Source organism: Nomascus leucogenys, chromosome 15, assembly GCF_006542625.1.
Source record: "Nomascus leucogenys isolate Asia chromosome 15, Asia_NLE_v1, whole genome shotgun sequence".
In the NCBI taxonomy this organism is placed as follows: Eukaryota; Metazoa; Chordata; class Mammalia; order Primates; family Hylobatidae; genus Nomascus; species Nomascus leucogenys.
In genome coordinates, this window is record NC_044395.1 from 49,776,207 (window position 1) to 49,848,295 (window position 72,089).

At 42.1% G+C, this 72,089-nt stretch overlaps 1 protein-coding gene across 2 annotated transcripts; it reads right to left on the minus strand.

Annotated features, from left to right (window-relative positions):
* Nucleotides 1–3,279: 3,279 nt before the first annotated feature.
* Nucleotides 3,280–21,067, minus strand: PRSS23 (serine protease 23). Of its 2 annotated transcripts, none has more exons than XM_003254547.3 (2): nucleotides 20,943–21,067; nucleotides 3,280–4,827 (listed from the first exon to the last, which is right to left on the minus strand). In XM_003254547.3, exon 2 carries the CDS (start codon nucleotides 4,812–4,814, stop codon nucleotides 3,663–3,665), a length of 1,152 nt encoding a protein of 383 aa, XP_003254595.1. In that variant the 5' UTR covers nucleotides 4,815–4,827; nucleotides 20,943–21,067; the 3' UTR covers nucleotides 3,280–3,662. The 2 variants fall into 2 exon arrangements, with proteins under 2 accessions (XP_003254595.1, XP_003254594.3); XM_003254546.3 differs by lacking the exon at nucleotides 20,943–21,067 and adding an exon at nucleotides 11,807–12,003.
* Nucleotides 21,068–72,089: the final 51,022 nt, after the last annotated feature.

Sequence of the window (72,089 nt, forward strand, 5' to 3'; positions counted from 1 at the left end):
CCGGGGGGAACCCCAGACTAAAAACAGATGTGTTGTTGATCTTGCAGAAATGGCCTCATGTCTACCATATATGTACAATGACCCCACCCCATCAAAAGGATTTTTAAATGCCCTTCCCCTACTGGAGGCCCTCAGAATGCTGAGCCAGGCAAAGAAGGAATCACAATGGAAGCCCAGAGAGAAGAAACACAGGGAGCTGCAGCCCCACCTTTGTTACTAGATTAGCAAGGATGGCTGCCAGTCTGCACGCTATACAGTGCTTTGAAAGGTTAATAATTAAGTGACCAAACATGCTTGTTGGCCAAAACATACCTGGCTTACACCTGCTGCCCCAGCTTCATTAGTCATAGCATTCTCAAAAGAATCCCATTCTGAATGATAAATGAAATGGTTGCCTTAACAAACATCCATAGAAATCAATGGTCAGAGGCAACTTCAAGGCATACTTGAGCTGGCTCATGACAAGAATAAAGAAAAAGTGCAGACATGAACAGCAGCAGAACCCAGGCAAAGTAAGAAGGAAGCCCTCAGTGAGTGTTGGGGATCACTGTCAGAATTCCTCTGGACTCCCTGGATGGCTGCCATTTACCCTTCAGTTAGCAGACAGCAGCCCAGAGTCATCATTCCAGGGCAGGCTTAGTCATTCTTAACAAGTTCTGAGTTAAAGACCTCCTGTAGGGTTTGTTAGAGAAAGAGTGATTCCTTGAATACATGATCCGGGCATCACCGGGTACTTCCCATCTCCCCAAGCAGGTAGACTGAGCTACACAAAGAACAGGGAATTGGGAGCATGACCTTGGTATTTCAATCCCTTTTTGGTCCAAAAACAGTAAAAAGAAAGAATACACATACAACTCTGCTCATATTTCTTTACCCCTTTAAGGCTATTTTCCCACCTTTTAAAAACACGATCTCCTTTCCAAAATTCAAAATTTGGAGTAAAGTCTATGTAAAATATGTGTCCCCAGTTCTGCCACAAACTTCTGATTCTCAGGGACAGATAATTTTCAAATTTATAATTTCTAATTTCACGCTGTGAAGATTTCCAAATCCTGGTTACAGGGTCTGGTTAAACCCTAAAGGCACAGACACCTGACCCCATTCGGACTCATCATTCTTTCTACATTATCACCTCAACCAAAAGGCTGTTATAGAGATCCCCAGAATGTATTTATTAGAACACTGGATTGCTTATAGGCATTATATGAGAAAACAAGGGTTTTGTGATCAAAGATGTTTATTTAAACGCAGATTTTACAACCTCAACTTGTCCCTTTAAAATAGGTCTTCCCAGAGCTTTTAATGTGCAGACAGGCATGTGAACCTCTGATAAAGAGAGGGAAAATGGAGAGGCATCTTCCTCTGACTTAATACAACCCTTTTTACTTTTGGTAGAAAATCATAAGGCCTGAGTGTTTAAGGAGCACACTTTGGGAAATGTGGTTCTACTAGCCTTACTAGGCAAATATGCTTCTAATATGTATAACTAATACATGTAAAGCACTAATTATATTAATAATGCCATGAGTCCTTTTTTCTTTTTCTGTCAACTGCTATGATAGTTTAATACCATGCTTTATTATCACTAAAAAGATGGACATGTTGTTGAATTATTTTATAATTTTCTTTTACAGTTCTATGAGTTAAGCTGTATATAGCATATGGGTGTATCATTCTTTAGTAAATTACATCTACTTGTGAACTGAACATTGATTTCATTTTGACTTTGTGCCATTGTCTAACTTTGCAAAAAATCAAAATCAAGGAATCAAGGTGCTTCATAAAAGGAGCATCTGTTTTAAAAAAAAAAAAATCCATTCTGGTCTTGGTGTTCAGTGAACTTTTTTTCACCAAGCTAAAGCAAAAACAAACAAAACCCCCAAATACCAGACATAGAAATGGAGACCTCTCTTCCTCAGACTAGATTCCTGTTAGATTCCAAAGAAAATTGTGCTGGAACTCAGAATTTTCCTGGCGGCTCTGCATCTCCTTGCTATGCATAGTATTTCTCATATGATTTGAAGAAAGCACTGTGGTTGTACATTTCTTGAGTGCCTTATCAGAATTATCCTTCCAAAAAGCTCAAGAAAGACAAGCAAAAAATCCCCCAGAGAATGTCTAAGTGACAGTGCTCCATCTGAATGTGCTTACAAATTGCTACAGTGCAGGTTTACCTGGCGTGCAAGCACAGCAAACACGTGCTTGTAGTCCATTTGCTTTTTTCTCCCTGATACATTTAGAAAGAAGTGCTTAGGCCAAGAGCCATAAAATAAAAACATACAATAAGTCCAAGTCTTTTCTGTATATGCTGTGATTTGATAATCATATTGATAAAACATTTGTAAAGGCCTTTATTGGAAGGCATGATTCTGATCCATTTTGCATTCTCCCCATTTTTATTTTTGCTATTATACCTAATTGTTTATCTATAACCTAGAGCATTCCTGCAAAAGGGGCCCTTTTAAAGCTAGTGGGAAAAAGGCCACACCGGTTTTCTTAAAGTAACTTCCAAGTATTTTTACTATAAATGAGAGAGAAAAGTTTCCAAATTGAAGAAGTACATAGCTCCCAGAAAGCACACTGAAAACTATGCAGAATAATTTTTGATCAGGCTGGAAGACTGTGCCAGGCTCCAAACAAGTGGTTGTTCTGTTGTAACATCTGCCAAGCAATGCTTCCATTGTTCTCTGGAATTTAATTCATTTTAAATTACTCCATCCAAATGATAAAACATGAGATGTGCTATAATCCAGGGGTAAAATGCTATGATTGTTTTTAGTGGGACCACAACTGTTTGCCGGGAGGAAATACAGCCTGTTCTAATTAAGCCCTGATTATTGTCTTCTGAAAAATAGCTAGTTCCAGAAATGTGAGTGAAATCCTGTTAAATGGAAAGGTTGGGATAAACACTCTTGACCACTCTGGTATGACTTTAAAGTTGGGAGGGCCATATGCAAAGACTTCCTACAAAGTAGAGCAACAGCCTTTGGAAAAGAAACTATTTTTGGAACTAAAAGCAGTTTGGGATACTGGTTTACTATAAGGTATAGTTTAATATGTGTATCAGTATAGTCAACACATCGTTTTACTGTTCAAAGACTACTGTGCAAATGCCTCCAAATCCGAAATATTCTAACTGCCTAACAAATGTTGTCAAAGTTCCTAAATGGGAACACTACCTTATGGAAGCATTAATGATCAGGCACTGAATTAAAAAAACAAAAAAACCCACCACCAAGATGAATCTCAGAAGAAAACACACATGCACACATATAAGAATTCATTTCTCTTGTATGCCAAATATTTAATACAAATCTTTGATACAAGTTCAGATGAAATAAAAATCAAAGTTTCCAAAAACGTGAAGATTAACTTAATTGTCAAATATTCCTCATTGCCCCGAATCAGTATTTTTTTCATTTCTATGCAAAAGTATGTCTTCAAACTGCTTAAATGATATATGATATGATACACAAACCAGTTTTCAAATAGTAAAGCCAGTCATCTTGCAATTTTAAGAAATAGGTAAAAGATTATATGACACCTTACACACCACACACACACACACACACACGTGTGCACACCAATGACAAAAAACAAGTTGGCCTCTCCTAAAATAAGTACACGAAGACCCTTAAGTGCTGCCAGGAAGGAACACTGTGTCACCCCTCCCTACAATCCAGGTAGTTTCCTTTAATCCAATAGCAAATCTGGGCATATTTGAGAGGAGTGATTCTGACAGCCACGTTGAAATCCTGTGGGGAACCATTCATGTCCACCCACTGGTGCCCTGAAAAAATGCCAATAATTTTTCGCTCCCACTTCTGCTGCTGTCTCTTCCACATCCTCACATAGACCCCAGACCCGCTGGCCCCCGGCTGGGCATCGCATTGCTGGTAGAGCAGGTCATAGGTCTCGTCTTTGACGTCACAGAAGCGATACACCAAATTGCCTGGTCGGTCATTGTCATAACCAGAGAAGTGAATTCTGCCCCCTGGCAGCTGCTTAGCAGGAGGACTCACCCCAATCTTCATAAATTTTCTCTTGTGGGGCTTTTTGAGTTCCAGAAGGGCATAATCATAATCCATGCCGATGTCATTGGCATTGCCCTTGATCCAACCCTTGGGCACATGGGTGCGTTTCACCCGGATCCACTGAAATTTCATCTTCTCGGGCATGGCTGAAGTGGAGTCGTTGGCCCCTCGACCACCATCCTTAAACTTGGGCTTTAGGAAGCCCACTCGAAGCTTCTGGGTTCCTTTCACATATGTTTTTCCATCGTGTATGCAGTGGGCAGCTGTGAGGACATGCTTCTCTGCCACCAGGGTGCCGGTGCAGCCCGTGGATAACTTCACTGATGTTGAGAAAGGGTAGTTGAGCAGGAAGTCTTTCCCAAAAATGCTGAACCTGCTGTCATAGCCATAAATCTGCCGCTTCCTCCGAGACTTTCCTGAAGACCCTGAGTCTCGGTGTTGGGCCCCACCTCCACTACTGCTGAGGATGTAGATGCCCACCTGCGTCTCTGTGCGGCTGCCATTGGCATAGAGCGTTTCATAAGACAGATATTGCTTGGCCTCTTCGTAAGTGGGCAGTGGAGTTCCCTTATGACACTGGGGTCCACAGGAAGAAGATACTTCCAATTTGGCTTTGGCTCCAAAGTCTGGCTTGGCTAAATTGAGGGTAGACTGGGGCAAGACGACAGGGAGGCGGTATGCAGGCCAAGTGGGTTTCCAGGGGGCACTGTAAGGGCTCACTTGCCCGACAGCACAGAGCAGAAAGAAGAGAAGGAAGAGGAGCCCTGGAATCCCTGCCATGCCGAGCACGGTTCTGTAGAAACAAAGACAAGCAGGTCAGGAGGGCAAGGGCTGAACGTTCATTTACTGCAGACAGCAAAGCCCAGCAGCAGGCCTGTCATTGTTTCTGAGTCTTTGAACCCTCCTCAGGAATCAGGGTGTGGAGAGGAATCCTTAGATAACGGTCTCACTTTCAATGCAAAGGCTCAACTTTAGGAACGTTCCTGTGGCTGGGCGCCTGAAGTGAAATTGGGTGTTACTTCCTTTCTATGTTTAAGATGTCCCTAATGATGGCAGACTGCAGAGTAGCATGCATAAAGTCATTAGTCCCCTGGCTAATTGACTGACCAGCCCCAATTTCCATGTAATCTTGAGCCCTCTTTGTGCTTGATTCTAAACCTCCTCCTCTTCTACCTTCATGATGCCCCTGCCTTTCCCTCCTCCTTCTCTCATTCTCATTGTAGCATGTACTTGGAAAATTTTCAGAGCAACTTGCTCACTCAGAGGGTCAATTTAAATTACATGGCTTACTGAGTGACTGAGACATCAAAGAAGGACAGCTCCACAGTGTCACAATTACCACCACTCCTATGGTTTTTAAATGATGGTGCATTCGAGAAAGGGTATGAGATTTTTTGTTTTGTCTTGTTTTTTACTTTGAATTTACAACAACCTTTACTATTATATATATTGAGTTCCAGAGTGGCTAGGTTTCTAATAAAATATTCCTTCTTCCTTTGGATTATTTTGTACACTACTAGGATCTTTGTCGATATCTAAAGCTCTAATATTGCATCAGCTATAACACTGTGAACTGTTATCATTGGTTACTTTTTCAGTTGTTTATATGTGTATTCCCAACTAAATCCCTTAAATTTGGGCCTGTGCTAGCACTCGACAAAGATTTGTTAAATGGATGCTTGTATTAATGGAAAAGTGAATGACTGTTGAACGCTGACGCTAATGACAATGATGTACATGGATGATGTGGTAGCTCAGAGAAACAGCTTGAGGCCAATTGTGGGAGTAAGAACGAGAGAGGCCTTCTAGGAGAAGTGATGCTTGAGAAAAAGTATGCCACAGCCTCACTCCAACCTCTCAATATAGAGGACCAAATGTATTATTTGGCAAATGCACCCATTCTTTTCAAATGTACCCATCGTTTAGAAGCAATAGGAGTCCTAGTAAAGGTGACACCGTGGAGCTGTCCCTCCTTGATGCCTCGGTCATTCAGTAAGCTGTGTAATTTAAATTTACCCTCTCAATGAACAAATTGCCTAGAAATTTTCCAGGCATCACCTGATGTTTCAGATGGGTGCTGAAGTTGAAAAGAAGTCTGATAACATAAGACAGAGAGAAGGGGGATACTTAAGGAAGGGAAACAAGAGTCTGTGCAAGGGCACAGCAACATGCAACCATGTGAGTAATTTTGGAATCACACTTAGCTCAGCAAGGGTGGAGTAGAGGAAGTGGTGGAGGCAGCAGGCAAGAGCTAGACTCTGAAGGGCTATGTGTACTAAATGAAGAAGTTTGGATTTTATACTGCAAGGTATGTTTAAATGCCCAGATCAATCATCCCACAAGAAAAACAACAACGAGGAAGACTGAAAGTGCTTTCATAAATGTTTAAGCATCAGTTGGCTCTCAGTGGCTCTGACTCTTCTGGTTTAATAGAAGCTGACTCAGCAGGTAGGGTAACTCATTCACAACCAAGCACCCAAAAACAAAGACCCAGAAGGGGTGGGTCTCAAGAGGCTCTTCGAACACAGCAGAAGTCAGGAAGAAACTGTTTTGTTATTCTCATTCTCTTCCTGTTTGAAAGTACAGATCTACTGGCAACTTTGGGTGCCTTTTGCTCCCTTTTATATAAAAGTGGAAAATCCCAAAGATCTGATGTAGTACAGCTGAGCATGCCCATTCTCATTCCCAATATCCACACTGTGTTTCTAACATATGTGTGTGCCCCACCCACCTCTGGGACCTTTTAGCTTGATTTTTTCTCTTGGCTTCCACTTCAGTCAGGGAGAATAGGGATAGGAAAAGAAAGAAATAAGGTCCTGGAAAAGCCAGTTCCTTGAGACTCCCTAATTCCTTGAAATTCTACTTGTCTCCATCTTTCCAAATAGGAAGGGTCCCTGAGCCCTTTTGTAGGAAGGAAATACATTTAATTATTTCTTTAAATCCTTGAAAACATGGGGTGCCTGCATATGTGCACACACCTGTTTGTATGTGCTTGTTGGGAGTATTGCCAAGACTAAAGGTTTTAAGTGGACTAGGAAGGGGATGCCAATGCTAGCTGAGTCCTCCTCTCCAATGGAGAACTTGGCAGTGAAATGGGTGTGGTGATGACAACCCTTTAGGAGATCTGTGGGGCATGGTTCTGATTATTCTCACCTACTGGCTAAGGACTCATCCCCTGGGCTTATCTATCTAGGACTTGAGCAGCCTTTTCTCTATATAAGTTGCTGTCTAGGTGACTAAATGCCCCACTCACACCAGAATCCCTGCCAAGTGTTTCAGGGACTAGGAGGAGTCATATATCTCCCACATGGCTGTATCTTGGGCCTCAATGCACCATCCTCTCCTCCCTTTGAGTAATGTGGGGGATGTTAATGTGGCTTACACTGAGCAGCAGACATGGTAAGCCAAGTTTTACTTCAGCTTATCTTAAGAAAGAAAACACAGAATGCAGAGGTCCAGCCTGCCAAGTGTTCTTGTTTTTAAAATACGATTCTTGGGGGAGACAGGGTAGGAGATGAGGTAGTATTATACTATGTATTATCATCAGCTACAGATAATATTTTCAATGTGCATGAAGAACATGGCAGTTACAATATCCTCTTTCATTAGCCACAGCCTTACTCCAACCTCTCAATATAGAGGATCAAATGTATTCTTTGGCAAAATGATGAATGATTACGTCTCAAGAAACTTTGGGATCAGTTATGAATCACAGAATCCTGTTAGAGAATGCTAAAGAGTCTACTGCATGATAGAATATTACTAATTCAGAGTTCTTACAACTTGAATTCTGTTCATTTAGCCAGGAGTGAAGGAGAAGCCAGCCATCTACAAGAAAAAAAACAAACTGCTAACCCAACAGGACCGTGTGAAGCTTTAACTTTGAAGAATAAACTTTTCAGAGACTTAAAAAGTCCCAATTTCTATTAGTTTGCAACTCTGCTTCCAAGTTCTCTACATTACTAAACCCTATTTACTAACTTGCGTGATAAGACTTTGTTCTGACAGCATTATATATCTTGCTTAAAGCTTCCATGAAACCCTAAAAGTTATAAAATTGCATTTAAAAAACTTTAATTCAGATTTAGAAATGAATGCAGACTTTTAGAAACTAATGCCCATCAAATTATTTCAAACTGATTAGGCTTAGATATTTTTAAAATATCTAATCAGAAATTAGAAGATACAGCTGTGGGTTCTCAAGCCCTTACATGGGTTTAAACTGATGTCTGTATTAAAGCTATAAGCTTCTTAAGTTGCTTAGTCCTTTACCAAATGTTCATTTAGGGTGCTTTAGAAATTCTTCTGAATAGCATCCTCAACCAGATGATTGCTTTAGCTGGTCTTTTTAGCTCTGGTCTTTTTAGGTCCAGGATTCCCTAATTTTATAATTTTCCAGAATCACAGAAGTCCAGGTCAGGGACGATGCTGTCTACAGTGACTGTACTGTCATTTACTTCTCAGGACCATTGATTCGTGGAATTATGGAGGGTGGAGGCAAAGGAGGGGGAAAGGAAAAGGAAAACGAACCACGCTAATTTCTCATCTATCTGGCAGACAAGATTTCCCTGATCAGTCTGCAACAGGGCCACTGTTTGAGAGAATGATTTAACTCCTATAGCAAACAAGTGCTGGGAGGGAAAACCTAATCCTTAGGTCATATATTCTCTGTTGTACAAATTGTGACTCCAGCAGAAGGCAGCTTTCAAGAACTGAGTGGAGGGATGGCTGTGTGTGTATGCTCTTAAGACAGGCCCCAAAGAAAAGCCTGAGGGGGAAACAACCCTCCTGTCCATTAAGGGTCTTTCCTGAGGCATTCACAGCCTTCCCTGACTCATCCTCATTAACAACACAACAAATGATGCAAAACTGTGATGCTTTAAAATTAGGTTGGTGGATTTACATTAATTTCTCAACTCTCATGATAATGGAGTAATTCCTCAGAAGACAAATAATTATTGTTCCCATTTGTATAAACCCTGGGTAAGCCTGTGCTATACCTGTTTAAGTTTATTTAAACATAAACGCTCATCTAAGGTATACACAGATGTAATGAAAACATTCATAATCCCACACCTGGAAAGGTAACTAATGAGTTACATAATTTTAAATTCTCTCTCACCCTTATAAATGAATCACCTTATCCTTGCAGAGCTGCCTGGAAGATTCACACCTTAAAAATGGAATGAAGATTTTCAAATCTCATCCTTTTACCTAAGTCTGGATGAAGAAAATTTAGGTCTATAACGTTTCATTTCTAGGAATAAGCTTTTGCTGAATAAAGATTCCTCATATACATAAATTATCTGTTAAGGTTTCCAACCAAGTGCTTCCGTGCATCATTTCACCTAACTGGCAGGGAAGAATGGAAAATGAAGGTAAGAAAATATTTTTTCACCATGCTTAGTAATACAGAAACTATTCCTTTTCCAGCTTTGGGTATCTGATTCATAAATGGGTTACACAGTCCACTCTCCATCACTCAATATGAGCCACTGTCTGAAAATATTTATACTTTTTGAGGATGCTGCCACTTCATAGGCCCTTGGTGGTGGGACTTTGCATAATTAACAGATATGCAAACAACAATCTCTTTGGAGACTGGATGCAGTGACTACTATCTCCTGCACGGCACCTTAGTCTTGAAAACTGCAACAACACAGGTCTCCTCAAGAGGGCCACTGTTTGAGAGAATGATTTAACTCCTATAGCAAACAAGTGCTGGGAGGGAAAACCTAATCCTTAGGTCATGTATTCTCTATTGTACAAATTGTGAATTCCTGCAGCCGCTATAAACAGTAATGACAGAAAGAAACGGCAGGAAAGTTTGCAAAGATACAGGTTTTGGACACCATGTGGAGAGATGACAAAGGGGCTTCCATGGAATCAGTGATATGGAACAGTGAAACCATGCTAAATCCTAAAGCAAATGCTTAAAAATGAACTAAGCTCTGTGAATACTCTGCAGTCAGGCTTGTTCTTGCTTTCCTGAGTCACAGACCCTGTTAAGGCAAAACAGACCTAATCACATAATTGTTTAAGAATTAGTCTTGTACAGGAAACTGCAAGGCACTCACAAGTCCAGCAACCCTAAACACAATCTTGTGGTCAAATGAAGTTTAGCCTCTTCTCTATCGGATTTCAGGTAAACTAAATTGAGCCTGGGACAAACCTGGCAGAACAAGAACAGAGTGCAAAAAACCCTGCTAGTGTTGAGAACATGAGAAATTCCCTGGAGTCTGTGGGAGTTAGGCATGAATAATGCCTGGTGAGTGAAATCCTAAGGGATCTGAGAAGAGCTACGTGGGAGAACCTGAGACTATTAACCATTGCAGACTGGGGACAAAAATGTTCTCAGACACATTAATGGACACTTATGCTACAACCAGAAAATGCATCCATGTTAACCATCCAGCTGAATAAGTCGTCAGTGTTACAAAAATGAGATCCATATTAGGTACCTTGGAAAAAGGCTTTCTTCCCAGTTCAGGCACAGGAAAGGACAAGTTACCGCTTGACTTTATTTAACTAGGAAAACTGCAAGTGAAACAACCTTTTCATATGCAGATGAGGTGCAAACACTTTCACAAACAAACATAGTGGCGTCTGGGGGCATTTTCTAAGTTCCTTCTCCCCACTTCACTTCCAATCCACTCCTGACAGACTTCATGGTAGGCACGGTTATAAACCTGTCACAAATACTCTCATGCACAAGTAGGATCTTGAAACAACATGCAATAAATATCCTGATACTACTTTGACGTAGGGCTTTTGACCACAGCTGACTTCATCTATAAATTAAATTCTTTCTCACACGGCCATGTGAAGAGGATTCTGGCATTGGCCTACCTGTTCCTAAGGGGTGCACAGGGAGCCCTCAAATTTAGTTTCAGGAGCTGAGAGAAGCAAGCCCTATTCCAATACCTACACTGAGTTTCTTAATTCTTACTGGTGTCACCCAGTGAGCAGTAAAACAAACAGGATTTTTATCAGCTGCTTTCTCCTGAGGTGCTGGAAAGCAAACCTAATTTGTATTCTGGAGGGGAGTGGTGGTGTTCCTTTATCTGAACAAGTCTTCTCCTGCTCCTTTTAAAACTTTAAAACTTTTATTTAAAAGTTAACTCGTGATGAATGCCTACAGGCAGAAGAACTATTTGCTTACAACAACTGTTGTTAGTTCAGACTGTAGTGTCTAGGGTTAGCACCCCCGGAACGCACACGGACATCCACTACGACTCCAGAGAAAAGATTCTATTTCCCAGCCTGTATTTGCTGCACTTTTGTACTTCTCTTGCTTGCTTAGGTGTGTTCACAATCACATGCCCAGGGTTAAAAATTAATATTCAGAACTTGATGGGATCGGGTATATGCAAAACTCAAGGAAAAGAAGTAGTGGTGGTGGTGTGTGGGGGGTGTATGGGGATGTAGCCATCGCCCCCGCTGAAGGACAGTTTGCCGAGAGCCGGCTCTCTCTGCTTCCCAACCAACATCCTGCACCCAAGACAGCAGTCTCAAAATCTTCTTTCCCCATCCGTTTCATGGGTGACACCGCATGAATCCAAATGCCCTGCAGCCCCCGCAGACTCCCCAGAGCTCCTTCAGGCCCCCAGCCCGTGTCCCGGAACCCCGAGGACGGCCCTGGCGAAGTCTCCGGTGCCTCCAGCAGCCCGCAGTTACCCTACCCCGCGCATACCCGGCCCTTTGTCCCGCTCCTCCCGGCGCCTCGCCTCTCCCGCGCCCGGGCGGATGCCCCAGTCGGTGCCCGCACTCACCCGCGCCGAGCAGCCCGCCCGGGCCGCGGCTCGCCGCGCCGCTCAGACAGGTGTGGGCGCCGGGAGACAGCGCGCGGCTCCCATGCCTGCCCCGCCGCACAGCCGAGTGCGAGCGAGCGGGCGAGCAGCGCAGGCAGCTGGCGGGTCCGCCCCCCGCGCCACCCGAGGCCCGCCCGCCCCGCCTCCGGCCTCGGGGAAGCCGCGCGGCCGCCGCCCGCCCCACTGCACATAGACCGTGCCCCCCTCCCCTCGCCGCCCGCCTGCGGCCGGAGCAGGGTGGAGCAGCCCAGAGAGCCTGAGGCCGAGCGTCCCTGCGCAGGTGGGCCCGGGTGCCGCGGCAGCACTCGCCAGTCCCGGCCTCTCGGCGCCAGGCAGCGCCGGCTCTGGCGGACTCTCCTGCCCGGGACCCGCGCGCCGTCACTCTTTGAACACCGCGCATCACCGGGTCTGGGGCGCGGCCTCCTGAGCGAGACTACGGCCTTCGCTGCTGGCAGCACGCTGCCAGCTCGCAAAAAGACCAGGTCCCCTACAAAAGGCGACCCTTCCCCCAACAGCCTAGAACTAGGGACGCGGGCCACACCTGGTGCATGGGGAGCCCTGGGCAAATTTGAAGAATTGGTTCAGAACCTGTGTGCTCCCTACCCCCACGTACGCTTTTAGCGCCTTAAGGTGTTGACCGAACTCCTCGTTTCTCCGGTGCCTCCAAAGAACAGAAACCTGTATTCCCATGGCAGGGCCACCAATGCTTTGCATTTCCTTACAGCACCCAGTGCTCTGCGTGGGGCCCAAAGCACCGGGGGTGCTTGGCAGCTTCTGAGCAGCGGGCTGGCTGGCGAGCCCACTGGCCTCAGTTCTTCATCGGGGCACCAGCTGGTGGAGCCACCTCCTTGTCCAGTGGGCCTGCTTCCCTGAGTCACTCCCAGCGGTCGGTATCTTGGTGGTGGTGGTTGGGGGCCAGGGTGGGGGGTGTGCTTGGAGTCCTCTCCTAACCAGGCTGGAGACCTTGCCATTTAAGGTCCTAGTGTTAGAGCCTTCCTATTTAATATAGATTACCGTGTATTGAGCGTTTTCGGTCAAGAGCTTTACATATAGGCCATTGTGGTGAAGAAGGTGCAGAGATTACACTAATTTTATAAGGAACAGGAGGTTTGGAGAGGTTTAATGACTTTCCCAAAGTTACACAGCTACTGAATGGTAGGACAAGATTTTGCACTGAGCCATGCTTTCTGTCAAGCTAGTAGCTTTCCTTTCTCCTATCAAAGCCTATTCTCAGAAAGGGAAGGTCTAAAGTACTATTTCACACCAAGGTGTTACTGATATGCCTAATACATTGGTGTTTGCAGTTACTTTTAAATGAGAAAGCCCTGAACACATTATTGTGTGGTCTTTTCTTTTATTTTCGAGACAAGTACTCCCTCTGTAGCTCATTCTGGAGTGCAGTAGCAGGATCATCGCTCACTGCAGCGTAGACCTCCTAGGCTCAAGTATCCTCCCTTCTCAGCAAGGATTACAGGCGCTAGCCACTGCTCCCGGCCTGGTGTTTCTTAAATAGAAAGGAAACTGATATTTTCCACCATTTTAAGGGCAAAATTTTCTTAGCTTGGCTTCAATCGTTTTCTTTTAAAATGTCACATTAATATATAGAGATATAGGCCAGGCTCAGTGGCTCACGCCTGTAATCGTAGCACTTTGGAAGACCAAAGTGGGCAGATTGCTTGAACTTAGGAGTTTGAGACCAGCCTGGGCAACATGGCAAAACCCTATCTCTATAAAAAATACAAAAAACCTAGCCAGTTGTGGTGGCACACGCCTGTGGTCTCAGCTATTTGGGAGGCTGAGGTGGGAGAATGGCTTGAGCCCAGGAGGTGGAGGTTGCAGTGGGCTATGATCACCACTGCACTCCAACCTGGGTGACAGACCAAGACCCTGTCTCAAAACACACACAGACACAAAACCAGATATAAACTTAGGTTACAGCTTTTGAACAACTCGCAAATAAAACCAAAACAGATTTATAAAAATTTTCTTCCAGAATAATAAAATTGAAATTAGTAGCGTTTCCGGGACTACTACCAGCATTGCATGGTACTGACAGCTGAGGCGTCGGTACCTTTGAGTTCCCTGTGGCTCTACCACTCTCATGATGTGTGAGGTGCCCAATGCAGACTCAATTCTCGCGCCTCTTTCCTTCGTTCCATCTACCATATCTCCTTTGCCCACACCATGTCATTGCAATGGGTTTCTCTTGACTCTAATACATTATTTAGGTATTTGTGCTGTTTCTTTCTTATTAGCATAGCAAGTGAAGTGGTAACTCTTGCTGCCAAAGACTAGTACACACAGGTGCTGCAATCAAGAGGCAGCACTTGGCATGAGATGGTCATCCCAATGATCCAGAATGTGTTTATATTTATCTTTTATTATAAAAATTTTAAAAATTAAATTGAGGATCTCTAAGTGTCTGTAGCTCCCAATTGAAGAAACACCATTAAAAGGTAAGTATCTTAACGGAGGAACTGGAGATGTAGCTGGAAGGAAGGGAAGAAGGGAGAGATTTATCAACCATGCTCAAGTTGTATTAGAGTCACTTCAATCCAACAAATATATATTGATCACCTATTACATGGAAAACATTGTGCTAGGCACAAACTTAAAGAGATACCTATAGGAGGACCATACAGCAACATAATTAAGAGTGGCCTGTGGCATCTGACTATGGGGTACCAATCCAAGGTCTGACGCTTACTAGTTGTGTGGCTTTTCACTTAACTTTTCTGTACCTCAGTTTCCTCCTCTGTAAAACCAGGACTTTCTCATAGAGTTCTTTTAAGAATTGAATGAATATACATAGTGTGCTTAGGACAGTTTCTTACATGGAACAAGCCCTTAATAAATATTAGGTATTGTTATATTTATCACACTTAGCTCTGCTTCGGAGTGTAGTCCTCCAGTACCACCTCAGTCAGCTTTGACATTCATTGCTCTTTTTTTTTTCCTACTAGTTGCAATGTTTCAAGGTAGAGTCATGGAGAACAAGATGATTATTCCCATCACTCAGAGAGAAAAACTGAGGCACAGAAGGGCCCAAGAGCACAATAGTACTTCACCTGGTCTCAGGGACTACCGCCCACTATCCAAAGAGCTAATAGGCAGGACTCTTTAACTACAGATGTCCCACGGGGGCTCAGGGTTTGAACATGCACCACCAGCTTTTGTTGTTCCTCGGAGCTACCAAGAGTAAAATGAGAGGCTACTTCCTGGCTGTTAGGTTGTCATCACGATTGCCATAAGGACGGTGATAGAACTGTATTTTGACCTCTGAGACAAATGACCAATGTAAACAGCAGATGTCTTCATGCTAAGATTAGAGGTTTGCTTTTCTTTTTGTACTTGTCCCATTTCCCTCCCCGGTGGGGAGGGGGTGGGGGGAACCAAAACCGAAATCCTCACTGCTTCTTAAGAACTCAGTTCAACTCTTTAAGTGTAATTCCCAAATACTTTTTATATGCATAGCAATTGAGTTGTTGAAAACACATTCAGGGCAAAGCCGACACATTTTCTGATCATCCACTCTGTATAAGGTTATTTGGGCTGTCAGGGAGAGAAAACAAATACCACTCAGCTCGAGGAATTTATGCAACAGACATAAACAAAATCAAATATAGAAGAAAGCAAGATATCAGCTGGATCAGGATACAGACATGAGCTAGAGAACATGGAAGAGGGAATCGTTAATTCCCACTCTGGCAGGTGCTGAAAGCTTCTTTGAGGTAGAATTTGAGCTGAAGCTCAAAGCATAAAGATCTGGACATTACCTCACTGTGTTCACAAAACTGCTTTGTAACATAGACAAGAAGAAAAATATCCACTGTATAGATGAGAAAATCAATGCATAAAATAAGGGAGCAGAACTAGGACTAAATTGTATCTATGCTTCGTGAATGCATACTATATGCCAGGTACTGTGGAGTATATTTTATTATGTGTAATCTTTAAGACAAATAGAGAAGCTATGATTTTCGTCATTCTGCAGATGAGGATTCTGAGGTTCAAAGTTTTAAAATAGTGTACTTGGTGCCATACTACAATACAAAGGATCACAGCTGTGACCTCTGCCCAGTCTGCCCCGTTCTTTTGCTGGATTCCATTGTGTTATATTGCTTCCCAGACTTGCCTTTTCCCGTCCGTCCTGACAATAAGGAGGTTGCATCAGTTTCTGATGTCACTCCAGCTCTAAGTATCCTTTTGATTCTATCTTGCTTTTGTTCCAGTTATGTAATAACTCACAAATGACCTGTCAAATGACCCCAAAGCAGGAAACAAGATGGGACTGAATGATACTTGGAAGCTTAGGGTGGCATGACCAGCACTAACTCTAAACTCAACCTCAACTCAACTCAATTTTAGTGCTAATTTTTCATGAGACCAAGATCCATATGTAGCCTCAACAATTTAAGTCAGTTTGAAAGTTATCAAAAAGGACTATTTCTAAGGAGATATATGGGCATATTTCAAAATCATTTCCATATGGTTTCATATTTCTTTGATAATAACAAAGTGTTACGTGGATCTTGTAGTTTACGCACTAAGTGGGGGTTTTTGGCTCTGTGTAGTGAGTGAAAAGAGAATTGGAGTGAAAGTCAACACAGGGTGGGGCATTCTAAATATGTCTTAGCCATAGAGGTGCTGTGTGACCTTGGGTAAATCACCACACTCATTGGCCTTGATTTCTTGTCTGTCAATAGAGAACCTAGATAACCTACTGTTACAGTCTTTGAGCTTATGACATAGCAATCCTTATGGGAAAATGGTCCACATCATTTTTTAATTTTTGGGCACCCACGGTGCCTACCATGGGATCCCGGAGTAGCGAAGGATGTGAAATTCTGTGGTCAGACTGACTTGGATTCAACTTAGAATTCATTTATTCGTTGGGTGAATGTGGGCAAGTTACGTGACCTTCTGTGCCTCACTTTTCTCATCTGCACAATGAGACTGATTTAGGGGTGTTGTAAAGTTTCGGTGAGATAATCAATACAAAACCCATAGCATCAAGGTCAGCACAAACTAAATTCTAAATTGGCAATACATATTATTATTATTACAATTATTATCATTACTATCACTGCTGCTATTGTTACTACTGTGAATGCTCAATAAATGTTTTTGAAAATTGTTGAATGAATAAATGAATAAATCGAACTGTTATATTATCAATGCTAAAAAGTTTAATCCAGACTTTATAAGAAAAAATGTATCCCAGGACTCCCATTGACACCCCCAAATCTTGTTGTCTTCGGTCTGGTCTACAGGCAAGAGAGTTTTACTATTGAATTTAGGAAGAATTATAGATTCAAATGAGAGCCATGGTTGTATTTTTTGTCTCCTCCTCCAATCTCCTCTATGGTACCATCAGTTCATTCATTTAACAATTACCTACTGAACCATGAATATTACAAGGTTTATATATTTGTCAGTGCTTTTTTTAGGGCAAAATTACATTTTTCTTATAATGCTGGATTTAAAATTTTCTATGGTAAAAAATAAAACCCCCATAGTAAAATTCCCGTAATAAAAACAAATCTAACAAGATAAACCACTCAAATCTCTACAGCACTTAATACAGAAAACAAATATATTTGTATTACATTCAAAACTTTCCAAAAAATTCTATTTTTGTTAAGTATAGATTACTCATTTTAAGTCTTTGGAAACATAGGTAGTCAGGCACTCTAAATGTAAATATGTGAAGGTGTAATATATAAAAGCTTAACATATAAAATCGTTGTAGGGTTAAATTGTCATATCTGTACATATGGTAGGAAAAAAAAGCTGCACAGCAAGGAAAAGCTTTACTCTAATCCTACTTAGAATATGCCAATCTAAAATTATCAGAAAGAAAAATAGACTTGAGTACTTGCAATTTCCTGTATACTCTGGGCACTATTGTAAATTGAAATATTAGGAACATTTTGGAATAACTATGTGTTTCTCATTTTCTCTGGTCAAATTTGAAGTCCAGTGGCCAGCGTGGGGCTTCTCTGATCTACTCTAACCTGCATACTGGATCTTATGATCAAGAAAAGAGAAAATGAAGATTTTATATTGGAATTTTTTTTTCTGAAATCTTTATAACTTTAAAAATCTTTTATGGAAAATTATTTTGTTTTCAATTTTTGTTTATATTTATCCATAAATGTTAGATTCTCTTTTTTACTCCTTTATAAGGAGTAAGCTTTCATGTGGTTCAGTGTGCAGTCTGGATATTTGAATTTGGGTCTTTTATGAAGTTTCTCCTTTACTTTCTGGAAAATTCTATTCATCCTTCAAGCCCAAATATCAGCTGTTCTCTGAAGGCTTCCAAACCCTTCGGTGCTAGATTTGTAAGTTTTACTTATGTTTTTTAGAGGGTTGTATTAAAATTATATCTTATGTTGTAATTATATGTATTTACATGTTGAAACTCAAGCAGTCCAGAGCTCCTTATGAGGAGGAAATCTGTCTTGTTTTCCTTTACAGTCTGTAGTTTTCTGCTATAGTCTAGCAGAGAACCTAGCTCTTTGTAAAGGCTTATTTAATGTTAATTTAATAAATGATTAAATTAATGAATAAAATTCTAATTGGTTAAAAATATTAGATCGGAAATAATTTAGCTTGCCAGCCACTAGGAACAGGACACAGTGAGTGTACATGAAATTTTACCACTGGGGCTCCCACACTCTCCAGAATGTTAATCTGAACTTCCGTTTAGGGTCTGTCTACCATTGTTTCCTTACAGGTCATGTCAGATAACAAATTCAGTTTCCACTTGGCCTGCTAATTACATTTCACTACTCACGCTATGGCTACATGGTGGCATTCTAGGTGCCAGTTATCCATGATTTATGACATTTGACTGTCTTTCTGCAGAACTCTTTGCAGTATGCTCTGAATTTGGCCACTACAGGGTGTTCTGAGTTGCTCTACCAGGGAGTCCCACAGGATTACAGAATGCTATTGGACAATATGTGTTTCCCAAACTCTATTCCCTCCCACACTTCTGGAAGAGGTCAATAAATTGTCTGTAAAAAAAGGTAGTTAAATATGGATATTACCATTTCAAATACTCTGAGAAGTCTTGCATAAAGAAATCTAGTTAAGTTCGTTTATCTCAAAGGTGCCCGATCTTACTTGACCATGGAATCCTTTTTTCAATACAGAAGTAACAGTTCATAGTATTGTAGGCTTTTAAAGAACAGAATTTGAGCTCAGGAGCTCAAGACTAGCCTGGGCAACATGGCGAAACCCCATCTCTACAAAAAAATACAAAAATTAGCTGAGCCTAGTGGCATGTCTTGTAGTCCCAGCTACTTGGGGGGCTTGAGCCTGGGAGGTCAAGGTTACAGTGAGCTGTGACTGTACCACTGCGCTTCAGCCTGGGTGACAAAGTGAGACCCTGTCTCGAAAAAAGAATGGAGTTTGAAAAACGTCATCCATAAGTTTAATCCACTCCTACAGTTGAACCACTTTTGTTCCCAAGATGTGCTCTATGCTTTTTTTTTGCCTTGCTGTCTTTGTCCATGTCTGAAACTCTTTCATATCCATCTGTCTACATTCTATCCATTTTTCAAAGGCCTAACACAATGTTACATCTTCTACAAAGTATTTTTGTTGGCCTTTGATTTCCCATAACACTTTCTATGACTTTCTCATAGCTCTTGTCATTTTATTTTTTTTATTTTCAGCTTATGTTTCTTCTCCCCTACTGTTGAATACCATGAGTTTGCATCTCTGGCCTGCACCTTTTTTGGCTGGGTGTATTATTCAGGGTCTTGGCAATAGCACATTGGTTCAAATGAAGATACTTTAATGAAGTGGCTACTTATGGAGGTGAAGACAGGGTAGAGGGAACAAGCAAGCCAGATAGGCATCCAGGGTCTAGCAGCAGTGGGAAGCCATCACTCATCTGGGCAGGAGGCACAAAGGAGAAAATGCTGTCCCAGAGCCCAGTGAGCACGAGCACCTTGGAGGGAAGCCTGCTTCCAATTGCCGAGTAGTCCATGGAGAGTTGCAGCTGCTGCAAGAAATGGCTCCCCAAGGACGGAGGGAGTTGGAAAGAAGCACCCTGACCTGTTCTCTTCCTACTCTGATCTCCTGAGGCCTACCAAAGTCAGCTCACAAGGGAGTCGGGTTGTGCTGTCTGTAAGGACCAGCCTTCTGAGCACAGTGCAGGGTAGTGAAGGGTGGAGAACTCATGGGAGCAAGGCAGACAGAAAATAATCAGCACACTGGGAAAGCCTGCTTCAAAATGGGGGTAGTGACCAGTACTCTTCTCACAGGGCTGTAAGGAGATTATAGGGATTTCATTAGAAAATGTATCCAAATATTAACATATTGCACAGAGCCTGATTCTAAAATTATTTTAGCTACTCATAAGAACTCTGTGAATAGCTACTGGTATAAAAGCTGATTGAGGAAGATGTCATGCATTGCTTATTGTTCAGCTCTTACACATGCAGCACAGGCCCTCTGAGCAGTAGGGCCATGAATGGATGCCATCAGGTGTGCCACGGGGAGCCACCTTGAACAGAGGTCACAGGGAAGCTAGTTTAGCTGTTTTGACTGAAATCATCGGTCAATCTGACCTTGAAAACAGACAGCAGTGAGCTGACTTTGAGACTTATTTTTAACTTTCAGCAGATTGTTCTGGCACTTCTTCCCCACAGTCTAGGCCTCTAGGTTTTCCTTTGTCTCTTTGTGGAGGTGAGAGCTGCTGAAAAACAAGTGAGCTTTGTGAAAAGTGCCTCACAGCCATCACTGGAAATGGCACCAATTTGTCACATTTGAAAGCCAGCTAGAGGTGGCTGGCCCAGGGGTTCAGCAGGAGGATTTGTACTTATAGAAGCAAATTGCTTCCTCCTTTTTCAGAAGAGTAACCTGTTTTATTTCAAACACAGGATCACCTGGCTCCTTCTGCCCTCAGCACACAGATTAGGGAAACCACAAGAATCATCATCCATGTGTTCTTTTCACTTCAAAGCCCTGCAGAATGCCACAAGGGCCGGTTCTGCCACCTGAAACAAGAGAGGCCCTTCCAGGGCTGTGCTGGTTTAAGAAAGCCCTTTCCTGGGAGCTGGGGGAGTGAGGTGGGACTTACCACATGAAGGCAAATCTGTGTCAGACAGGGAAGCCACACAGGTACCCTCCACTGCAGCTCTGTGCCCGTGCTCCTGGAGGAAGGGTGAGTTTGCAGGGTGACAGCTCTGTGGAACCTGTCACACTGACAGAGGCAATGAAGGTCACACTGGGACGAGATTCCAGTACTGACACCAGCAGCTGCAGGTAGGGACTTCGTTCAAGGAGGAGTGACTTTTTTATCCGGGTTTCCGGCAGACTAAAATTAGTGGGAAAAGGCCCCTACATCTGTGGGATCTGTAAGTAGTTGCTCACATTGTCATCCCTGCCCCTGGGAAATCAAGACATAAACCCAAACTGTTAATAAATGGCTCTGATGTCACCACACCCACAAGCCTCACACTTTCTTAGTGGGCCAGTCTTGAGTCCTCTGGCTTTTCCTGGAGCACACAGATACTGGTCTCTACTCAAGGCTGGCAGAGGTGCTGTTTGGGGAACTGTGTGCAGTCAGGGTGAGGACAGACTCTCCAGACAAGAAGTGGGTCCAGTCCATCAAACAGCAGGGTGATAGTGAATTCAGTGGTTTGAGGATCATGCTGCCAATAAAAATGGGCCCTTCCCAGCAATGTGACACCACTCCAAGATGACATGACAATTTTCCTTGTAATGTGAAAATGAAAAAGTCACTTGGCTATAATCCAGGAAGACCCAGGAAGTCTAAACTACCTAAACTACCATGACCTCACAGTTGTATAAATAGCATTTTGGAAAATGAAGTTATCCAAGCTATTTGCTCTTTCAGGACAAGAGGTAGCAATCTCTCTCTGCCTCTCTCAGTGCAATAAAATTGAACTCTTAAATCCTTAAAAACCTTCCTGCAGGAAAATTTAAAACAAATAAATGACAAGCCTTTGATTTGTTAGCCTAGCTTTGAAGGGTTGATTGCTGACTTCAAGGCAAATTCCAGTCTTGGTAGCAGTCCCCCAACCCCAACTACAATCTGTAATTTTATTATCAACTCTTTCATCCTCTGCCCAACGATCTCCAAGCTTCAGGGAAATGAAGTTCACTCAGAGATTGGGTATTCTTGATCTAAGCAAGATAGGTATCAACCTTTGCATTCATTCTGATCCCTACTTGACAAGAGAAGAAAGGATGAGTTAGCTATAAAATGGTTTCATGTAAAGTTATAGTTTTAAATAGTATAGGTTGGTGCAAAAGTCACTGCGGTTTTTGCATTGTTGAAATTTGCCATTTGATACCGGAATACATTATTAAATGTTATATATCATTTTAATGTACATTTCTCACTTTATGTTTTTTGCTAATGACTTATTACTTGCTGTTTATTTTCAACTATAAAAATGATGTTAGACAAAAAGCAAATTTGAGCAATTTTCTTATTCGAGTTCAAAATGGGTTGTAAAGCAGCAGAGACAATTTGCAACATCAACAACACATTTGGCTCGGGAACTGCTAACGAAGGTGCAGTGCAGTGGTGGTTCAAGAAGTTTTGCAAAGGAGGGGAGAGCCTTGAAGATGAGGAGCATAGTGGCTGGCTGTCGGAAGTTGACAACAACCAAGAGCAGTCATTGAAGCTGAACCTCTTAAAACAACATGAGAAGTTGCTGAAAAACTCAACATCTACCATTCTATGGTTGTTTGGCATTTGAAGCAAATCGGAGAGGTGAAAAAGCTCAGTAAGTACCCACTCATAGGTGCCTCATGAGCTGAGAAAAAAAAATGTCGTTTTGAAGTATCATCTTCTCTTATTCTATGCAACAATAACGAACCATTTCTTGATTGGATTGTGATGTGCAACAAAAGTAGATTTCATATGAAAACTGATGACAACCAGCTCAGTGGTTGGAACTAGATTCTTCTAGCTCCAAAGCACTTCCCAAAGCCAAACTTGCACCAAAAAAGGTCGTGGTCACTGTTTGGTGGTGTGATCCACCAGCTTTCTGAATCCACTACAGCTTTCTGAATCCCGGCGAAACCATTACATCTGAGAAGTATGCTCAGCAAATTCATGAGATGTGTCAAAAACGGAAAGGCCTGCAGCTGCGTCGGTCAACAGAAAGGGGCCCAATTCTTCTCCATGACAACGCCTGACTGCACATTGCACAACCAATGCTTCCATAAGTTGAGCAAACTGGGTTACGAAGTTTTGCCTCATCGGCCATATTTACCTGACCTCTCACCAACCGACTACTACTACTTCAAGGATCTCGGCAACCTTTTGCAGCAAAAATGCTTCCTCAGCCAGCAGGATGCAGAAAATGCTCTCCGAGAGTTCATCGAATTCTGAAGCACGGATTTTTATGCTACAAGAATAAACAAACTTATTACTTGTTGGCAAAAATGCATTGATTGTAATGGTTCCTATTTTGATTAATAAAGATGTGTTTGAGCTTAGCGATAATTTAAAATTCAGTCTGAAACCGTAAATACTTTTGCACCAAATTACTTTTGCACTTTTGAAAAAGTACTTATGGCATTGATATAGTTGGAGTCCATCTTAATAATAATGATCAGTTATAATCATTATAATAATAGTACCATGTGCTAGATACTGTGCTAGATACTTCCCACTCCTTCTTTCATTTGACCGGATAACCCTGAGCAGTAGTAACTTGAATCCCTTTTTTTACTGGCAAGAACCTGAGGCTCCAAACAGTTAAGTAACATTCTCTGTTCAGAGTGTTGGAGAGAGGATGAAAACCCAGGACTGTCTATCCCAAATTCTCATATAAAGTTTCCTATGTTGTTTCTGTTAAGATGCTTTTACGTGCAAGTAATGGAAAACCCCAATTCTAGCTTAAAAAATAATAAGGAAATGAAAAATCATACATATCAAGAAGTTCAAGGTCATGGTGGCTGCAGGTGAGGGGCACTCAAGGCTCCCTCTGTGCTTCTCTTGGTGCCCCTTCTTCTGTATTGGCTCAGCCCTCAGACTTGTGACAAGATGGAGAAACAAGCAAACTTCATGTATAATTATATCCAGGAGACAATCTGGACAGATTGAGGGAGACTCCATCTAAAAAACAAACAAACAAAAAGGTAAATTTACCTATTAACTCAACTGAAAAGTCCCAAAAGTAGGTCTAGCCTTGGAACTGTTGAACTACAGGGCTCAAGAAACATCATCAGGATTTGGGCTTCTCTACCACTCAGTTTTCTTATGTCTCTTAGGAGCAACAAATTTATACCACTCCACACACCTGTCCTCGTATTGCAATGGCTAGAATTCAATAGTCATAACACATCCTTTGCTAAACCTGTTACTGGAAAGGGAATGAAGTTACCTCAGTTAGTCTAAGGTAGGTGGTGTGGAATAATTGGAAGAGCTCTGGACTAGGGTTCAGAGATCGTGGGTTTTAGTCCTAGTTCTGTCATCTACTTAGTTATGGAAACTTGCTAATTGGGTAGCCTCTCTTAGACCTTACCTTTTCCTTATTGGTAAAACAGGGCCAACAATTCCCACCCTACTGATCTCACCAGGTTGTTGTGAAAAGGAATGAAGTCATGTCTGTAGAAACATTTTGTAAAGTGTAACACACTACTTAAATGCATGTTATTGCTTCTATTAGCATGATTCAAAGAGAGCTGTTGATCATGAGACACTTTTTCAATTAAACTCATCTGTGGTACTTGATCTCATCAAGATGATAGTTTAGAATTTGTATGAGTTTTGCCAAAGACTTACCTAAATTTTACTTTTATGCTGGCAGATTTATAGTGTAAAATAGGGGAAAGTGTGAAATTTAGTACTTAAAAAGCCAATTTTCAAGCATCCAGATGAACTTCAACAGGAAATCTATATATAAATTAGGATAGGTCAATAAGATTGGTTATTTATAAGTTAAAGTAGTCATCAAAAAGTAAGTTTTCTAAGAAGCTATTATACACCTTTCTCATCCCTTCATTTATACCAACTCAGTAAACATGTTTGGAATATTACCATGGGAGGAGGGGATGGGGTACACAAAAAAGTAAATCTGAAACAGACCCTGCTGAAAGGACAGTGGCTATCTAGTAGTTAAAAATTCTAGAGAGCAGACTAGATAAAGCAGCTATAATAAAATGTAGGAAGATAAGAGGAAGTAATAGCTCAGTAATGAAGGGACAAAGGGCCGTAACCGCTCAGAGGGTGGAGAGTTTTCAGCTGCCGTGTTAGGGAAGGCTTCATGGACAAGGTGTCACTTGAATTAGAAACTGGTAGATTTGGATATGGAAATAGCAAGTTCACCTGTTCACATATCTCAAACTTGCTTCAAAAATTTGAATACCCAACTGGAAAGCATAATCCTTGAGTATAAATTACATGAGAGATGCAGCAAAAAAATAAAAGTTGGAAAGGTAAAGATGGCAGGTAGAATATAGAGGTGCTGAAATATCGGACTCAGGAATTTGAACTTTATTCGGTAGGCAATGGAAGCCAACTAAAGCTTTTGGGCAGTGTGCCTTCATTATATCTGTGCTTTATGAGGATTAATCGGGCAGCATCCAGAAAGGTAAGTGCAAGGGGAGAAAGTGAAGGCTGAGAGAAACTAAGAGTTTGCACATTCAAGCAAGAGTTCATGAGAACCCGAACTAGATTATGGACATTGAGATGGAGATGACATAATGGATATGTGATATTCTGGAGGGATAAACCTTAGGTCTTGGTAATTTATATAAAAAAAGAGTTGGGGAAATGGGGGAGTCAGGGACCTTTCATTAGGAAGTGATAAAAAAAGTCACCCAAACTTGACTTGCCTAAATAGAGAAGTAAATTTGGCTGGGCACAGTGGCTCATGCCTGTAATCCCAGCACTTTGGGAGGCCAAGGCGGGCAGATCTTTTGAGGTCAGGGGTTTGAGACCAGCCTAGCCAACATGTTGAAACCCTGTCTCTACTAAAAATACAAAAATTAGCCAGGCGTGGTGGTGCACGTCTGTAATCCCAGCTACTAGGGGAAGCTGAGGCAGGAGAATTGCTTGAACCCGGGAGGTGGAGGTTGCAGTGAGCTGAGATAGCACCTTTGCACTCCAGCCTGGGTGACAGAGGGAGACTCCATCTAAAAAACAAACAAACAAAAAAGTAAATTTACCTATTAACTCAACTGAAAAGTCCCAAAAGTAGGTCTAGCCTTGGAACTGTTGAACTACAGGGCTCAAGAAACGTCATCAGGATTTGGGCTTCTCTACCACTCAGTTTTTCTTCTGTGCTGGTTTCACTTTAAGGTAATCTGCAGATGCTATTAACTTATATTTTCCCAGAATTAAAACTAGCAGAAAAGAGTTTGTCTTCCTCATCAGTTCCAACAACTATCCTGACCCCGATTCCCATTGGCCAGGCAGGGTCACCTGCACATTCCTGAAGTAATCCCTCTGGCTACGAGAGATCATTGCTGATTGGCTTGGACTCATATCTGGTCTTTTTCTTATTTTAATAATTTGCCCATGAAGACAGCCTAAGTATAGGCCACTATAAAATGCTGCCCTATGACCAAGATCCGATCTCATTCTGATGAATTCTTCCTAACCAAAAGACATGATTCGGAACAGTGACAGCTTCTTTTCATTCCACTTCATCAACTGCAATATTTTTTAAGGCATTTCTTAAGGGCCTGGCACATGGCTAACCTCATAAAATGAATAAAACCAAAACTATTTCTAGGGCAGTATTCAAATTGGAAAGTACAAACCTACATAAATGCTAAAAAGATTTCAAGTCTGGGAAAAGGGTACAGATTATCTGAGGGGTGACAAAGGAGAAACTATTAACCTAAGCCTTGAAGCAGCTTTACATCAGAATAATCTAGGCAGGGCATGGTGATACATACCTGTAGTCCCAGCTACTCAGGAGGCCAAGTTGGGAGAATTATTTGAGCCCAGGAGTTCGCAGCTTGTGCAGCATAGTGAGACTCCATTATGTTTAAAATAGAACAGTCTAGGCAAGGCACTGAATGCCAACCAGATGTTGACAAATCATTTGGATTTAACTTGAAATAAGGTAATTGCTTGAAAAATAGCATGCACCATCTGCCTGATCTGAATCTTCTCTTTATACAGCACTTACCTAAAGAGTGTACTTAAATTAAAAGTTTACTAAGTGTTTATGTGTATGAGGAAAGCTTATCCCTTCCAGAGAATACTATGAAAATTCCTCCAGTAAAGAAAAGCAGCATTCATTCTGTGAAGTGAATCTCTTGCCCCAGATCTGATGGATACACATCCCCATTTTCACATACTCCTTCAATTTTCCAGAGTGACTATCATCCTGCTGATACAAACTACTGTAACATGTAATTTGGATGAGATGAAAAGTTTGAAAATTAGAAAAGAATCTGGGTGGAACACTTGATTTTTGATCCTGCAAAGCAGATGAGTGTACTGGTTTAGCCAGAGCTGGTTGTCCCAATACAATACAATCAACAGGTCTTGTAATCAACAGTTCCTGGGAGGCTGCAGGCTTGCTGCAATGTCAGCTGGATTTGTGAAGCCCAGGAAGCCTCTTGGCCCTCATTAGACTCATAAAAATCATCCTGAAGAAACACAGATGTTAACAACAACACTGATAGAAGACCCAGGTTTGGAGGGAATCACTTTTTTTCTCAATTATGCAACTTCCTAACTGGTCACTGGGAAGGCAGGGGACAGGTGGACGGGAAGGATGATGATTTTAGAGAGCTGTATTTCCTTCATTTATCTGAGTGCCCTGACCGAGATATAAAAAGGAGAGACCAGGGAAAAGAGTTTGCATTTGGTGATCTGCACCTACCATAGTGTCTGACACATAGTTCATGCTCGATAACAATTTGTTGAATAAATGAATGACTGAATAAATCAATAGTGTAATGTGAAAAGTTCCCCATGTTACGTTTCTGGGCATGAACTATACTTGAGCTCTCCATAGGACCACCGGATGGAGACTTATTACTGATTGGCTGGGAGACAAAAAGTTATGTAAAAAGTTTACTCATTTTATTCATCTTAAATCTGTACAGGGCCCAGACAACTCCTTTCCAAAGTTATTTTGAAATGTTTTCAACCCTTTTCCCACAGTAAATAAATTCTAGGGAAATAACTCAGTAGCCAAACCCAGTAAACAAAAATTTCCATCCCTCTGTTGAATATACAACACAAATAGTTTTATAAGTTGGATGGACTGTTAGTGATTTAACATTAGAAAACCAGAGAAACTATTCAAAGTCCAGTGCCCAAATGACTCCCTGTTATCCCCCTTTCTGTATCTATACTTGATAAACAGCTAGGCTCTGGAGGACTTTTAATACAGGAGGGAATACAGCTTGGAACAGCCAGGCTGATTTCAGTGTTCTGAGAATCTGATGAGTGATTAAGTGATAATCAAGATAACAATCATCTCTTCTCATCACTCAATATTTTAATTTTTGTAGAGGGTCAGGTTTCAACTTTTAGTTTTGTCATTAAGTCTGAACATCAGGAATCAAAAAATTTTGAAGAAAGGAAAAGTTAGAGGAAAAAGGCAGAGGTAATTCAAGAATCAAAGTGAGTTTGATTCATAGTAAAAGACCCTGAATGGAGCATGGGAAAGAACATTCAAAAGCAAGTCTTGGGGTGTGTGTGTGTGTGTGTGTGTGTGTGTGAGAGAGAGAGAGAGAGAGAGAGTGGGACAGAGAGAAAGAAAAAGAATGAATGAATCTCTGAAGGCCTTGATCCATTCTGGTTCAGATGGAACCTGTAAGAAGGGACACACATCCATTTTAAGCAGGTGACTCAGTGACTAAAGCCCATAAGGCCCCTCTGCCTTTGCTCTGAAACCTTGTTTGCTTTTAGCTGTTTAATAACTTGAGGCCTGCACCTGGCACTCATGAACTTTTCTCCTATTGAATCCTCAGGGTCTCTCTTCAGGTGTTGGAAGTTTATGAGCTCTGCCTGTTGTGTATCCAAAAAGTCAGTTGGCAGCTCAGTTGGCCTTCTCCACTCCCCACCCCAAGACCAATGCCACCTACTCCATCCCTGGGGGGGTCCCAGTGTCCACGGAACTAATCTCTCTAGTTATCTTGTCCTTGTTATCCTCAAAGATGCACACATGAGTGGTTTCCGCTTTCAGTTTTACTGCTCATTACTCCTGTAGTGTTTCTCAGCCTTCGGGGGACCTGCATGAGAATTATTGGGGTGTTGTTTATTTAATGATGATGTTTGTTTAAAGGTCCAAAAACTTTTCTGATAATATTCTGTTTCTTGATCTAGGTGCTGGGTACATAGGTATATTCAGTTTGCAAAGGTTTAGTAAGGTATACACTTACGAGTACTTCTGGTTGTATATTATATTCTAGAAAAATGTTTTTTTTTTCCCCCTTAAGGAGAGATGGGATTTCACCATGTTGGCCAGGCTGGTCTCGCGCTCCTGACCTCAAGTGATCCACCTGCCTTGGCATCCCAAAGTACTGGAATTACAGGCGTGAGCCATTGTGTGGGGCCCTTAGTAAAATGTTTCTTAAAACCACATGAACCAGCCGGGCATGGTGGCTCACGCCTGTAATCCCAGCACTTTGGAAGGCAGAGGTGGGTGGATCACCTGAGGTCGGGAGTTCGAGACCAGCCTGACCAACATGGAGAAACCCCATCTCTACTAAAAATACAAAATTAGCCAGGCGTGGTGACACATGCCTGTAATCCCAGCTACTTGGGAGGCAGAGGCAGGAGAATCGCTTGAACCTGGGAGCCGGAGGTTGCAGTGAGCTGATATCGTGCCATTGTACTCCAGCCTGGGCAACAAGAGTGAAACTCTGTCTTGGGGGAAAAAAAAAAACAAAACACAAACCAACTACTGATTCAGAATCTCAGTGGTTTTGGGCCTGCTTACCAAGCTCCTCAGGTGATTCAAGTTTAAGGGCCTTTGTGCGGAGCAGAAACATATAAAAGGTAAAGAAATTAGAAATACTAAAGAAACATTATACAAGCGCTTATTGTGGTGTTTCCTGGCCTATTTCATCTACCCATTCGTGAGCACTTAGGCTGTGAGTGCATTGTTTTAGGGCCCAGGATCACAATAGTCCAGGTGATGTCCCAGTTCTCTGCTCTACTGCTACTGGCCACTGTCTGCAGAGGGACCACTGAGCTGACCTGGGCACCAGCCCTGCCCTGGAGGAACCCACTGCCCCCTGGAGGACATAATTTAGCTAATAGTGATAATGCAGGCTGGTTAGTGATCTGGGAACCCACAGGGGTGATCTGGGAGCCCTGGAGAGGGACTAGCCCCAACCCTCTTAGGTGGTGACTGCAAGTCCCATGGACTTCTGGCTTCTGCTTCTGTTCCCACAATGGTGCTCCCTGACTCACCTCTACCCATAAGACCCCATGCTTCCTTTCCCTGTCCTCTAGGATGGCCCCATCTCTCAGCACTCGCGACTATGGGACAGGCAGAGAGGAATAACAGATGTCAGGAAAAAGAAGCCTTGTGTTGTCATCTTTCAGAGCACAGGTTCTAGAGCCAAAGTCCTTTGGTTCCAATCCCAGCTCAGCTGCTTAGTATCTATGGGAATGATTATTATAGTATCTACCTAGGAGGATAATCTACTTCAGAATGTGGTTATCGTGGAAATAAAGGACATTAATATCTCGGTAGTGCTTAGAAAAATGCCTGTTACATAGTGCTATACAAGTGTTAGCTGTTATAATTTAGGCTACCTTCAGATGTCCATTGATCTCAAGTGGATAAATAACATTCCTGAGAACTTCTAGACAGGGTGACATCCATCTCAGTGGGATCCTGAGGCTGCCTACTAGAACAATCCTCTTGGGATAATCCTTCCCAGCCTGTAAGTAGAGCAAATGAGCAAAAAACAAAACAAACAAAAAACTTCATTCAAACAGAGCAAAAGCACAATGATTCAAATGAGAAAGAAGCAGAAAATATTGGTCACAGCCTCTAAGGGCCTTTCCCATAGGCTGTGTCACCCTGCTGGGATGGAGGCTGCTTTCGCGCATGCTTATCCACACAGCTGTTAATGTTATTCAGGGAAATACTCACAGCAACAAGACATTGGAATCATGTGGTGCTTTTGCCATAAAGCATTTAGTGGACTTGTCAGAAGACTATTTTCTTTTTTCCCTCAACACCTGAAAGAAGTTCCTGGAATCATCTTCTCTTACTGAGGTGGAAATGGAGGCACATCCAGAGCTGTTAAGTTATTGGCTCCAGGTCACAAAGCTACTGAAGCGCGAAGCCAGGCCTTGCACCATTAGCTCCCAACTCCAAGGAGAATGTGTGCCGTGAGAGAACCAGACAGGTGACCCCAGCAATGCATGAAGCCTGGCCTGTAGTGGTTCAGGACAGGGGCAGAGCAAGGGACCCAGAGGCAATATGACATCCTGATTCAGCAGTCAGGATATAGGCTTTGGAGCTGGACAAGTCTGGGTTTGGATCCTGCCTCTGTCAGTGTTATGGACTGAATATTTGTGTTCCTCTTCCTCCCTGAATGTATATTGAATTCCAAACCCCCAGGGTGGCTGTATTTGGAGATGGTGTCTTTAAGAAAGTAATTAGGGTTAAACTGTTTCTTTCTCCCTGTGCACACTGATCTTGAACTTTCAGCCCCCAAAATTGTGGAAAAATTAAATTTCTCTTGTTTAAGCCACTTAGTCTATGGTATTTTGTTATAGCAACTTGTGCTGACTAATACAATTTGTATCAGTTATGTGACTCTGAGCAAATAGCTCTTCTGAACCTCTGTTTCCTCATCTGTCAAAAGAAGATAATAGTTATAATACCTGGTAAGATGGTTATGGGGATTAAATGAAACAAGACATTTGAAGAACGTAGCATATAACATATGTTTTAAAACTCATTTATTTATTTAAGATGTTAACTGAGCACCTGTTTTCTTCCAAGTATTGTTCTGGATGCTGGAGATCCAGGAATGACCAAAGGAAAGGAGGTCTCTGTTCTCAAGAAGCTCACAGTCTAGTTGGGAGACCTAGAACTCATAACCAAAGCCTTCAGTGAAAGAGGAGGGATGAGCAACTGCCATCTGGGGAGGTAGATATTTGACAACTACAAGGTATTCTTGTAATCTCAAGGCAGGAGCTTCAGTTTTTGAGAGAGGATGGGGGACAAATGGTTTAAAACAGTAATTAGAGCAAAAAGGATACTTACTCCACATCCTAGCCCTTAGATACACTTGGAATAAGAGAGACCATAGCCTTTAGAAGTTTTAGGTGAAGTAGTGGCCTTGGGGGATAACCAAGTTTCAACAAGGCCAGGAGAGGGAGTGGCCAGAGCAATGAGGATGTACTGGAGTTTGTGGATCACAGATCTAGCTCCAGAGGGCTCTACAAAAAAGTTTGGGAGGAAAATGAGGCATAAAGGACTGGATTGAATGATGCACACAGCAGCAGCTTTGAACCTCTCTGAGCTCCTGAGATGACTTAATGATTTCTCCCTGGGTAGCTTAATGGGACAGCACAGAGAGGGCTATGCCATGTCCCCCTTCAAGGTCATCCTGTTATTATTAAGTATAATTTTCATCACATAGCTCATCTCCCTGCCTCTGTGCATAACTAAATATTGTCCTGTTTTTAAAGTTATTGAAGAGAAAGTAATTTTGTAATTTCTCTCAATAATGCATCCATTCCCTCATTTCACAATTAGTACCAATAACAGTGCCTGACACACAGTAGGTGTTCAGTAAGTATTTTGTAATCTAATAAAATTCATAGTATCAAGATTTCCTTTTTATCTTGAGTGTACTCATGCTGTAATGCAAGTCCATTGTATGGCTTGACAAAATGGATACTACAATTATTTTCCCATTTTGTGATTTCTGGTATCAGAGATAAGCTCTTCTATGCAATCTTTTACTCAAATGTTGATTCTATTGTTATTTGACGGTGTCATGTCTGTATCTTAGATCTCCTTAGCTAGATTGTGTCGTATCTATATCTGTGGATCTTCTCAGCTAGATTTAAATTCCCTCAAGCACAGATATTGGTTTGCTGAATCTCTTTCCATGGAGTGTATCATAATGGAGGCATTGAGTCAATGCTTAGTAAGTGCACTTTGAATAAATGAACACATTCAGTAACTCCTCAGAGAATACATACTTATTTGAAAGTTCATGTATATATCTAGACAGCCATTGACATGTCCTATGAACAAACACCTAACACGACACTCAGCCTGCCTAGGTACAAACTGTGGCCATATCTTTTATTAGCTATGTGACCTTGGGCAATATACTTAATATTTCTGTATGTGAGTGTCATCATAAAATGATGACAATTAAGTTATCACAGATTCGTTGGGATAAGTTAACTTATGTCAAGTGCTTAGAAAAATGCCTACCACATAGTAAACACTCTACAAAAGTGACTTTCGTTATTATTAGACATATGGTATAGACTCATGGAATACCTTAATACTGTAATAAGTAATAATAATTCGCCAAGGATTATCAGTATCAATTGGCATATTCAATAGACTCTACTGTGACTAAACAGTGAGGCACAACCTCTACAAATAAAATTTGATTAAATGGTTCACTTTTTTAGGTAATTAAAGCAGGATCATATCTGGGAAATTAGCATAAAAAAAGCAATACCCTCACTTTATAAAAAGGAGAAGCATGAGAAAATCTAGTAACCTGTACTGAGGCACCCAGAAATAGGGTCAAGGATTACTGAGAAATGAAGGAGTCAACAGTATGAGGTTTAGAGTTTGGGGAAAAATGTTTGTATATATAATTACAAAAACAAAATGCTACGTCAAATCAAACTCTATAGAGACAAGAATAGTAATCTAAACAAAGAAAAATGCAATTGCACCAATTATTATTTGCTTTTGCTCACAAGGAAACCAGAGCCCAGTAGTATGGATAATTAAGAAGTAGTGAAAATACTATTGTAACTTTTGATGGAAAGCAGGCTAGGGAGCACTTAGCAAATGAGAACTCTGGAGATTCAGCAGAGCTAGATGGAAGTTCTCAGGGGTGTTGGAAGTGAGTGTTTGCCTTAACTTGTATAAAGAAAAATGAAGACAGTTCTAGAGGACAGAATTAGGAAACTGATTTATATTCAAGGAAGAATGTAGACCCTGTTTTATCTGGTAATAAGCTTAATGAAACGAGTATGAAGGTAACAAGTAACCCTAGAGACTTAAACAACATAATAAGCAAAATGCAATACAGGTTTCTTTTTTTTTTTTCAAAGAAAACATATCAAACCAGAGAAATTGCTTATAAAATAGTAGGTCCCTAATGCATTTAATATACTCATTTTATAGTATTAGATATAAAATCTTTAAGCTATTTCTAGGAACATTTTAATTTAAAAGTAACTTCCTCTGGTTTTCTGTGTGGTGGAATTAAATGTGATTTTAAATTTATTTTTTAACACGATGTGTTATTTTTGAAATAAAAAACTTAAAGTTTACTTATGAAAAGTCACACTGACAATAACAAAAAAAAACCAACTAATTGAAAAATGGGCAAAGGACAGGCATAGACAGATCTCCAAAGAAGTTATACAAATGGTTAATAATCAGTAGGGCTGTAAATCAAAACCACAATGAGCTACTGCTTCACACTCACTAGGATAGCTATCATCAGAAAGATAGAACATAATGTGTTGGCAAGGATGAGGAGAAATTAGAACCCTGTGTACTGCTGATGGGAATTAAAATGTTGCAGCCACTGCGGAAAATAGTATCACAGTTCCTTTCAAAATTAAACATAGATGCAGTGAGCCAAGATAGTGCTACTGCACTCCACCCAAGGCGACAGAGCAAGACGCTGTCTCAAAAAAAAAAAAAAAAAAAAAAGTTAAACCTAGACTTACCATGTGATCCAGCAATTCTACTTCTGGGAAGATATGTCCCAAAGAATTGAAAGTAGGAACTTGATGAGATATGTGTACACCAATGTTTATGGTAGCATTGTTCCAAATAGCCAAAATGTGAAAACACCTCATGTCCATTGATTGATGAATGAATAATCAGTATGTGCTATATATACAATGAAATATTATTCAGCCTTAAAAAGGAATGAAATTCTGACACAGCATGGTTGAATCTTGAAGACATTAGGCCAAGTGAAATAAGCCAGTCACAAAAGGACAAATATTGTATGATTCCACTTACATGAGATACCTGCAAGTAGTCAAATTCATAGAGAAAGACAGTAGAATGGTGGTTGCCAGAGGCTGGAAGGAGGGGAAATGTGGAGTTTCCAACTGGGAAAGATGAAAAAGTTCCAGAGATGTATAATGGTGATGGTTGTGCAACAAGGTAAATGTACCTACTACCACTGAACTACACTTAAAAATGGTTAAAATGGTAAATACTGAGGATATTTTACAACATTTTAAAAAGTCATGTTGACTTAAAATTGACCAAGAGTTCCTAAACAAAGAGGAATTTGATCTGGTTTATCTGTGGGTGGAGGGGCCTAGAGGCTTTAGAAGCTGATGTCAGAATCTGTTTCATTCCCTATATCTGGGTGTGTAATCTGGGAGAAGTCAGCGTGACACAAAAGCAATTTGCAGTTGACCCAGAACTGGGAGGTGTGGCACATATAATCAAGGCAGAGAAACAAGAGAGGGAGAGAGAGAGAAATGAGAGAGTGAGAGAGAGAGAGAGAGAGAGAGAGAGAGAGAGAGAGAGAGAGAGAACAGAAGCCCGAAGCTGCGTAACATTTAATTCATCAACATTGATTGGAACTAGCTGTGGTATAGTGGAAAAAACACTGTTTCTGCAGTAAGAAATCCTGAGCTCAAATCCTAATGGTGTCTCTCAGGGACTGCGTGAACTTTAAAATTAGGATAATAAAACCTTCCTTAAAAGGTTGCCGTGAGTGTGAGCTACTCTCTAAAGGGCTATACAAATGTTCATTGTAATGATGACAAAGATGATATTTATGAGAAACACCACAATATAGTGGAAATAACAACAAATTTAGAATCAAGCAGACCTGAATCCACCAGGAATCAGATCACAGCTTTTCCTCTTGGAGGCTGTTGGAAATTGGGTAAGTTTTTCTCCTCTGAGTTATCTATAAAAAAGTGTCTCTCTACCCCGTAGCGTTCTCGTAAGAGTAAAATAATTTATGTGCACAGGGCCTGACACAGAGAAAACTCTGAGTATTAATTGTCCTTTCCCCTCCCAGCCAGCAGAGAAAACAGTCTTATAAATATACAGTCTGTAAAATATAGATGTGTCCTTCCATGGAGGTGGGAAGACAACAGGTAGTAAGTGGCTCAAACAATAGATTTGGAAGGAGGAAAGCATATAATTTTGTTCTCTGGAAGCTCAAGGCTGACTGATGCTCATAGAAGGGTCATGAAAGACAATATAAAAGAGGTGGATCTGAACAAGGCTTTGAAGATAGTTATTTGAGGCAAGGGATTTTCCCACAACTGGAGGAAGGCGGCAGATGAGCTGGAGGATCTTAGGCCAGTGTGTCTGGCAAATCATAGCCAATATTGCTTAGCAATGGATTCATTTTCTATTGCTGCCATCACAAATTATCACAAATTAACAGCTAAAATAAATTATCTCAGTTTCTGTAGGCAGAAGCCTAACATGGATCTCTCCAAGCTAAAATTAAGGTGTTAGCAGGGCTGCGTTTCTTACCGTGGCTCGGAGGCTCGGAGGAAGAACCTACTTCCAAGCTTGTTGGCCAAACCTGTTCCTTAGAGTTGTAGGAGTGAGGCCCCTGCTTCCATTCTGGCTGTCAGCTGGGGACCACCCTTACCTCTTAGAGGTCTATCTGCAGTCCACATCCATGGCCCACTCCATTCTTCAGAGTGGGCCACAACGCTGAGTCTCTCATGTTTTGAATCTTTTTAACTTCTAACTTCTCCTTCTGCATCCTTCTGCCTCTATTAAGAGAACGTTCTCCGCTTTTAAGGATTCATGTGATTATGTTTGGCCCAATCTGATAATCCAGGAAAATCTCCCCATTTGAAGATCCTTAACCTTAATTACATCTGAGTTTTTTTTCTTTCTCAGGTTCCAGGGATTAAGGTGTGGACCTCTTTGAGAGGCCATTCTGCTCACCAAAAGCACTTACTATGGTCCAGGCACTTTGCTAAATGCTTTCTATGCATTATCTCATTTAAATATCTTAATGATGCTATGCAATTTAATTCTGTCAGTCACTCCATGACAGAAGAAACTTAGACTTTGAGATAATAATTAGCTTCTCCAAAGTCACATAGTTAGGAAGTATATGCATCACAATCTGAACTAAGGTCATCTGAGTCCAGAGCACATGTCCTTGTAGGGGCTAAAGAATGAAATGCACATAACTTCTAGAAGGAAAGGACATCAAACTGTAGGGCCCTGAATGCCAGATTGAGATGTGTGAATGCCAGATTTTTATGTGAAGCAATGCTCCATGTAATTATGTGAGGAGAAAAATATCTCAACTATAGGTACTCTGTGGAAGATTGAATGGTATTTGGAAAGCACGGGTTAGAGATTTTCATGGGTCACAGGAGGCAGATTAAAATGTTAATAAGACATTGAATTGGTCTCAAGAAATTATATTCTTGGAAGGGATCCAGAGAGGTCTGTCAAGGTGCAATGTGGAACTATGACCACAGAAAACCTAGAGATACAGTTTCCAGGATGGATTCTGGGAGGTCTCAAGAGGATATGAAGAAGCCTGTGGTTCAATCTTATTCCATTTAACATCTCTGCTAGTGATCTTGGAACATGAGATATTCATCCTTTTTAACGAATTTCACTGAAGATAACCTAACAGCTGAAGTTACAGTCACCAGAGAGGACAGAAGAAATGTTGACAGGAAATATTTCTCATTAAACTTGGGGGGAAAAAAGCAAGGAATTCAAAACATTGATAGTCACCAAGATAAGGAGATCTTAATGGAGCCACCATAATTAAAGAGCCCTACAATAGAAAGGGCAGAAGCAAATCATACTCAAAGCCGAATGTAGCTGGCCTGAGCACTGTTTCCCAAATGTGCAAATTTCCAGATGTCACAAACTTCTGCACTTTGGGGCACAGCTGGAGGGAGGCCTCTGGTAGTGCACTGTGCAGGCTTCTCAGGCACTGGAGAGCTAGGAGTAGTTTTGGGAGAAGCTGAGGTAGAGCTGCCCAGGAGTGGGTTAGGAGAACACAGTTAAAGAATGAAATGCACATCATGGAGAGCTGTAGGGGTGGCCTGCCCCTACACACCTGTGGGTGCTTCCCGTTAGGTGGGACGAAAGACTTGAGAAAAGGAATAAGACACAGAGACAAAGTGTAGAGAAGGAAAAGCGGGGCCCAGGGGACCGGTGCTGTGCTTACAGAGGACCCACACCGGCACCGGCCTCTGAGTTCCCTTAGTATTTATTCATAATTATCTTTACCATCACCGGTGCTGTGCTTTGAGATGTATATGCGAACATCTCCATAAACCTTTTAGCAGTATTGCTCCAGCAAGCCCCACCTTATTCCTAAAGGCGGTTTTCTCCTTACTCAGTAAACAAAGCACATTCTGCACCACCCAAAATCCTTTTAACCTTAAGTCACCATAGCACATGTCTCTTGCAAGGACAAGGTTGGGGGTAGGGTCACAGATTAACAGCATCTCAAATACAGAACTAAATGGAGTCTCTTATGTCTACTTCCTTCTATATAGACACAGTAACAGGCTGATCTCTCTTTCTTTTCCCCACAGAGAGCAGCTGTACCTTCTCTCAACTTGACTGGCTCCCTCCATACTCAGCCAAGTGATTCTGGGCCAGCCCACAGGGCAGTGTAAGAAGACCTTGTGTTTCTCCCTAAAGAATCTTGCAGGGACCACCTACATTTTCCTGATGTCATTTCATGCATCAGTTTGATGGGTAATTAGTGGATCACTTGACTTTCTCCTCCAAACAATAAGTTCCGTGAGGCCACTTGAGGAAAACACAGGTCAGGAGACTGTCCTATAGAAATGGCTCTTAATCTTCCTGGAGATCCTAGATACCTAGATGTGATCACACAATATTTGCATCTAACTCCAGGGGATTCATGAAGCCCTGGGGTCACTTTGAAACCCCCAGGGCATCTCCTAACCTATATCTTCCAGATTAAGAAACACTGGTTATAGCAATGGCAAATGTTTGGCTCTCTTGCTACAATTTTTAGCATTTTCCTTTCCCACCCACCATGCGTCAGTACATTGGAAAACATTGTTAATTATTGATCACACATTCTCCTGCCAAGCTTTGTTGCGATTTAAAAAACTGTTCACAACTACTGGGACTCCTCCCAGTAGTCCTACAAGTTCTTCAGAATTGGTGCCCAAATTGAACCCTGGAAGGAGGAATACGAGCTGGGAGAAAGACTCACTGAAGCCCAAGAGGATTTTACAGATAGAAGGAATGTGAATAGGTTGAGCAGAATGAGGATGAGGAAAGAATTGCTGGAATAGGCAACGAGGAAATGTTCGGTGCCCTAGCAGAGGGCAATTTAAGCACAGCTGTGGGGCTGCAGCCAGAGTGCAGTAGGCTTAATTGATGAGTTTCTTTGGATGTATTCTAAATAATACATTAGGATGTATTCTAAATAATACATTAGAATGTATTCTAAATATATTTCTTTGAATGTGTTCTAAATTATCAGTAATATGCATAGGGATATATGTACAAGGAGGTTTACTATGGTATTATTAAAATAGTACAAGTTGGAAATAGTCCAAAGACTCAACATTAGGGCATGTGGTTAATTTTATTTTAATGCATCCATATTATGGAATAATATTTTATTAGTGAAGACTATTTTAAGTAACAGAAACCTGAATCAAATTAGTTCAAGCAAAGGAAGAAAAAGAATTTATTGGCTAATGCTTGTGGTGGGCGCCTGTAGTCCCAGCTACTTGGGAGGCTGAGGCAGGAGAATGGCATGAACCGGGGAGGCGGAGCTTGCAGTGAGCTGAGATCCCGCCACTGCACTTCAGCCTGGGCGACAGAGCAAGACTCCGTCTCAAAAACAAACAAACAAACAAACAAACAAATTTATTGGCTAGTGCAATTGAAGAGTCTAGAACTTGTCTGCTTTAGGCAGGCTGGAATAAATGTTCAGATGATATCCTCTGATCTCTCTCTCTCTCTCTCTCACTCTCTCAATTCTCTCTCCTGGGATGGCTCCCTTTTTAGACAGGATTTCTCTAGATGTAAGAAAGATAGCCCCCAGTGGTTCCAGCATTTCTAGAGCTCACAGTATTTATTAGCAGTTTGCACAGAGCTTCCTTGTCTCAGCATCCAGACCCGGACCCTCCCACAAAGAGTCAGATTGGCCCTGTTTGGGTCACTTGCCCATCCTTCAACCAGTTACTGTGCCCCAAGGAGTAGGGTACTGTGACTAGTCAGCCTGATCACATGTGCCTTTCTTCCTTGACAAACCTTCCAGAATCACATGCTGTGGGAAAAAGGTATCTTCCAAGAAGAAAGATTGAGTTCACACACACAAAAATGTCCATAATAGCTACAAACTTATTTTTTTTTTAAAGAGAGTATATTTATCAGCATAAATTACATAATTTAAAACTATAAAGTCCAAGAGGTGAAGAAAAGAAAACAGCCATTAAAGGGAAAGTCGGGATGGTGTTTTGGGAAGAAAGCACTGAAAAAAAAAGTTGTTGATTCATTTCTGTATTTATTTGCATGGGGAGCCCTGGAACCTGTTTATAAACTGAAGTGATGGGCTGGGGAAGCTGAAGGAGAAGATTCAAGAACAAGGGGAAGAGACAGGGAATATGATCTTTAGGACTAGGGTTAGGGATGGGGGAGAGTATCTCATAAAGCCTGGGGGATGGGCCTCCCTGAGAGGGCAGGGAAGAGACAGGAAAGGATGGGAAGAAATGAGGAAGTTTTTAACGGGAGAGAAGGACGTCAACCCCAATCTGCTAAGCAAGGAAAGGGATGTGTGTAAGGGTGCTGGAGTGGGTTGGGGGCTTAACAAAAGGAAAACAGTTGGAAAATGTGCCATGGGGAATGTGATGGGGAGTCACTCAGAATCAATAAAAACTTCTGGGTGTCACTGAGGGCCCAGCTGAGATTAGATAACAGAGATTTATAGTCATGCTAATCATAGCAGCTGCATGACCTTTTCCAATGACACTGAGCAGCTTGGGGAGGGAGAACGAAGCCAGCAGAGAGAAATGGAGAGTGCCCGGCTGCAACACGGCTTTGGATTCTGGGTCAGGGGTTCTCACTGGACCTCAGTGGTTCCAGCTGGGCCTCCTGATTCTGCCTGCTCCATGCACATTGATTAGCCCTTAATCAATGACAGAAATTGTTCCTCTTCAAGGTGAATCTTGAAGGCACATATTTGGGGCCTAACTTCAAAGGAACAAGTCACGGAGGGTGTAGTGATGGTTCTGCAGGCCAATCACACATTGGAATTTGAAGATGAATCTAAAGAGGAGATTTTATTAATAGTTTTCACATTGTTCTCTAGCATGTGGGTGGTGAGATTTGGAAAGAAGAAGAAGTCATTCTGCAAAACAGGAAAAGAATGCAAAGTAAAGGGCCATTTTATAATTCCAGAAGCAGAAATAACTCCCAACTCAGTCTCTGCTTTTAGGGACTGACTTTGATGCCACAATGACAACTGACTTACTGGAAATTAAGAAAGACTAAACTGATAGTTAATGCCACACAGCAATCTGAGGTAATGTGGCTCAAAATAGAAAAAAAAAAAAGATTCTATTATTGGGATTGCTTGAGTGGCTAGCTCTACTTCAGTCTGTTTCTCATATTTTCTCTGATTTCTGAATAAATGTTTATTCAGTGTTCTAATAAGGCAGTATGCTGAACCCCACTCCCTTTTTTGCTTATGAGAATGTGGTTAAGAGGTTAAGAGTACCAGCTCTGCTGTTACACAAACTGGGTTTGATCCCAGCTATCCCTGTCTAAAAGTGTGACCTTGGCAAGTCACATTACTCTCCAAGCCACAGTTTTCTCACCTGTAAAATGCAGATAATATCAGTCTCTATTCCTAAGGGTCCTTGTGGGGGTTAAATGAAGTAACCTACATATAGCACTTAGCACAATGCCCAGTGTCTTAGTCCATTTTCTGTTGCTTATAATAGAATACCTCAAACTGGGTAATTTTTAGAGGAAAAGAATTAATTTCTTATAGTTATGGAGGCAGAGAAGTCCAAGGTCAAGGGGCCACATCTGGTAAGGGCCTTCTTGCTGGTGGGGACTCTGCAGAATCCCAAAGTGTTGTAGGGCATCACATGGCAAAGGGGCTGAGCGTGCTAGCCCAGGTCTCTCTCAGAGCCCTGGTCCTACGCCCATGATAACCCATTAATTCATTAACTCATTAGTATATGACTATTAGCTTCAGACCTCCCTATAACTTGTTCTCAGGTTTTTAATGATCTTCCACCTGCTAAGTTGCTCCATTGATCCATAAGCCACAATCAGACATGGCTCTAGAAGATAAGGCAGCCCCACAGCCACTCTCTTTTTTGTTTGTTTGGCTTTTATTGTTGCTGTTGTTGTTTTCACAATATTACCAGTTGCTAAGCTCTGTGTGGGTCTGTGGGATGACAAATAGATGTCATTCAGACTGACTTTCAAACAAGAATCATCTACGTGCATCTCATTAGCATTAGTGTTATAAGAAGGAAAAAGCATGCTCTCTCCTCTGTTAGAGGGGAGGAGGCCACATGATTCCAGCTGAACCCAGTGGATATCTCCCAAGTCCAAAGTCAAAACCAGGCTGCAGCCTCACTATCTCTACAGTGCAAGCGAACCACACTATTCTAGGTAAAGTCTGAGTAAGAATGTGGCTTCCAGTATAGGAGGTCATCAGGAGGAGACAGAAATTAATAATTATTTATTCATTCATTTATTCACTCATTTATTTGATTATTCACTTTTCAACACTTACTGATTATCTACTATGTGCCAGGAACTGAGGCCACAGAGATTAATACCTTTGGAGGCTAAGGACATTATAAAAGTTCTATAGGGTCTAAGGCCATACCATCCTGAACATGCCCCATGTCATCTGTAGTAGTTCTAAAGGCTGCTGCCATTTATTGAATACCAGCTATGTTTCAGAGATATACTAGGAAGTCAACATTTCATTTCAGTGTTCCTTACATCTAGACCTTTGTACCTGTGGTTTCCTCTCCTCATTCTTGATCAAATACTATTGCTTCAGAATTAAACTGAGATGCTATTTTTTAAAAAAAATATTTCTTTGCCTACCCCCTCACCCAAGTCCAAGTTAGGCATCTCTCTAAAGTGTCTGCCCAGCATCCCATATGCCCCCAGTGGCACTTATCACAGTATATAAATAAATTGTCTGTTTATTTATCTATATCTCCCTCTAGATTGGAGGATCCATGAGAATGAAGATCTCATTTGCCTGATTCACCACTGTATTCCACCATGCTGCCTGGCACATAGAAGTCACTCAGTAAATACATTCAGAATAAATCCATGTTAATCCTCATGAATGAAGGAAGCTTGTTGTCAAATAATTTGTCCAAACGTACAGAATATAATATAGGTAGAGATGGAAACCACACAAATTCATAGCATTAATTCTAGCTAGGTACTATTGTTGGCTAAAGGTTCTGAGCTTGTGGTTGGCTGTCTTTTAATACTGGGGTCCTAGGAGGAGAAAGAGAGGAGTTAAAGATGTATTGACCCCAAACTGAGACTTTCCCCCAAAAGAATCAGAACAATTAAAAGAGAATTGAAGAGAGAATAACTTTTAAAAAATTATTGGTATCAGTATTATTTAATGTTATGTCTTTATGCCACTTAAAATCATCTCACATACTACCAGTTGTATGCCTCCCATGCTGTTTTAAGACAGTAGATTTTACTCCATGCTCTGGGAGTCCTGGGTTTCTTCTGGGGTGGGAGTGAGTAGGTCAAGATGTGGATATAGCTAAGCAGGTGGGGCTCTGAGGCTGCACCCCTAAGTTACAGTAGCTCTGCTCTTACCTGGTTCTATGAAATATTTCATTTTTTAAAGGTTTACATTGCTGATAATGAAAAATCTGGGAAGCCCCTGGCCTACTAATTAAGAGCGAGCACTAGGACCAGATATTTTATATGCTTTCACCTGCTCTCTACAAAGTACCATGATTGATGGATGAAGCAGTTGACATTGAGCGATTAAGGAATTTGTCCAAAGTTGTCAAGCCAGTAAAGTGGCAGAATTGCCGTTCCAACTTTGTCTGTCTGTTCCTTTTCTGTTTTAACATCAATCTTTGGAATTGTTTTAATTCAACAAACATTCATTGAGATTCCACTACTTTTTAAGCACTTAGTGGGTTCTGGGGTTGGAAACTCACAAAATCTATTAGGAGAGCCAAGCATGTCAATATTTGCGTAAATATTTATGCAAAATGATCTGGAATGCTATGCTCGGAAGAGAAGAGTAGTTTGTTTTCCTTGGTGGGGTTAGAGTGTCGTCATTTAGGTTTCTTGCAAATGGTTATGCTGTAGCATGCAGTGGCAAGGCAGTGTGTGGGAGAAATGACAATGGAGAGGTGGGAGGCCAGATTTGAAAGGGCTTTGTGTATCATCCATACAAAGACTCAGAGCCCTATAGCAGGAGGTAGCATCATTTAAATGATTTATACTTTTTATTCCCTTTTACTCTCCCTTAGTACTTAGTTGTTTTGAAAATTCCAGTCTTAGCTATTGAATCTGTGAAAGGGAACTGTTGCCATTTTTAGAGGAAAATGGAAAAAATGTTTGAAGCAAGAAAGTTTGAAGGAGCAGCACCTCTCCTGCCAAGGAGTACGGACTTACATAATGGGTAGCCAGTGAAGGATTGAAATGCCAATTTATCAGGTTGTAGTTCTGGCCAGCTAGAGCCTGCTGGACCCACAAGATGCAGCCAAACACAAGCCTCACATCTCCATTTCACAGCCTGGGGAAACCATGCCCCCACCCCTGACATCTGTTTCCTGAGGACTTAAACTCTCATGGCCCATTTGTCTCCACACTTTGTTTCCCTCCAGTGCCGCTTTTGTGTTGCACCAAGGATGACCCAACCTGACGTGAAAGTCAATGCCCAAGAGAATTCACTCGCACAAAAGTACAAAAGAGCATTGTAGACTTTATTAAAGATTTTGTAGAGGGGTTAGAGGAAGAATTTATAACAGTCATGCCAAAGTCCATTTTGAGATATTCCTGCTGTCTTCAAATTTCTCCTTTATGTAGCACCCACCCCTAGTCATCTTTCCTCATTTCCTAAATCATCTGTTGGAACTTCAAATTCTTCTCTTTATTACTCAAAAATGCATCCATTGCCCAGGTCCGGGAACAGACCTGGACAGAAGGTAAAGGATTAAGATAAACTTCAAGCTCCAGGGATTCATAAAAACATTTTCACCCTACCTCTCACAGCCTTCAGGCCAAATATAATGCTCTTCATAAACATTGTATTTCAATTTACAATTTCCCCCATCTGGTTTTAAAAGAATTAAGACAATGATAGACTCTGACCTGAAAGGATAAAGTCATATCAATGTTTATAGTGGAAAATCTACCTTGAAGACTGAAATCTTCCTTGCCAATCCCTGCAGAAGAAATGTGCCTCCGGACCAACCTTAGGTAGGAAGAAGAGATGACTGATTTTTGGTTTTGTCAATGGAAAGAGTCAAGGTCCTGGGGGCGGGGGTGGCAACAGGATGGGAATTTTGAAGTGAGGGCTTAAGCAAAGGCTCTGGAGGTGATCTGGCCATTTGGATAGCTAGCTTACAGCCACTCATGGATCCCACATGAAATGAGAAGGGGTGAAATCCCTGGGGAATAATTCAGTTCAGGTGGAATAAGACCCCCGTGCTTGAAAGTTCAGGTGGATCAGAGCCACGTGCTTGAAAGTTGCATTATTTAAATGATTTGTACTCCCCCTCCATTTTACTTCCCCTTAATATGTAATTGTTTCTTGAAAATTCCAGTCTTATCTCAGCTGAGGAATCTGTGGAGGTGACTCGTTGCCATTTTAGGAGGAAATGGAAAGATGTTTGAAGACAGATAGATGCTGAGGAGCAGCACTTCTCCTGCCAGGCATAGTGGGGGAATGCTGCAGAGTAGAAACACAGAGCACTTGAGAAAATCCAAAGAGGAAAATGATACACGGAACCCAGAGGAACAGAAAAAGTGTTTCTAGGTCTAATTCACATTCTCTACCTGGAGATTCTCCTTCCAGGCCAAATTTTGGAGGGTCTGAGTTTTATTTTATTGGGAGAAGGTAACAGTAAATTTTTTTATCAAGACAACCATTTCTTCATAGTTGCTATAAGCTGAGACAGGCTATATCCTTCTCCGGACCTTTAATAATGTTAGTGAGGTACCTGGAACTTGTGTGCCCAGTGCCCATTCCCACCCTCTGCCATGTACCACCTCCCTCAAAGTCTGCCTGAGTGTAGGGATGCGATAGGGATACTGAGATGCATCCTCCAGCTCAGAGGTTTAAAAATAGTTTTTCTAGCATTGGAAGCTTTTTGCAGATAAAATTTTACCCGAAAGCCCAAAATATAAAACAGATAGACTGCTCTGGTTGACTTGGGACTGGGGATCAGGAGCCTATCCATCCCGTTTGGCCTCCCTGTTGCTTACGTGGAGACACTAAGGTTTCTCTTGTGACCTCTAGAGACTGAAGGAGCTCAGTTTGAAGACCAGCACTCTGGAGAGCCATCTTCAAAACCCTCCCTCATAAGTTTGGAGATAGTTATGCATACACTTTTTGAAATATCCTTTGGTGGAAAGACCAGAGGCCACTGGGAAAGGAGATTAGGGGTCTGAATTGTGGGGTCTTTGGTATAGATTATGTGTCTAAGTGACCTGAAGGGTTTGGGAAGAGGACTTTGTATCTCACTGGTCTGTAAAGCAATCTCGTGTGGTCCCTTGTTGTGTCCCCATGTCCTTGGATGAGGCTGAGTGGAATGGCTCTCTCCATCAGGTCACTATGGAGAAAGAAGAATCCATTAGGTATCTTTCTGGCCTTCTTTTGGTTCTTTCTCCCTTGTCAGGCTTTCTGTAGACATTTTCTAAGTTGGAGGAGGCTGAGTTACATTCTGCTATGATCTAAACCTCTTTTGAATACCCCTGTCATCTGGCATGTCTTTTCCTTCAAGTGGGACTTGGTGTGGGCTGTTGAAGAAGAGGGAGACGAAGGGATGGAAGTGTCCTTTGTGCCTCTGTGGGTCCTGATCCCATGGGCCTTGCTCTGGCTCTAGATTAGATACATGAGATCCATGGGAGTCTGATGTGATGAGGCCAGTCCACTGCAGTTTTCTTAGTCCCAGGAGTAGTCCTTGGCACTGAGTCCAGGAACACAGCCTGAAGAGCCTGTGCAGAGCTCAGAACTCCACTGGCAGGAATGTTGGTTTTAACCTTGACCAACAGCCAGCTGTGTCCCTGTGTCCCTCCTCCTCACTTGCCCCCACTCCCTCACACAGAAAAAAAAAAAAAATAGGGGCTGGGAATTTCCTTGCAGATGATCCCTTGAGATGCTAGGGAAGTACCCAAAAGTATTTTGTGAAAGAAGAAGGAAACTGATAGGTTGGAAGATATAGTAAGAAACAGGAAGGCTTCACTCTGAAGTAGTGTGGTCTCGTATACAAGAAATAAGTCACAAGTAACAAAACTTTTCCTAAATTCTTGCTTATTTTCATATTCCATGAGAAAGATTGCAATAATACAGCCCTGTGTCACTTTCCTGCTTCCCAGTTAGAAAAATGGATGCGACATCTCAAATTGTCATAAAGGCGAAGGTCAAGGTCAGGTGACCTGACGTTTCCCCAGAGTCAGAACCCACACTAGCTGTGGCCACCAGGACTCTACCAACACAGGCTCACATTAGGTCACTAGAGCCTCAAGCCCAGGCAATTCTGTTCTCACTCTGCACACTAATTACATTATTAGATGTATTTCTTACATCTCCCAGCCTTGATCACTATAGTGTAAAGATTTGGGGTTGTATTGTGTTTTGCTTTTGCACTGAATTGAAGGGTAGCGACTTAACATGTATAATGGGTTCAAATAATCTACAAATATCTTTCTTTTCTGTAACTGTATGTAATTTCTGTTTTGAGCTATCATCCTATCTGGTGGTAAGTCAAAACAGAGCTGAAACAGAGCATGTCCATTTGGTCATGCTTACTTTTCCCTGGAGGTGCTTCTAAGTGCTAAGTGAGAGTCGATAGTGCATTTGATCTGTGAGTTTATGTGCCTGAGCTGGAATCTGTTGAGATGTCCAGTGGTTCTTTGGGCCCTCAATTGCCTGCCCACTCAGGTTTCTAAATTATTCTCCGTTCATATCTGAAATCTCCTTTAGAGCCTGTGGGTTTCATTCCTACATATGTGCCAGTTTTGATCTCTCAGGAATGATTCTGTAAGTTCAGTGGTGCACAGAGTTACAGGAAATTCTGGGAGGCTCTCTAAAGGCCTACCTGCCTGCACATAACAGGCCGTCCTTTCTTCTCATAGGTCTCCCTAGCTTCCTGGGCACAAGGAACATCATTCCTTCTCATGCCTGGTCTGTAGTGATGGTGAGTCCTTCCAGATTTATATCAAATTGTCCAGCTTCGGTTTGCAGGCCTTCTTCAAATCCCAGGAAAAATGGCCAACTGCATGGCAACCTAAGGTCCCAATAGGGACATAGAGAGGTTTTGGTCCTCAGGAATGCCATTGGGGCAGTGGGCGATAAACCAAAAAAGTTAGTTTGGAAAGTTGTAGCCAGATATCGAAGGAATCTGGAAGAACTGAAAATTTGGGCAAGGTAACAGGGTTCAGTCCAACTTGCAAGTAGGTACCAACCTGGGTTTTCCACAGGGAGGTAGGAAGTCAGTTAATCTCTACCAGACAAGACAAAGTTCGCATATCCATCACCTACAATTTACAGAGAGGTGTAAAAATAGCTCAAAGACCATGAAAATCTCATAAATAAACTGATCAAAACTTAGCCAGCTTTTGCCATGATAAATAAAATCCCCTTTTCACAACCCTTCCACAGCATTCTGTACTTATTACGTATCCTTTATAGCATAACTTTTCAAAGTGGCAAAAAATAAGCACATTTGTTAACAATCCAAACATATATAGCTTCTCTTCAGTGTATAAAAATAAGAGACAAACGTATATAAACTTAAATTATACTTAGTAACATTCTTTTAGTATTCTATCTTTTTATAAATGATCTATGTATCTATTAAACATCCATTCATTAATTTAGTGTTCATTAATTAAGGTTTTAAGTTACCTAAACATCTTGGAAACTATCTTCTAGCTAAACACTAAAAATCATAATTACTGTTGACATAAAGTTTGTCAGAATAATGATTTGATGTGGTTAAATACAAATTTATATTTTTCATAAATCTTAAATATTTAGTAGAAGTAATGGTAGCTTATTTTATCAGTAAACCTAGATAAATGTAGGAAAACCTTACTCAAGTAGAATACAAATGTATACTTATACTTAATTCTAACTCAGAGAAAACAAAGGTGTTTTTATTAAACTAAAATTATTCAATTAGTTTTGTTTGCCAAAGATTTACCTACATCATATAAATATAATTAAAAAAAAGTTTTTGAGTTAGTTTCTATAAGAATACCTATTTTCACATTGAACATATTCAAGGCTCATTTTCCTTTGTCTCAGAGCATTTTAGGAATGTTTTATTTATATATGAGCTTACTCATCTCAAATTCAATCAGAGTACAATCAGCTCCTTTAAGGAATTTTATAATTTAATTTGGGTAATACTGCCAGAGGTAGGAAAATACTACATACTCACATAATGAGAGGTTTTTGAGGCCTCTCGGAATTACAGACATATAAACATGCAGACAGAGAAAGAGACACTTAGAGTTTTGTTTCTAATTTTCAGCTTCATTTTCAGCCATGGGTTAAGCTTTGCTCCTTCTATTCTCAATCTTCTTACCATATTGCACTTTGAAGCCCCACCCATTTCTCGAATCTCATTCTAAATGCATCCCTCCTTTGAAGCTTCATCTCAGCCCCTAGTAGGGCATAATTGCTTCCATAACCCTTGTACCTCTCTGATCACTTGAATCAATCAACCAGAAATTATAGTTATTTGTGTATATTCCTCATCTTTTCTTCAAATCCGAACTTAGGGCGGGGCATGGTGGCTCACGACTGTAATCCCAGCACTTTGGGAGGCCAAGGCGGGCAGATGACGAGGTCAGGAGATCAAGACCATCCTAGCTAACACGGTGAAACCCCATCTCTACTAAAAATGCAAAAAATTAGCCAGGCGTGGTGGTAGGTGCCTGTAGTCCCAGCTACTCAGGAGGCTGAGGCAGGAGAATGGCAAGAATCCGGGAGGTGGAGCTTGCAGTGAGCTGAGATCACACCACTGCACTCCAGCCTTGGTGACAGAGCAAGACTTGGTCTCAAAAAAATAAAAAAAAAAAGTTCGAACTTTGTTATGGCAGAGACTATGTTATCTTTTCTTCAACAGACATTTATTCTGTACCTACTGTGTTCCAGGCACTGTACTGGAAACTTTCCGAAGAGTGAGGAACCAAAAAGCAGGACCCCTGTCTTCATGGAGCAGACAGTTTGGAATTCAATATATATTTTTCATTTCCCACAGGATTAGCAGTGGTTTGTTGAATGAATGAATGAATTAATGAAAATCCTCAGGCTTAGATTCACCATGATACTGAAAGGGAAGTAGCATGTCCTTGAGGGCTTACTATATACCATGCATTCTTGGACACTTTGTGCAAATTATGTAATTTAATCATCCTCATATTCATACTCTGTGCTTTATATACTTACTTCTAATCTTGACAGCAACCCTGCAAAGGAAAAAAAAGACTGTCCCATTTTACAGAGGAAACAACTGAGAGGCTCAATGAGGATATCTGCTTGCCCTAAGTCATGATGCTATAGGTGTCAACATAAGGATTTGAACTCATGTCTTCCTGACTCCAAAGCCTTGAGACACACTGCTGACTATGGTTTAATTGCCTTGGAGAAAGCTTAGGTCATATATTCCAGAGAGCAAGTCACAGGTAAGTCTTGACCTAGGGAGTCTGTGCACCTCAGGCACTTAACAGCAGATTGGACCACACCAGCGACCTGAGGTCCCCTCTAGCCCTCAGTTCCATGAGTCCAGATAGGAGACAAGACCAGGAAGTGGTGGCATGCTGTATGTAGGTGGGGTTGGGTTCCCGGGGGTGGAGGGCTGCTCTCACCTGGAACCATGCTCAACTAGGCATTCAGGAGCCATTCATGCCAGAAGCACAATCCTCCCACTGAGGCTGTAAGTCACATTCCTTGTTTTAAGATCGGTGCCCAAAACTGGGCCTTTCACTGAAGAGATGCTGTGTATGTGAATGAGCAAAATGATAATCAGTTCAACTGAACTTTAACCCACTGGATCTACAACAGAAAGTTAAGGGACTCCATGTTCAAACCCTTAAGTGGTCACAGTTAGTCTAACTGATGCTGATGTGGAGAAGGAGGGAGACAAAAGCTGTTGCCCTTAGTTGAGGGATGAAGTGGCTCCCTCACCTCCTGCAGAAAAGCAGGGTCAGTAGGAAGAGCAGAGAGCTTTTAGGACACATTCACTCTGTGCCAGGGCTTTGATGACTGATCACCCTTAATTATCATAGCTACCCTATGAGGAGGTCACTATTAATATCCTCCTCAATTTACCCATAAGGAGACAGGCAAAGAGTGATTTAAGCCCCCCGCCCAGCATTATAAGGCTAGTAAATGTGACTGGCAAGATTTGAAACTAGACTATTTGAATTCAAAGACTGTGCTCTTAACCACTATATCATATGCCATTTCCAGGCAAAAATAACATGGAGAATTATAATAAGGGCCACCCATGAATCATGCTTCCCTCTGTCCACTTCCTTTTGCAACATGACATTGCCGCCTCTCTCATCAAGATGTGGTCTACCGGTCCACCCTCTTGAAATTGGGATGATCCTGTGACTTACATTGACTAACAGAATATTGTAGCAGAGACATTGCAGGAGTTCTGGAAATGAGACCTCAAAAGGTTTTGCAAGCTTCAACTCTCACCCTCCTGAGATGCTGAGTCCACCATGTTATAAAGAAGTCCAGTGTATCCTCCTGGCATATGAGAGGTCATGTGGAGCAGACCCAAGGCTTTCCAGCCAATAGCTAGCACCAATTACCAATTGAGCAAGACCCTCTTTGGTGTCCCAACTTCAGTTGAGCTCCCTCTGCCTGCATCTGCACTTGAGAGCCCAGGGAAGATCTGCAGAAGAATCTCCAGTCAATCTACATAATTGAAAAAATAAACGATTGGTGTTTTAAGCCACTAAGTTTTGGGATGATTTGTTATGTAGCAATAGATAATTGAAATATACAGGTTTTAAATTTCTTTTCTTTTTCTTTTTTCTTTTTTTTTTTTTTTAGAAATGGAGTCGCCCTGTGGCCCAGGCTGGAGTGCAATGGTGTGATCTTGGCTCACTACAACCACCGCCTCCCAGGTTCAAGCTATTCTCCTGCCTCAGCCTCCGGAGTGGCTGGGACTACAGGCGTGCGCCACAACAGCCAGCCAATTTTGTATTTTTAGTACAGACAGGGTTTCACCATGTTGGCCAAGCTGGTCTTGAACTCCTGACCTCAGGTGATCCACCCGCCTCGGCCTCCCAAAGTGTTGTGATTACAGGCATGAGCCACACACCTGGCGGTTTTAAATTTCTTATCTGAGACTAACCACTTGCTTTTTAACAATCTAGAGTTATATAATGTATAGAATCATAGGAAATATGAGCTGGAGAGACCTTGGGGCAGCATCTAATTTTATTCTTCTATTTTACAGAGGAAGAAACTGAGAGCCAGAGAGGGGAGGCAACTTGTCCCGAATCTTACAGCTTCAGCCACGGCTGGACCTAAGTCTTCAGAGTCCCATGTTTGGACTTATCTTTGCTACACGGTCCTGCCTAACTACGTATGTAGTGAGAGGAAGAAAAAGTTATTTCCAGCTAATTTCAAAGATAGACTCTAAATGCTGTTTATGTTCTTAAATTCTCATGACATCCATGCAAAGAGATCCACATACCAAGACCCATAAAATGCCAGAAGCAATTACTGGAAACAAAGCAGTGAATTGTCATCATTGAGTGTATATTGTCTTTTACGGGATCTGTGCATTTATAGATGTGCCATTTCCCCAGCAGATCAGTTGTTCTCATCTTGGCTGCTCACTGGATCATCTGGGAAGTTTTAAAAAAACACTGAGCTGTGAGCCAGGCACTAGGAGTTGAAAAACCTCCCTAGAGAGAATCTGGTGAGCAGCTGGTGTTGAGAACCCCTACTCTGGATTGTGAGTTCTTGGAAGGCAGAATTTTCATCCTTGAACCCCCTGGACCACCATGCCGTAGAGTAATTGTTAATTGAAACTGGGGACACAATGCTGAAAGTTCTTACAGAGAGCAGCTATGTCAGTGTGGAAAGGACATGGCCTTTGACATCAAAAATACCTATTTGCATCTCAATCTTGCCATTTAGTAGCTGTGACTTCACACACGACAGTTGCTCTGAGCCATCTATAAAACAAATATAAAGACGATACCAACTTCCCAGGGACATTATGAGCTCAGCTAAGATTATTTAGCTTTTATAAAGGTCCTTGGTAACAGCAAAGACTTTGTCAAGTATTGTTATTTCCATTCAAAATAGAAATAGAGTAGCTTTTAAAAAGGTATGTTGGGGGGGAAGCAATGAAAGATGATTGTAATAATTTAGGCAATACAGAGTTATAAAGAAAAATCAAGTAAAATTACCCACAATTCCTCCATAAGTATGTTTCAGCATTTTGTTGTTTCTTCTTTCAGAATTTTCTCTTGTCTATATGTGTGCCTGTACACACCCACACACATATGCACAAAACACAATATTAAAAAAAAACAAATACAGGATTGTATTGTGTCCATCTTCCCTGTTACTAGTTAGACTTCTCCATAACCATGAGTTATAATTACTGTGATACTTTTCTAGCCTAATGATTTTGTGAGTAACTGAAGGAAGATACATAGGATAAAATGGGAACAAGAGCAAAGCCAGTGAAAATATGCAGAAAAATTACACATTTTGGAGGCCTAGTGGTGTCTGAAAATTATTGCAAGATTCCATTGAGGCTTACCCATTTCTTCATCTGAGAAGACTAATGTTTCCCACAGGAGCTTGTGAATTGACATGGATAAAATGAAGATCTCAGTCCTGCCATCCCAAAGAAACTTCCCTCTCTAAAATGCCTTGGCCACAGCCTGCACATCCTTCTGGTCAGCAACATTTGTTTGCACATGATTTCAAAAGTAGCAAGAAAAGGCCAGGTGCAGTGGCTCACACCTATAATCCTAGCACTTTCGGAGGCCGAGGCGGGCAGATCACCTAAGGTCAGGAGTTTGAGACCAGCCTGACCAACATGGAGAAACCCCATCCCTACTAAAAATACAAAATTAGCCAGCTGTGGTGGTGCATGCCCATAATCCCAGCTACGTGGGAGGCTGAGGCAGGAGAATCGCTTGAACCTGGGAAGCGGAGGTTGCAGAGAGCTGAGATCACACCATTGCACTCCAGCCTGGGCAACAGGAGCAAAACTCCATCTAAAAAAAAAAAAATGTAGCAAGAAAGAGAATGGAAGGAAGACCAAAAAGTGATTATTCAAGTTAACTATTAATTTGGGGAAAGCAATTTTCATATCCAAGCCAACCTAGAGTTGATCCAAAAGTCAACAGTTAAAAGAGCCAGAACAAACACACAGACCAAATCTCCAAGGCTGATATTGTCTGGCAAGGAATCCAGCTTTAGAAAGGACCTGAAGATATCTGAACCCTTTCCGGCTCAAGCCTCCCCTTTTCCTGGACCTAATCCCTAACGGCATCAGAACCTCAACGTGTCTGTTGGCTGGGGGCCTTGCCCATAAGGAGCCTGTGTTTACAGAATCAATGAGGAACAGATGAAGGCTGACTGTAATCTGGAACAAGGAGGCCCTGTTAAGGACGTGCCCAGCATGGGCCAAGTGAGTGTGACTCCACCAAAACCAGGCCTTTGCAAAAAAGATGGCCTATTTTGCCCGGACACCACTGCTCACAACAGCCTTGGATTCTTCTTTGCAATCTGTCTTTACAGCCTTACGAGAAATATCCGACTCAATTTTTAAAATAATATCCCCTGATATCTTTTTCTTTTTTTTTGGTGTAGGTGGTGGCATGAGGATCTCGTTTAGAAAAAAAAAAAATGATTAGGCTTGAAGTTGGAGAAACGTGTGTGAATCCCAATTAATTCACCTAATTGCTGTGTGACCTTGGAGAAGTCACACACCTTTTATATTTCTTAATTTCCTTTTCTTTAAAGAGGGGATCATGAGCCTTACCTACCTCTCATCATTTGTCAAGTGGAAGATTACCTTGATGCAATGGAAGCCTCCAAGGTCAAGCTGGTACTTCCTATCAAGGGTCACAGAACAGAAAGGCTCAGTAACCAAATTAAAATGCTCAAATCATACAAGTTATAACATCAATTTGAAACACACAGTGACAAGCAAAAGGAAAGATATGGGGCATGTTAGCACTCTGATATAGGGTGTGATCACCACAGAAGGACCATACTACCCAAGTCCTGGGGTAAGCAGTTCATAAGTCCTCTCTCCCCATCTGCCACATCAGCCTTCCCCACTGATGGTTTGGTTACAGTACAAAAGTTGACGTTTGAACAAAGGGGCCCACAGACAGAAACTGCCCTGGCCAAGGACCCATGCTTGCACTATTGGAGAGACACAGGGATAGGTACATCTGAGTAACAGCTGTAGCTTGCTTAGCCTCCTGAGCAGCCATGAGTTTCGTTTGTGTTTCTTGGGCAAAGAACATGGAGCGAGAAAGGATGCCCTTAATTTATGGCTGAATTAAGGCCTCGTGAACATTGATTGCTCATGTATATTTACTGCATCCAGAATATTTAGTGCCTCATATATCTCATATATACTTATATATCATTTATATATAATATACAAATTTATTACATATAATAAATATATATATATTTGTGTTTAGTGCACTGTGCATTTATATGCACATTTATATTTAGTGCACAGTGAATATTCAGTGTCTTATGAATATTAGGTGTCTTTTGGTCCCTCTATCACTTTCTATGTTAAATACACCCATGCCATTGTTTCTAACATATTTTATGAATTCCATGGATCTAATTTGTTTTCTCCTCTTCTACAGCATAACTGCATATTCTCAAACAATACAACAAATACATATTACATCATTCTATTGGAAGGCAGGAGTGAAAAAGCACTTTGTAAATTGTAAAGCTCTATATAATTTTAAGAGATTATTATTTTTGTTAATATAATGAACAAAAACAACTATGGCCATTTACAGAAAATAAAATTTATTTTCAAAGGATAAAGAGGAGGCAGTTTAGCCTAATAACTAAGAGCCATGAACTGTGCCCATAAGTGGCTTTGCTAACTTTGGGAAGTTACATAACTTCCTTGAAACTCCGTTTCCTCATCTGTAAAATGGGGATAATAACAATAGCTACTTTGTGAGCTTATTTTGAAGACTGAATAAGATGATATGTGTAAAACACTTAGGGAATTGTTTGGCCCATCATAATGTTGATACCTAGACTTCATTGAGTGCTGACTCTTTCATAGGCACTTTACGACCTAGGTCCTATTATCATGCTCACTTTACAGATGAGGGGTTTCAGATAGAATCTGAATTCAACCCAGGTAATATGACTATAATCCTATGCTCATAACCATTTTGCAATATTGACACCTACACAGTAAGTTTTCAATGCATGTTACATCATCATTTTAACAAGATTGGCCGCTAGAGCAGATATTCAATATCATTATTCATAAATGACATTGGTGTTGATATTTTGAATTAATTCCCTCAACATTGATTCTACCTTCCCCATGATTCTCATCTTCCCTGCAGTATGGGCAGGACTTTGACTTGCTTCTAACCAATAGAATACAGAAAGGTGATGGAATTGTGTGTATAAGATTATGTGGTATAAGATTATAACATCCATCTTGCTAGGAGATGCTGTTTTCCTTGCTGGCTTCGAGGTACCAGGTAACTATGTGGCAAGAAGTTGAGGGTGACCTCTGGCTAATAACCAGCAAGAAACTGATACCCCTACTCTGACATCTTGCAAGGAACTGAATGCACCAGCAGCAGCCATATGAGCTTGGAGGCAGATCCTGCTCCAATTGAGACTCAGCTGAGACTGCAGCCCCAGTTGACACCTTGATTGCAGCTTCATAAGATCCTGAATCAGGGAATCCATCTCAGCTGTGCCTAGACTCCTAACCCATAGAAATAGCGAGATAATAAATATGTATTGTTTTCAGCTGCTAAGCTTGTGGTGAAATTGTCATGCAGCAATAGAACATGAACACACAAGGTTACAGAGACTGAAGATTACCAGGCAGTTGTGGCGACATGTGTGATGGCAGCAGCAGCAGCAGCCTCCTGACGTGGGCTGCAGCCATGGTGGACTGAATGTCCTTGAACTCAAAAGTCCAGTGGTGGCCCTCGACATTCACTGTTCCATACCTTTCAACAATTTTGTATTTATCAATTCTCTGCATCAAATCCCTTTCTTCTTGAATTACCCAAAGTGATTGATATTTCCTGTACTGAATCTTAGTTTATATCCTCAACCTGCTTCAAAGCCATAGTTCATCTATCCCAATATTTAATCCTGCTGATAACCCAAAACATTTTAAGGAAAAAGAGTAGTTTCTTTTCAAAATATCAGGTAGAAAGGAAATGATAGTCATTAAGCAATGCTATTTCTTTGAATAGCTACAACAACCCTTTAAGGAAGGTAATACAAATCCCATTTTACAGAGGAGAAAACTGAAGCTCAGACCTCATTTGCTGTCAAGCTCCAGCAGGCCATAGGCTTGTTTTATTTAGTGTTGGCTGTTTGCAATTAATGTGCTTCTCAATAATTATGTTTTTCAAAAATGAAATCGAAAACCTTTGATTTACTTTAAAGACAGATCTGGCTAACCCATTAAAGCTTACTCAGCTCTGCTATTAGGAAAGAGAAAGAGGTTTGAGAATTCAAATCTCTGGCAGAGCTTAAATTAGGTAGAATGCCAAAATAGCTCAGCTTTAAGAATCTATTTTTTTAAGTATACTCAAATTTTTAATAATACTCAATTTTCTCATCAGAAAAATGGGATAACAATAATTCCTACCTGACAATATGATTGTGTGTGGACTAAATAAGGTAATATGAATGTTCCTGTCCATGGTGTGCCTCCCTTGGAAATATTCCATGCCTTTCTCCTTCACTCTATCATGGGCTGCAGGCTGCATCTCTCAGTTCCTGTTTCAGCTCTTCCACCTGCGTATGGTCAACAGGAGGCACTGGTGGGCAATTGTAGGGTGGAGGATTGTAGAGTGGGAGGCAGGGAGCAGCAGAGTATTACTCCTCCTCCCTTCTGATGAAATCTCTAGCAGCCACTGCCTCTCCTTCATGGGGCCATCTTCTTGGAGGGATGTCCTCCATGGTCTGGTTTGGCAAGTAAACCCAGCACCTTCGCCCGAAGAACACCACGCTACCACTTCCCTTTCTTCTGCTGCCTGGGGTGCCAGCGGCTTCTGGGCACCTCATCACTGCTTCTTTGGCTTCTCCCATCTTCCATCTCTCCTTTAGCCATTTTCTGGGTTTTGTTTGTTTGTTTGTTTTGAGACAGAGTCTCACTTTGTCACCCAGGCTGGAGTGCAGTGGCGCCATCTCGGCTCACTGCAACCTCTGCCTCCAGGGTTGAAGTGATTCCCCTGCCTCAACTCCTGAGTAGCTGGGATTACAGGTGCCTGCCACCATGCCTGGCTAATTTTTGTATTTTCAATAGAGAGGATTTCACCATGTTGGCCAGGCTGGTCTCGAACTCCTGACCTCAAGCAATCCACCCACCTCGGCCTCCCAAAGTGCTGGGATTGTAAGCATGAGCCACCATGCCCAGCCCATTTTCTGGTATTAAAATCTCTGTTTTAAGTACTGAAAGACAGTTCTGTTTTCCTTGCTGGACCCTGTCTGCTGCATTGAGTGAAATGCATTTGCCTGGTGGGATTTATTTTCTCAGTGAATGATTAGGCAAGATAGCAGGCAAAAGAACAGGGGTAAAGATTAGAATATGAAGATTGCTTAGAGACGGTGTGGCTTCATAGCCTGGTGCTTGGTGAATGGGTGTTCAATAAAGGAAAGCTATGACAAAGACGATTGGTCCCCTTCTGCTTATGAAGAATAGAATGAGAAAAATGCTTTTGAGTAGGATAGAAGGCTAGAGAGACCTCATGTCTCTGTTGGCTATTAGCAGCCCTGTCCAATGCCTGGAGCCTGGTTCTGGGTGCTGGGAAGAGCTGACCTCAACCAGTGAGCACCCAGGCTATGATCGCTGAGCTGTCTGGAAGGGCAGGTCCCTCCACACACAGTGTACCCCTAATGAAAAGCAGATTTTTCCACCCTCACAATTGGGGTGAGATCTCCTCCTCCTCACCCTAAGAACAGAGGAAGAATGTTCCAAGAATATTTGCCATAGCTATTCAACCAAGATCTTGTTTTCACATTCCTGTTGACAGCTTTCCAGCCCTAGGCTAGTCTGTTGTTTTCGTCCTGTGGCCACCCGACTTCCATTCCCAGCACAACCCAAGTCGGAGGCATCCAGAATGACCCCCATCTCCACAGCAGTAAGCGCTGGGAAGGAAACAGGACTGTTCCCGGCCTGAGCTTGTGCTGTGAAAGGGGAAGGGGAGGTGAGTTAGCGCATCTTTATAACCAAGTGCCCAGGATGGTGTTTGGCACACTGGGAAGGAAAAAGTATAAACAGTCCCATGATGTAGTCTCTGAAATAAGCTTCCCTCTCTGGTATCTGAATACCACTAAACTGCCTGAGCAATGACTGTGCCAGTCACCTTACATACACTAATGCTTAACCCCATAACCACCCTATAAGGTGGGGTTTTCGAGTCCATTTTACAGACAATGGAACAGAGGCTCAGAGAGGTCACATCTTTCAGGTTCCAAAACCTGCTTTATTTTAACAATTCCATACCATCTCCCTGACATTTTGTGGCCGAATACTCTGGGTCGGGCCTGGTGTCTCACACCTGTAATCCCAGCACTTTGGGTGACTGAAACAAGTGGATTGCTTTGAGCCCGGGAGTTTGAGACCAGCCTGGCCAACATGATGAAACCCAGTCTCTACAGAAAATACAAAAATCAGCTGGGCATGGTGGTAGGCATCTGTAATCTCAGCTACTCAGGAGGTTGAGGCAGGAGAATTGCTTGAACCTGGGAGGGGGAGGTTTCAGTGAGCTGAAATTGCACCACTGCACTCCAGCCTGGGTGACAGAGTGAGACTCTGTCTCAAAAAAAAGAAAAAAAAAAAAAAAGGAATACTTTGTGCAGACACATCACATACTCTGAAGCTGCCCTCATCAAAAGCTTGGGTGGACCCCAGTTGACAGAGCAAAAGAAAGAATGTCTCTGGGCCCAATGGAATCCACTGCAGTCACTCCCCAGGGTCTCTCCTACAACTGTAAATCTAAATGCCAGCCATTCCCTGAGAAACCAGAAGCCATCTGCAGAGAGCATGAGTTCGATGGAGAAAAGGTTCACATGGATATGCTCCCCACCACCCTGAGATTGCAGTTGTGGGTGCCTTAATGGCTGGGTGAGAACCAGGCTATTGTTTTTGAGACCAGTTACCATTATACTGAAAAACCATTACAGTAAAAGAAACCTAAAGAACTAAGCAACAGCCAATAAATATCTATTTGATGAACATTGTCTCCAACTTTCCATTTCTATAGTCTGAACATTCAGTCATTGCAAAGGCAATCACATTTAAGCGTAGTACTCGAATCTTTAGGGCACTGAGCCTCCACCTATGTCAATGTAGGTGACTGGTCTTTGACAGAAACTCATCCCAAACATTTCTGAGAAGCCCCAGGGATGCTTTCAGGTGTCCAAGAAGCAGTGCTGGTGGTTTCTTGCCAACTGTAGCAGCTGCTGCCTGAGGCTGCATGCTGCTACCACTCTAATGAAGAGAGTGAGTTTCTTACATGTCGTGCTCAGTGAGGGGTTCATAGCTTCAGCCACAGAGTTAATATGTTTTCTGAAAGACCTATTTAAGTTCATACATATATTCCTTTTACAGCTGTGCATCGTGACTGGGACAGGCATGGTCTAATATCAGCTAACAGAGTGGATCTGGAAACACTCCAGATCCCCTCCAGGCCTGTACTGGGTCTGGCTGCCTGCTGGACCCTGTTTCTCTGATGGATGATTCAATTACAAGAGAATTCATAGCCCCTTTTGGCAAAACTGGCTCTTAAGTGACAGTTCGTATGCATTGTATTTAAGCCCCCTGGTAAAAAGATGTAAGTCCTTTTCCTGTCCTAGTGGATTCCTCAGCCCTCTTGCAAATCAGGGGATAACAATGAATCTATGGGGAAAGGAGCAGTGGCACTTCTTTTTTTTTTTTTTTATAAAAGAATATTTAAGGTGGAGTAATTTATAAAGAAAAGAGGTTTATTTAGCTTATGGTTCTGCTGGTTGGAAGGTTCTAAATTAAGCACCTGGTGAGCGCCTTACATGGTAATAAAGGAAGAAAAAGAGGTGGGGGGAATGCCAGGCCCCTTTTTTTTATTATTATTTTTTTATTATTATACTTTAGGGTTTTAGGGTACATGTGCACAATGTGCAGGTTTGTTACATATGTATCCATGTGGCAGTGGCACTTTTTTTGGGAGGTGAGGCAATATTACCTGAAGCAGCAGTTCTTGCTCAGCCAGGATTTTTTTTTTAATTAGATTTCAAACACAGGCAAAAGAACCAGTGCTTAGCCAACTAGTCATAGGCCTCTAATTAAAATCAAAGGTTAGTTTTGAGGTGGAAACTAACAGTTAATTTAGGTCAGTGGTTTCCAAATTGTGAGCTACATACCCAGAATCTGTGGATTACAATACTCCAATGCAGAGGATGCCAAACATCACCTAGACTATGAAGAAATAGCACATCCTGCCCACTCCACATGCATAGAATACTATTTTTCAAACATATGTGCCCCTGCTGAGATTAATAAACTATAAGCGCATCAAAAAGTGTTATCGCATTCATGATAGTTTTAAACTGTTATGTGTTTTCTCTCTCTTTTTTTCTTTGGTTATATGTTTTCTCAAACAACCAATATAAGAATTAATCTACATTTACATAGAGGTGGTTTTGGAAATTTTTTGACATAAAAAATTGATCCTCATATTGGAAAAGTTTGTGAAACTTTGTGCTAGAATTCTACCCCCTAGAATTACCTGTTGGGGTGGCTGGGGGCATTGTAAAATGCAACCCAAGTCTAGGAATCTGTATCTAGCAGTCAAGCCCAGGGATCTGTTTTAGTTCACTTGCCCAGTGATTCATCTGCATACTGAAGTGTAGAACCTCAGATCAGGTCAACCCACTTATCCCATGGCTGAGGGAATTCAAGCTCCAGAGAGGGGAAGTGACTGGGCCAACGTCATAAAACATGTGGTCAACAGAGCCTCCTTTATCCTATGTCTCGACCCCACAGCAAAAGGAAGAGCAAGCTACTCCCACCTGGGAGGTTCAGATGGTGAAGACCACAAGAGACTGTCTCCAGTGGGTGAGGTGTTCTCCCTCCAACGCTTTTACTATTCACCCTCATCTCTCACAAATGCCCCAGTTCAGGCTGGCCAGGCCACTGCCTCACTGATCTCTATATGTTCAGCGTTTTCTGTCTCTCCCAGCCCTTGCCAGAGCTTCTCCTGCTTCCTGATGTCCCACCTCATCCTGCCTATTCTCTCCATTCCCAGTTCTGAATTGCTGTTTTCTGAATGCTGTGTCCTCCTCAAATCTATAGGTTGAAACCTATTCACCAAGTGATGGTGCCAGGTGGTGGAGCCTTTGGGAAGTGACTAGGTTACAGGGCAGAGCCCTCATGAATGAGACTCATACCCTTAGGAAAGACCCTTGAGGGAGCTCATTTACTGCTTCCACATGTGCAGTCACAGAAAGAGTCATCATCCATGAACAAGAATACAGGCCCTCACCAGACACCAAATCTGCTGGTTCCTTGATCTTGGACTTTCCAACCTCTGGAGCTGTGAGGAATAAATTTCTGTTGTTCATAAGCCATCCAGTTTCTGATGTTTTTGTTATAGCAGCCCAAACAGACTCAAATACCAATTCTGTCTCAAAAATGTTTTTCAGGACCATCCTAAGCCTAAGTGGCCTTGAAACCCCTCCACACCCTGGAGTGTGCTTGTGTTTATACTGTTTTGTGTGTGGAGGATGGCTAGGTTGTGTTTCACATAATGTCTAATGCAGAGATGTGCTGAAGTTTCTTACTTGATGAATGAATGTGCTCAGATATGGATGACACAAACTCCAAAACTGTTTAGTGTGGAAATACTCACCATTTAGCCTTTTATTTATTTATAACCACTTTTTGAGCACTTTGTGTCATGCCCAAAGATGCAAAATGGACCAGCTGTGGTCCTTCTCTCTCTCTCTTTTTTTTTTTTTTTTTTTGAGACGGAGTCTCGCTCTGTCACCCAGGCTGGAGTGCAGTGGCATGGTCTCGGCTCACTGAAAGCTCTGCCTCCTGGGTTCACACCATCCTCCTACCTCAGCCTCCCGAGTAGCTGGGACTACAGGCACCCGCCACCACGCCCGGCTAAATTTTTGTATTTTTAGTAGAGACGGGGTTTCACCATGTTAGCCAGGATGGTCTCAATCTCCTGACCTCGTGATCCGCCCGCCTCAGCCTCCCAAAGTGCTGGGATTACAGGCATGAGCCACCGCACCCGGCCAGTCCTTCTCTTAAGGGCTATGTGTGCTGATGGTGGTTTAGATCTCTGCTGCTGCTTGATTTTTTTGTATATTGGCATAAACTTAATTTTTTTGTACCCCAATAAATGATTATTTAACATTGTAAACAATTAGCAAAATTGTGAGGAAGAGCAGTCATTAATGGAAATAAATCCTTAATGAATAATATAATATTTAATCAATTATAAAGCATATCCTATATTCCAGGCTATTTATGAACAGGATTTCATGTATTCCTCCACGCAACTCTTCAAGTGCACTGTTATTTCTGTTTTAATAATGGAAAAAATGAAGCAAGTGAGTTGCCTAAGATCCTATCAAATGTGACACCGCAATTTAAATCCAGGTTTGTGTAATAACCAAGCCTGTGACCTTAACCACTGCTCTATGTCACCTCCCCTGTCCCCAGACAGCCTTTCTGCCTCAGGGTTTCATAAACACTGAAGCATAAGCAGTTGCTAGGGGATAATGAATGACACTGAGTCACTAAGGGCAGCCAGCAGATCTGAAGTGATTGATGAATTTGTTAACAGTAAGTGGGGTTAGGAATTACAAAACAACATTAGAATCTATTGCACACAATCGCAAGCTCTCAGTGAGGTGAGACGTGCAACAAGCCAAGGTATATCTTTACTCTCTGATGCGCGGTTTGGTGTCTCAACAAGTCTTCCCAGCCATTTACCCCAGAGCCTGCTGTTTTTCAAGGGTGGTTCTCTAGAGGCAGTCTGGAGAAATTAGATTATAAAAGTTTGTCCCCAGCCTTTTTTGCCTGACTCATTGTGTGGTCTCAAGCCAGTGAGTCACCAACCTGTGACTCAGTTTTCACAGCCTACGCAGGGCTCAGAGTTTGACTGTTGGGCTCCCAGGGATGGCTTTATGTGGAGGTGACATAAGGCTAGGAATATGTGGAGAAGCTGGGAATCCTGGGCTATACTTCTCTCCTTTGGCTTGTAAGTGTATCTTTTAAACTGTCAGAGGTGCTCATGGGTGGCCCAAGAACAAGGAAACTGAAGTGGCCTCACCAAGGGGGTCAGCCTCTGTTTCTGCTGATGCTGTGTAATACTGAGTATGGATCCTCTGCTCTGTGGGTGGTGCTCTGTGGCAATGGGCCGTCAGAGTGGACCAGTACTCTGAAGAGGAAAAAATTATCTGTGTGAAGAAACACGATTCACTTCAAACCTGTCCTTTCCGAGCTACACTGAGTAAACTGGGACAGCTTCTGGTCCTCCATCCAGGTCACAACCCCACCCCCACAGTCCTCTGGGTAAACTCTGGTATGAAAAATTCATTTGGGATTTGACCAAGGAGCTCAGAAGTTTATGTGACGGGGAGCATAGATTATATCTTGGGAACAATTAGGTCTTCAAGAGGTCCCCATCCTCTGCCTACTTACACAGAACACAGCTCAGGTGAGCATCATGAGAGACACCATTCCCAGTATGGGTTGTTTCAACGATGGGACACAAGATGTTTGGAATGGGTTACTTCTTGCCATTAGTTCACCTGACATACCAAATATGATCAATATCAAGATTAAAAAAATGAGCATGACAACATATCCCCAAGATGTGGATTTTCAAGAAAAGGGCTCATGTACCTTCAGTCTTGGCCCTCAGCCAGGTCAAGAGTAGAGGAAAGGGTCAGAGGGACCAGCTTGGAGAGACTATTAAAGAAGAGATTCCTTTGGAGAGAGCTGTTACAGCCCTCTCCCTTAGAGGGAGGCATGGAGGTGCTGCAGGAGAACGTGAAAAGATATTCCTTGCAGGAGGGACCATAGAGAGCTAGTGCCTGAGTAATGTCTGGGAGAGCAGACCATGACTGAGTCCTGGCTCCTGCCCGCTGTGGGCAGAGGATGAGAGAGGAGTGACTTGCTGTCTAGGTTCAGGAACCAGGAGGTGTGCTGGGTGGGTTTGGAATGCATTCCCAGAGTTGTTCAGGGTCATTTCCTGTGCACTAGATGTGGGACACACCAGAAAGAGAACCGTTCTGTGGGCCATCTTAGATCTTGTCTGAAAGTGCCTGCGAGAGAAGTGAAGGGATTTTGGCAGGAAGATTGGAAATGTGCTGCTCCTCAATGCCTCAAGTGGCTCCAGGAATGGCAACACATCTGTCAGGGTCAAGGTGACTGCAGGACAGACGTCCCACAAAGGGACCTGGGAGCAACCCATGGCATGGCCCCTATGAGAAGAGTCCTGCTCTGGCTCACCCAGGGGATGCTTTCTTTGGCCAAAGACCAAACTCAAGTCAAATCTGTACTATCGCTTTACCTCTTCTCCTGCCCATGGCTTTAACTGTGTTGGATCTGAAATAGCAGAGAGAGAGAGTGGGGCAGGAGAGCTCCAGGACAGGAGAAGTCAACAGTGTATTATTATGCCATAAGTCATGCTTGTTCAACATACTGGTTATACAAACCAGAAAAGATTTTGTCTGTTTTTCTTGGTTTGTTGACCTAATTACTATACACATCTTTACTTTTCTCTTAGAGCCTGATCACATCCCTACCTTTCCATTCCTTCTTTCTGCATGTTATATTTTGTATACACTTCTATGATAGCACTGCATCTTGCATTATAACTGATTGCTTACCAGTATTTCCATACTAAAAGATGTGTTCTTTGTGGCAGCAGCTGTATTTTATTTATGTTAATATTCTCTATATCCAACTCAGTGATGCCATATGGTTGGTATGCAATCAATTCTTGTTAAATGAAAGACTAAATGAATATATGCATATTGATAGGAAGAACTTGGCAAAAGGGAGATATATTTAGGCCTTCTGAAGCTTCTTGAATCTCACCAGCTGGGCTGGGCTCATAGTTCCTACTTGTAGTTCCAATCACATTCCCTGAAGACCTGGATAGCTCTTTGAATATTTGGATTTGTTGAGGGGAATCCCAATTATACTCATTAGACAGCACATCCCTGAGGAGGGATGGAAACATTGAGAACACGCTCTCCATCAGGGTAAATAAAAGAAGGGAACCGAGCCACGCCTGTCCAATCTCAACAGAATCCTCTCTTGTACAGGAAACAGTGGAGAAATTGTTCATTTACATCTCATTCCTGATGGAAATATTCCAACTGCAAAGCCAGTGTCAGCTTTGATTTCCTGCCCTGAGAGGAGGCACGGTCAAAAGGCACAAAGTGGGCTTGTGCAGTCAGAGGAATTAGGTTGTGTAAGAAGAGACCCTCACACTCCATCTTTGTTCAATGGTGGAACTTCTAGCTGGGGTGGTCAACCCAGCCGAGCCCAACCTTAGCCTTGGGCGCCTGTGAGGACTCCTTTCTCTTAGAACCACAAGATATCAGGCGGAAGAGCGAAGGGCAGACCAGGCCTGAGGGTCAGTGCCCCAGTCCTTGGCTTGCTTCCTTGAAAAGAGCAAGCACTGAGAGGCCCTGGAGTTTTGGGAATCTGAGGGCCCAAGGGCAGGCAAACGAGAGGCCTATTCCAGGGCCTCCATTCCTAACCATTCCAGTTCCCTTGAAAAAGGAGGAATTCAAATAACCTGGAAAAGGCACTTACAGAGCAAACGCACAGCCAGTTGCTGTCTTACAGCTAATTTTAAGAATGTCCTTTTCTCTTGAAATTTCATCACCATGACTCATCGCACTGCAGGCCAAAATTCTGAAGCTCTGAGTCAGACTGGGTACTGGGAGCTGAAGCTCAATGGGAGTTTTACCTAAATAAAGCCTGCAAGCCCAGCCTGCTGTGATACATGCTTAGAAATCTGCTGTTTCAGCAATGCACATGCCCTTGCACCTCTGCTGTTCATACAGTTGCCCACACCTTCCTTCTTCTCTTAGACATGAAGCCCCCCTCCCTCTTTTTCTGAACCTTCAGTTAGTATGCTATATCTTCTATGATAATTTAGTTCCTTTTCCACATCCAGTCTGCACTGCTGCTATAGGTGCTTTGGTGATACTTGCTGCCTGAACAGGTGTGATGATAAAGCACACGTTTCAGAAAGAATCCAGGGTCCCCTTCCCTAAATGCCGATCAAACTGATTGGTATTTAAATTTGGATCTTAGAATGTCAGAGTGGGAAGGAGCCTCATTCTCATGTCATCCACCCTCCCTGTCACTGTAGGTAAGAAATCCAAGACTCAGAGATATCGGCCAACTTGCCTGAGATAACACAGCCAGTTAGGAAGAGAATCTAGACAAGAAGCCAGGGTCTGCTCATGTCTACATCTCTTTATTAGACTGCCTCTGTTTTTCTTTATTATATGTCCAGATTAATTCCTAAAAACCCACATCTGGGTATTGGAGGAGGGGGTTCATTATTTGGGGACCTCTAGGAATAAGAGTGGAAGGCAATGTTCAGGGCTGAACACCTGCTCCTTGGTAACCCTTGAGCTCCAGTCCGGTGACCTGAGAAGGTGGCTGTTGCACCCATGAAGGCAAGAGACCTGGAGATAGGCCATAAGAGGAAAGGTGGGACTGGTAGGGAGTGGCCTGGAGGCTGAAGATATATCCTCTATTCAGGGATGGTGGCAGTGGCAGGTTAATCAAAGCAACAGAGATGAGGAACTAGACCTGTGGAAACTCTGGCTTGTCAACTGTCCTGGTGGACATGGTGGGTGTGGCTGTTATTGTAAATGAAGAGGGGGGCCTGCTGTCAGATGGTAAGGTGGCTCTTGCATCAGGCTGTTGAAATCAGAATTTTGGGGGTTGCAACAGAGGCCCATTCACATGAGCTTAGGTGGAAATAATCATTGTAAGAATACGGAGACCTCACAGGAAGCCAAGGATAGGCACCATAGTGCAGCCAGGACTCCTTGGGCCTAAAATCAAGACTCTGTCAGGAGCCAAAGTGGCTAGCTCTAGGCTCTGTTCTCTTTGGCTGTGTGTCTCTGTGTCTGATCTCTCTCACCCTCTGTCTCTTGGTGCCTTATCTTCCCCTTTCTCCTGCCTGCAGTGCTCCTCACTGTAGTTTGCCTATGGCTCAGAATGGCTGCCCCTGTATTGAGTCTATCTCATTAACCTTTGGCTCCATAGCTAACTGGCTATGATTTTTCCAGACTCTAAAATCATAAGAGAGGAACAAAATTGGCCCAGATCTCATATTTGGTTCTGGTCACAGACATCCCAGTTCTCCCCATGGATTAGCTGCTTTATGTCAGATGTCCAATCAGCTGTGGCTGTAGGGTTAGGGTCTCCAGGCCACAGCCTGTCAGTAGGGAATGGAAGAAGTTTAGACCATGGAGATACAGATTCCAGCTCTGCTATTTACAGGATCTGTGACTTCGATCAACACTCCTTACTTCTCTGAGCCTTATGTTCCTCCTCATCTGTAAAATAATACCAACTTCACAAGGTTGTAATTGCCTGTTGGGTTCTTCCTGCCCTCTGCACAGTCAAAATCAGTTCACTGAGGTTGGGGCATTGCAGTAGAGAAAGAGTTTAATCGACACAAAGCCAGCCCATACAGGACAACTGGAGTTCTCACTCAATTCAGTCTCCTTGAAGGCTCAGAGCTTAGGGGTTTTATGCACAAGTTGGTGGGTAGGGAGCTGGGAAATGGGTGCTGCTTATTGGTTGGGGTTGAAAGAACGGAGGTGTGGAAAATGGTCCTCATGCACTGAGTTTGCCTCTGGGTAGAGCCACAGGATTAGTTGAGTCACGAGTCAGAGTCCAGGAGGGGTCAGTCTGAAAGATATCTCAAAAAATCAATTTTAGGTTCTACAATAGTGACGCTATCTATAGAAGCAATTAGGGAAGCCACAAATCTTATAACCTCTGGCCACACGACTCCTGAGCAGTAAGGGATTATAGAAACTATGCCTACATTTTAGCAGAGTTCGGGCCCTTCCCAGAATCCTACTCTAGTTTACAAAGATTATTTTCCGGAAAAAAAAAAAATAAAACAAAACACGAAGGGAGTTTTCAGTCCCCAAGCAAGGAGGGAGTTCATTTTAGGGAGGGACTATTATCATCCTTGCTTTCAAGTTAACTATAAACTAAATTCCACCCAAGGTTATCTTGGCCTATGCCCAGGAATGACCAAGGACAGGTTGGAGGTCAGAAGCAAGATGGAGACAACTATTTTAGATTTCTCTTACTGCTATAAGTTTACAAAGGTGGTTTCAAGGTTATTGAGAAGACAAAATAAATATGTATAGAATCAACCCATGCCTTGTATATGGCAAATACTCAATAAAGGTTTGCTGTCATGGACTAGTATTGATTTAAGAGAACCAGAGTCTTGGGCATTCACAGCATATCTTAGCCTACTGCTTTTTGAACCTCTCTCTCTTTTGTCTTATTCCATTTGGAATCTTTTTTCTTCTCCCTCTTTATGTTTCTTAATTTTTCCTTTGTTGTCAGTGCTGCAACACAATGCATGAGGATTTCACAATAGGATGCATTGGAGCCAATGTTTTCCACTTGGATATGACTTACACACTCTGCCCTGCTGTTGTCAATAACAATAAAGGGGTGGAGGGTGTGGTTTACTGTACTGAATAATGCTGTGATCTGTGTTTTTGAAAATTGCTCCAACAAAGGAAGTTGTCTATGGTGACACTGCTGGCTTTTATAACATAAATATGAAGCTCTCTGTTATTGTTTGGCAAAAATCCAAAATTTCCCTCAAGAATCTCAGGCCAAGTTGAGAGCCATCTACAAAATGCAGCGCTATATTTAATAAAAAGCAAAAATTACTCCAGATGCCAAAAATCCTTATAAACAAATACTTTGCCAAACGTACACAGTCTTTTCTCTCTTGTGATCAGTCTCCTATCTGTATACAGTGCAAGGTCACTGGTTGGAAAGCTCAGTGTGTGAGATGTCCATGAGAATGTCAGGGAGTTAGGACTGGTCTTGGGGGAGACAGACTACTGGGAACTTAGGAAATTAGAGAATTAGGTTACAATGGGTAAAAGGGCCAAGAGATGGAGAACAAGTGCTAACAGGGCCATGGTGAAAGTTGGCCTGTTCCAGGTTACAGCAGGGAGATGTGATGCAAAAACAGAAAGAGAATCTATGGTAAAAATCTGGGCCATTCCAAAAATTTCATTAAAAACTGTGCCAGGGCCTGGGCTGGCTTCATGTGCATGTAACTTCTTTAAACACACAGGGTTTCACACTCAGAAGAGCCTCATGCTTGACTCAATGTCCTGTTGCTGCTATCTCCAAATTTGTAATAATTTTTGAACAAGAAACTCTACATTTTAATTTTGCACTGGGCCCTAAAAATGATGTTACCAATCCTGACCAGGGAGAATTGAACCAAAGACTCATTTCCAGAAATTAAAGCTGGAAGAAAGAACAAGGGAAGGATGAATGAGTGACCACTCTTGGTTATCAGAGCAGGGAGCAAGTATGGCCATCAAGTCACTTTGGAACCTAACCAAATGAGGCAGAGGTCAGTGACCCATCTTGAATGGGCAAGGATTGCGGCAACAGCTGACACCCCCAGTATGGGCTGTGCCCTGAAGTGTACCTGGCTCAGGGTGCTACAGAGCACTGGCCTTAGGAAAGCTGCCCTGTGGCAGGTGTCAATCCCTATTCAATCAGCTGTGGCCACATGGACAGGGTCTCATGGGCACAGCCAATCAACAGGGAGGGAGAGAAGAAGAGGCAAAGTACAGGCAAAAGAGGGTTCCAGACAGACAGAGCTAGATAGAGATTTCAGCCCCGCCACTTACACATGTTGTGACTTTGGGCAAGGCTCCGGATTTCTCTAAACCTTGGTTTCTTCATATGTAAAATGAGGGAAACAATGCCTATTCACAAGGTTGATGAGAAGATCAGATGAGATATAGTATATAAAGTTCTTACCACTTTGCCTGGCACATGTAAATAATCAAGTTACTATAACAACCTAGGGTTGGTTTAACAGAACCAGGTTTAAGAAAAGTATGTTCTAATTCCACTGACTGTGATCATGGGCACGCTACTTTACATCTCTGAGCCTCAGTTTTCTCCTAAGTAACAGGGAGATAGAAATCTAATACCTAAGACAGTGCCTTGTATATAGCAGGTACTCACTAACTATACATTAAATGAGTGAGTGAAGCTATGCATCCTGCTCCACTGCAATAGGGAATCTGAAAGCTATTCGCAAAGCTGCAAAGAGCTTTACAACCATAATAATTACCTTTTTGTTGAATCCAGAGAGTCAGATTTATAACTTCTTAAAGGGTAGAAATCAAATATGTTTGTGGTCACCTCACCCTGAAAATAAAATAACTTTCTGAGCACTTGCCTGCTTGGGGATTTGGGTCACTCTTTTGTTACTGGCATCATTGCATAGCTAACTAATCCCAATGAAACTAAATTGGGCTGGGAGTTTTTGCATTGCTC

What these genes read in the sequence shown, in the direction of transcription:
- PRSS23 (XM_003254547.3), bottom strand. Translation starts at nt 4,814, where the DNA reads ATGGCAGGGATTCCAGGGCTCCTCTTCCTTCTCTTCTTTCTGCTCTGT.